Source organism: Camellia sinensis, unplaced genomic scaffold (assembly GCF_055761805.1).
Source record: "Camellia sinensis isolate YWXY unplaced genomic scaffold, ASM5576180v1 Unanchor1, whole genome shotgun sequence".
NCBI lineage: Eukaryota > Viridiplantae > Streptophyta > Magnoliopsida > Ericales > Theaceae > Camellia > Camellia sinensis.
The window spans coordinates 5,853,048-5,925,136 of NW_028128987.1; the positions used below are offsets into that span (position 1 = coordinate 5,853,048).

General features: G+C 36.5%; 1 protein-coding gene and 1 long non-coding RNA gene across 3 annotated transcripts; one reads left to right on the top strand and one right to left on the bottom strand.

Moving 5' to 3' along the window:
* Window positions 1-19,910: 19,910 nt before the first annotated feature.
* On the bottom strand, window positions 19,911-40,569 carry LOC114260325 (signal peptide peptidase). 2 transcript variants are annotated; one of them, XM_082910892.1, is made up of 13 exons: window positions 40,316-40,523; window positions 39,863-39,975; window positions 33,292-33,360; window positions 32,950-33,065; window positions 32,693-32,844; window positions 32,482-32,567; window positions 28,562-28,689; window positions 24,559-24,609; window positions 22,208-22,294; window positions 22,027-22,096; window positions 20,914-21,050; window positions 20,448-20,525; window positions 19,911-20,169 (listed from the first exon to the last, which is right to left on the bottom strand). In XM_082910892.1, exons 2-13 carry the CDS (start codon window positions 39,900-39,902, stop codon window positions 20,098-20,100), a joined length of 1,086 nt encoding a protein of 361 aa, XP_082767018.1. In that variant the 5' UTR covers window positions 39,903-39,975; window positions 40,316-40,523; the 3' UTR covers window positions 19,911-20,097. The 2 variants fall into 2 exon arrangements, with proteins under 2 accessions (XP_082767018.1, XP_082767019.1); XM_082910893.1 differs by lacking the exon at window positions 33,292-33,360 and having other exon boundaries at window positions 40,316-40,569.
* Window positions 40,570-43,694: 3,125 nt separating this feature from the next.
* Window positions 43,695-46,751, top strand: LOC145814267 (uncharacterized). The gene is made up of 2 exons (XR_014357608.1): window positions 43,695-44,196; window positions 46,538-46,751. It is a non-coding gene; the product is annotated as an uncharacterized LOC145814267 (long non-coding RNA).
* Window positions 46,752-72,089: the final 25,338 nt, after the last annotated feature.

The window sequence follows — 72,089 nt, forward strand, 5'->3', positions numbered from 1 at the left end:
TGTTAGTTAATCTTTCAAATTCAACTTTCAATTAGGGTAAAACAAGAATCATAACTAAATCTCCACATTCCACTATCTCAACAACTAAAGCAAGTAAATCATATGTTAACACCTAATCAAATAGAAAGAAAGAAAAAGGTTGTAAGAAACCAATCAAAGAGAAGAAAACAAATGCATAACAAAGCAACATCATCTCATTTTCAAAACGGGTGCTGTTAAATGTCTCTATCATATTTTTTAGGATTCCTTACTTTTTTAAACTCCTTACTTATCAAAATTGATTCTTACTTTTTATTCTTTGAACACCAACCATAATCCCAATCATACCCCTCTTTGTTGGACACTTCCCTACCTCTGGCAGGTCTTTTCTTCCTATCAACCCCATCTCCAGCAAGCCTTTTTCCTACCATCCACACATCTAGTCACATCCTCAGCCACCATCTTTTAACTATTACTCTAGCTCCCAAGCCCTTTCACATCCCTTCTCAGTCATTTCCATCCCTTCTCAACACCTCCATTGTTGTCTCCATCTCTCATCCTCTTTCTTCATCTATGTTTTAAGGGCTAGGGTTTCAAAGATTGCCATGGATAGCATTTCAAAGATCACCATGGCTAAGGTTTCAAAGATTTCCATGTCTAGGGCTTCTATAGAAGACCAAACCTTTTGAATCAGTTTGGTGCTCCATAACCGAACTAGTAACCTTTGTTCGGCCCTGATTCGTTATGTCCAAACAGATTCCATTTGTTCAGTTATTTACCACTGTAGACTAGTGTTTTGTTCGGAGTTAGTTATTTGAACAAAGGCAATGGTGGTCATGAAGGCAAAACAAGAGGTTAGGGTGCTCTTGCTTATTGTCTGTGTGTGTGTGTGCGCGCAGCGCAATAAAGAAGGTTGTAAGTATGATTGTTGACGATGAAGGATAGTGAGAGCAAAGGAGTGTAACTACATTAAGAAAAGACTAAGGGAGGTTTAGAGAAGAACTGGGGTGGCAAGGCTGGGTTGGGCTGCGGAGGACGAGTGATTGCTAGCGGGTTAGAGCTGCATTACCAACTGGAGTGTGGATGGGATAAGATTAGGGTTAGGGTTTGTGAGGATTGGGATAGGGACAAAATTAGAAATTAATGTTAAAGAAAATTTGTAATAAAACAAATATAATATAAGTAGGGGTCTAAAAAAAAGTAGAGGTATTTAGTAGCACTCTTTCAAAAATTCTACGACTCATTAAACCTCAAACCTATTAAAAACCACCAAATCCACATGCACCACACACATTGACCTGATGCCATTAGAAAGTTACAAACACAAAAACAAAGACTGCATGCAATACAACAATTGGTTTACATAGACAATAGTGTGACTGGAAAATTTCTGTAGTGAGGTCATTTATTCAGAAATCACAATTGCCATAGCGAACAAAAAAAGATCTGAATGAACAAGTTTCTACAACTAGAATGGAACATTGGAAAGAAAAAGAACAAACGAGGAAACAACATAAGAGATAACAAATGCAATAGTTGTCGATGTCGGGGATTGAGAGACCAAGAGAGAATAAACAAACATTGGGTTTGTTTCTAGAATACTAAATTGCTAAGAGTGGGTTTATCAAGGCCCAGTGGGTTCAATTTGTAAAGTTTGAGAACTATTTTTTTTAAGGCCTACTAGATTTAATATGTAAATACTCAAATTTTAGATCAAAACTGCATATATTCTTAAAAAAAATTGAAGTTTAATGGTGTCAACTAACACCACTAACATCAACATAGCTCTGCCCTTGTACATAAACACTCTTCAAGTTTGTAATCATTTTTGTCCAAAACACAATTCTACGTTAACAAGGTCAATCAGTTTTTTTCCAAATCTAGCTATAAGTATAGTTGCAAACAAGTCGAATTGATTCGAGTTTTACTATGTTGGAGTTCGGCTAGACCAATTATCCATTTGTTCAAACCCATAACAGGCATGGAACAACCCAACTATTTAATAACTTCAGACCACTCGAAATCTTAAAATATAATAGTAACACATGATTAGTTGCGCAGAGAACCAATTTTTTTTAAACATAATTTTTATAATAATTAATTATTTCTTATTGCTTAAAATGAATCAGAACTTGAGATGAAAACTGTATAAGGTAAACTAATAACTGGCCTGTGGGGTTCACAAGGTTGTAAGACTGGAAAATATTTGAACTTTGTTTAATTATATTTAGGGCCTTAATTACTTGTTTAATCACATTATTCCGTTGGTTATTTAATCAATACGAGCAAATTACTTTTCATTTTTTACTTGAGATTAAAGAGATAGACTCTTCGGACTTGGTATTTCATTTTTATGTATTAATATTACTAAATTTTAATATTTTATTATTAATGAGGATTAAAATTGGTGAATTGTAGTTAAGGGCTCAAAAAGTTACATAATTGCACAAAAGGGATTACAATATTATAGAGATTTGAATTTGGGCAAAAGTTTATAAAATTGTACGGGGAGGAAATAATTCTCCTCGTATAATCCTGTTGACCAAGTCCACGCTCCTCCGTACGACGTCGCTTTGTCACCTGAAAACACAAACGTGAGCTAGCCGGCGGGTGTGTGCCGGAAACCTCTCCGATGCCTAAGTCAGAAAACTTGACAAATAGACAAAGCTCTAAGTTCTCAGGAAAATTGTGTTCAATTACCTCCTCCAAGGTGATGTTTATAGGCTTTTATAAGTTTCCCGTGGCACAATCCTGGTAGGACTTGTATTTCTCCATGCAGAGTCCTCCTAGGATTCATACTCAAAAGGATAATGCTTATCCTTTTACACCCTCCCCCACTGCTTAAACCAAGTGGGATGGTTTTCTCCACGGCCGAACTTCCATGTGACCGAAGTAAAATTGGCCATGCCGAGCCACAAAGGGCCGAACTGTCCTTAGCTCGGTCTTCTCCTTTAATCTTACCTCGGCTGCCCCTGTTCAACCTATGGTGTGTTTGGACCAAACCAACGACTCTTGACCGGCATAACTCCCACACCGGTATACCTCTAAGGTCGATATAACTTCAAGGCCGGTCTAACTTCAAGTTGCTCCCAGGCCGAAGTACATTTACAATCCTCTAACCGAAGTAACTTTATCATTTGTGAGCCGAAGTAATTTCACCTCCTTGGGCCGGAGTAACTTTGTCTCCCCAAGGCCGGAGTAACCTTGCTCTCCTGGGCCGGAGTATCCTTTACGGCCTTTTTACTTAGTCCTTCGCGTTTTGGGCCTCAAAGCCCAACTCGCGGCTCGGCCCAATTTTTCCCAAAAATTACTCTCTCAATTGCCCCTTAATTCCATCTACGCAACTTGATTGGGATTATCAGTCTACTGGCCGAGCTAGAGTTTATTAAGCCTTTCCAGCCGAGCTAAAAACCCTTTAGCCTCTCCAGCCGAGCGAAAAACCCTCGGGCTCTCCAACCGAGCTAATTTTACTTCGGGCTTCACTATGTCCGGTCAAAACGTCTCTTCAATCACAGCGACTGTAACGCTTCCCCTTCCAATGACACGTGGCAGATTCTGATGGGCTGAGGACGGCTGTCACGCCGTCTTTCGTACTTCGTGAATTTTGAACAGTCCCCGCCACTTTTTGCCGCTCGTCCTTTTCACAAAACATCCCTTCATCTCGAATCATTCATTCACACTTTTCATATTCTTCTCTCTTCGTGCCTCTGCCTTTTCAACCTGCGTTTTGTTCTTCTCTTGCAGCCACTGTCTTCATTTCTAGTCCCCTTCTCTCCAATCTGGTAAGTAAATCTTTTTTCCTTCCTTGTTTTTGCTTTCGTATATGTTCTATGTATTTGTTTCTTACTTTCTATGTTTTTGCAAAACAGTTTTCCTTCATTTCTGCTTTGCTTTCGTACTTTCATGAAAAAACCAGTAGAGCTTCATGTGTGCATGAACTATTTATGAAGAAAACCAGTTTTAGATCCAAAATCACATAGCAACCGAACTAGGATCCTGTTTGCCCCAAATAGGTAGATCACTGTAGACAATCAACCGATCTAGAACATAAAAGTCTCAAAGAGCCACTGATGCCCGACTCTCTTTAGCCGAAGTAAGATCACCCCGTTTTGAACATTTCAAACTAGGAGCCTCGGTTTTCAACCGAACTAAGCTTTTGGGGCCAAGCAGGCTTTCATGGTTCCTAAATCGATCTCAGAAAGCCGCCCCTAGAGATTTAACCGAAGTAACTATACTCACACTACAACCGATTTAGGCCTTGGGGCTAAACCAGCTTTCTTAGTTGTTTAGACCGAACTCAGAAAGCTGCCCCTAGACGATAAACCGGTCTAACGAGCAATCTGCTCAAGCCGAGCTACCAACCCTTTTGATGAACCGAGATAGAACTAGTCTTTTGAGGCCGAAGTAGGGCTTTTATACCTTGCTTTTTAGATTGTAGCACGGTCCGTTGATCAGTGCTTTAACCCCCCTGTGTTTTTTTACTTTGCAGACTTAGGTTACTCAGGCACTCCTGTGTGCGCTCAACCGAGCTACTGAGCACGATTTTTGCACCGATATAACTTATAAGTAAATTATACATCAGATGGGTAAGTATAGGTATCTAGTTGAGACCCCGGGCGGCCTAGCCGAATTCAGGCAAGACTACCAAATACCTGACGACGTCCAGCTGGTTTTGGCCGAAAAAGACATCACACCCTAGGATAATGAAGGCTTCGTCCCCTTTACTCTGCAATCCATAATAGAAACCGGACTACGGTTTCCTGTCCAACCATTGATCTGTGAGTTCCTTAGGCAGACTAGGTTATGCCCCACCCAACTGTCCACCAATACGTACCGTATTATTATGGGAATAGCCGCACTAAACCACCAAACCGGTTTAAACCTTGGCCTTGCCGAAATATTCCATCAATATTCCATCGGCTCGAAAGATGCTGGGTGGGTCTATTACCTTAGGATCCGCCGCCGCCGAGAGAAGATAGTTAAGCACACACCGGACAAAGACCTTAATGATGATGACTTCTTCTGGGTCTCTGGGAATTTTGAGGATTTTCAAGCCCAAATTCCTGGCCGACCTATAAACTGGAAAAAGAGAGAGCCTGGTAATTTAACTTCGGTCTTCTTTCTTGTATGTTATCTCGGTTTTTTTAGTCTACTGACCGAACTAACACTTCTCTTTTTTTTCGCAGATTTCGCCCATCTTCATTCCTTATATAGTTATCCAAACCTTGCAATTTTGCGAGCCGCACTACGAATTAAAGAAAGAAGTTGGGCAAAGCTTCTGAACTTTGAGCCGACCTACCGGTACAGCGGTCGCCGAAAAGCAAGAGTGACTGACTTCCTTCTTGAAGAAGCACCTGAACCGGACCCAACTTTGCCCGAAATAAGACTTGTCCCACTAACCGCTGAAGAAGAGATGGCGAAGAGGAGCAGAGTTAGGGCCCTTCTGACCGCAACAACCAGAGCCGAAGTACCACCAACCATTGAGGCGCAGCCTGCCGTTGTGGCCCTCCCCTCTCAACAGCCTTCTTCATCTCGCCCTTCCAAGCGCGCCCGATCTACATCGACCGAACAGCTACTTGTCGATGAGGTTGAATCCATCCCCCAAAGTCCTCAGCCGTCCCCCCAACCGGAGAAAACTGACCGAGCCGAATCTCCGAAGTGGGCTCCGCTGCTGACCTTTAACGACCGAGACATCAAAGCTACTGACTCGGTCGTGGCTGAAAAAGACCACCAATTGGCCTTTAACCTGGCCAAAAGTGTGTGCCTCCCCAAGGACATGGAGCACCACTTGAAGCAACTGAACACCGAAATGAAGTCAATTCGGTCTGCTTCCAAGTCCATGATTTTGGTAAGTATCTCTGTCCATTTTTTCTTGTTTGAAGTTTCTAACCTTTACTTCGGCTTAAGAGAAGTCTTCGTTTTGTCAGGCGTTGCAGAAGAACAATATCACTTATAAGAAAGTCCAAGAACTCCGCAAAACCACAAGGCAGGCGATGGCGGAAGCCGAAGCGAAGGCGGCCGAGCTAGAGGAGGCCGAAAGGAAAATGACCGAGCTTCAAGCAGAGAACGGTCGGCTTGCCGATCTGGTTAGCTCGGCTGAAGCGGAGAAGCAGAAAGCAGCCATCGTTATGAAGGACAAGTATCTGCGGGAGTTGTTGAAGCTTGAGAAGAGAAAAGACGCCGAAATAAACGAACTAAAAGAGAGCGTGGAGGCGGCCGAAAAGGAGGGGTACAAGCGAGGTTACAAGGAGGCAGAAGATGCCTATGTCAAACAATGCGACGCCGCCAAGGAGCTTTTCTTCAAGTGCGGCTGGAGGGCGGCTGTGGAGAAGCTCGGTCATGATCAACAGACCGAGGTCTTCGACCCTCCAGCATACTTTATACCGAAATCCCTTGCGGCGTATGCAGACGCCTTGCAACAAGAGTTTCTGGAGGACTCAGACACTGATGACTCCTCTGCTCCTGAAGACATTCCGGTTGTTGGTGCAAGCCCGTCACTTCGGTTGGAGCCCATGGTAGAGGACCCATCTATTGAACAACCAAGTGACACCGTGGTTCCAACCGAAACTAACCCCGCGACCGAGCGTGATCTTCCCCTTGAAACCGGTTTTCAAGTTGATGGTGATGCGGCCTTTGACGCTGAAATACAAGAACTCTTTTCTTGACTTTGTACTTTTTCTTTTTTTGTTTCGTCTTTGTAACCGGGCTTCGATCCTTGCTTTGTACTTATTTTGATCTTTAATGAAATGGAAATTTGCTTGAACTCTAACTTCGGTTTTGATATGTATGTCTGTACTTTGTAATGCCTTTTATTACTCCAACTTCTATTTCGGTTTTGGCTTTTTAAACTATGCTTACCAGCCAACCACTCCTTAGCCGATATACATACTTCGGCTAAGGAGTACAAAGTGTTGGTTTATTCCAGCCAACCACTCTTCAGTCATGCACTTACTTCGGCTGAAGAGTAACACGAGTTGGTTTATTCCAGCCAACCACTCTTCAGCCTTGCACTTACTTCGGCTGAAGAGTAACAAGAGTTGGTTTATTCCAGCCAACCACTCTTCAGCCTTGCACTTACTTCGGCTGAAGAGTAACAAGAGTTGGTTTATTCCAGCCAACCACTCTTCAGCCTTGCACTTACTTCGGCTGAAGAGTAACAAGAGTTGGTTTATTCCAGCCAACCACTCTTCAGCCTTGCACTTACTTCGGCTGAAGAGTAACAGGAGTTGGTTTATTCCAGCCAACCACTCTTCAGCCATGCACTTACTTTGGCTGAAGAGTAACAAGAGTTGGTTTATTCCAGCCAACCACTCTTCAGCCTTGCACTTACTTCGGCTGAAGAGTAACAAGAGTTGGTTTATTCCAGCCAACCACTCTTCAGCCTTACACTTACTTCGGCTGAAGAGTAACAAGAGTTGGTTTATTCTAGCCAACCGCTCTTCAGCCATGCACTTACTTCGGCTGAAGAGTAACAAGAGTTGGTTTATTCCAGCCAACCATCGAAGTTAGTTTTTCCAGCTAACTTATAGTATTTGGTTATTCCGACCAAATGTCCTGCAGCCTGGATCCTTATCCTGGGCTTAGGAAGGGTGTTGGTTTATTCCAGCCAACCTCTGAGTTAGTTTTTCCGGCTAACTTAGAATGAAAAAATGCTTGCAATGCGCCTAATCTTTACTAAAGCTAACTTTTACAAGGAACAACTTGTGCTAAAAAGAATTTCTCATTTTATTGAAGGAAGAGAAAATTACATATGTTTGAAAAAAGAAAAGCTAAAAGTAAAATAACTTGAGATTGGCCGCATTCCATGGCCTAGGGATTGCCTTGCCATCCTTGTCTTGTAGGTGGTATGCCCCTTTGCCTGCTAACCCAACCACCTTATAAGGACCTTCCCAATTTGGGCCTAACTTGCCGTCTCCTGGGATCAAGGTGTTTCCCATTACTTTGCGTAGTACCCAATCCCTAATTTTGAATTGTCTTAGATGAACTTTTTTGCTGTATTTTCTGATTAACTCTCGTTGGTATGAGGCGATGTGGACTAGTGCTCTTTCTCTTCTTTCTTCTGCAAGGTCGAGTTCTAAGGCTATGGCTTCTCCATTTAAGTCTGGATCAAAATTTTCGCTTCGAATTGTGGGGAGGCCAACTTCTAGTGGGATCACTGTTTCCATTCCATAGGCTAAGGAGAATGGTGTTTCTCTAGTTGATCGCCGAGGCGTGGTGCGGTAAGCCCATAAGACGTGAGGAAGTTCATCTGCCCATTTGCCTTTTGCTTTCTCTAGCCTTTTCTTTAGTCCATCCAAGACGACTTTATTTGAAGCTTCAGCCTGCCCATTAGCTTGAGGATATGCCGGTGTGGAATTGTAGAACTCTATCTTGTATTCTTCACAAAAGCTTCTAAAGATTCTGCCGTCGAACTGAGTTCCATTGTCTGAGATCAGTGCTTTTGGTATACCGAACCGAGTGATGATATTCTGCCAAACAAACTTCTTCACGTCTTTTTCTTTGATTGACGCCAATGCTTCTGCTTCCACCCACTTTGTGAAGTAGTCTGTTGCTGCGAGAAAGAATTTTCTGCCGCCGGGTGCTGTTGGAAGTGGTCCTACTATGTCCAAGCCCCACATTGCGAAAGGCCATGGGCTAGTTAAGGGTAGGAGTTCTCTTGCTGGTTGATGTATTTGGTGTGCGAATTTCTGGCATTTTTCACACTTCTTCACATATTTCTCTGAGTCTGCTTGCATATATGGCCACCAATATCCTTGCGAAATAGCCCTGTAAGCGAGCGACCTTCCCCCTTGATGACTTCCACACACCCCTTCGTGTATTTCGAACAGGAATGCTTCTACTTTGCTGGGATGAACGCACTTGAGGTAAGGCCCAGAGAACGACTTCTTGTATAATGCCAAAGATGGAGATAGCCAAAATCGCTGCGACTTTGCCCTTATTCTGTTGGCTTCTTTTTTCTCTTCTGGTAGGACGTCGTCTTTCAGGAACAGGATGATGGGATCCATCCAAGAAGGGCCTAATCCCTCATCCATAAGAAGTCGACGAGTAATGGATGAGGGATTGATGTATCTGCCATTGAGGCAAGGCCTGCTAGCTCGTCCGCTCGGCTGTTTTCCTCCCTGCCAATTTGTTCTATCCTTACCACATCAAACTTCTTGATCTCTGTTCTGACTAACTCTTGGTACTTGGCCATTCTGTCGTCCCTTGCTTCGTATTCGCCAGAAATTTGGTTTACCACTAGTAGAGAGTCACTGTATACCATTAGTTCGGTTACTTTCATGAAGTGTGCCGACTTGAGTCCTGCGAGAAGCGCTTCATACTCCGCTTCATTGTTGGATGCTGGGAAGCCAAGGTTGATTGCTTGCTCTATAACCAGGCCGTCTGGAGAGATGAGGACTATGCCAAGCCTTGCACCATGTCGGTTGGATGCTCCATCCACAAAGAGCTTCCACATCTCTCCAACGAATAGTTTCCAGCAAGTGGAAGGATCAGACGATGTCGTGAGGTCAAGAATGGTGTTTTCTTCAAGGTCCATGTTGGCTGTCTGTCCTTCGTCCTCTGTTTGAACTGCTGGTGAGCCTTGGTTTGTCTCTTCCTTGTTGTCCTTAGTATGGTCTGCCTTGGTGCTTGATTGACTACCTTCTACTAGGGGTTGCGCTATTCCGGCGTCAACTTCCGTCCCTAGTTCGGTTGTGTTAGTTAGGTCGACTGGGCAGATATGATGACTTCCAGGAGTAAACTCTGCGACGAAGTCTGCCAAAGATTGGGCTTTTATTGCGGTTTTGGGTTGGAATTTGATGTCGAATTGTCCCAACTCTACTGCCCACTTCAAAATTCGCCCACTAAAGTTTGCTCTTTCGAACAGAGCTTTTAGTGGAAAGGCTGTGAGGACGACTATGGTGTGGGCGTGAAAGTAGTGCGCCAATTTTCTGGATGCCATCATTAATGCTAATGCTAGTTTCTCCAAGGGCAAGTACCTTGTTTCGGCTCCCAACAATGTCTTGCTGACATAAAAGATGGGCAGGTGTTGTATTCCTTCTGCACGAACCAACACTGCGCTGACTACGTGCTGAGAGACTGCCAGGTACAAAAAGAGTTCTTCACCAGGTACTGGTGTAACAAGTAGTGGTGGGGAAGACATGTACTCCTTCAAGCTTTCCAGAGCTCGGTCGCATTCTTCATCCCACTCAAACTTGGTTTTTAAAGCTTGGAAGAATGGTCGTAGTCTGTCTGACGACCTGCTTATGAACCGGTTGAGTGCAGCCGCCATACCAGTGAGATGCTGTACTTCTTTGACTGAGTTTGGTCTCTCCAACTCCTGGATTGCTTTGATCTGAGTGGGGTCTGCTTCTATACCTCGGTTGGTCACCAAGAAGCCCAAGAATTTGCCAGATCCAACTCCGAATGCACATTTAGATGCATTGAGGCGCAGCTTGTGTTTCTTCAGGATCTGGAACATCTCGCCTAGATCTTTAAGATGGTCATTCTCATCCTTGATTTTGACCACCATGTCGTCGATGTAAGCCTCCATTGTTCTGCCTAACAATGGTTCAAACATCTTGGTGACCATCCTTTGGAATGTCGCCCCTGCGTTCTTTAGGCCAAAGGGCATGACCTTGTAGCAATATAACCCCCTTGGTGTTGTGAAGGATGTGACCTCCTGGTCTGGTTCGTGCATGGCGATCTGGTGGTAGCCTCTGTATGCATCCAGAAAGCTAAGTCGGTTATGCCCTGCCGTTAAGTCCACCAGTTGATCTATCCTTGGTAGAGGAAAGCTATCTTTCGGGCACGCCTTGTTGACTGTTTTGTAGTCGACGCAGACACGCCATTTACCATTCTTTTTTGGCACTACAACTGTGTTGGAGATCCATCTTGGGTAGTGCACTTCTCTTATTGCTCCTGCCTCCAGCAGGTTGCCTACCTCTTCTGCCACTATTTCGGCGTGGTGGAGTGCCGATCTGCGCGTGCGTTGGATGACTGGCCTGGCGGATGGGTGGACATTGAGTTGGTGACTGATGAAGTTTGGATCAATGCCTGGCATGTCGTAGGGCGTCCAGGCAAACACTTCAATATTAGAGGTCAAGAATTCCAAGACCTCTAATCTCTCAGTGCTGGACAATGATGAGCCAAGCAAGAAGAACTTATCCGGGTTCCTCTCATCTATTTTTACCTCCACCAAGTCCTCCACCGCTTTCTGATCAGCCTTTTTGCCGACGTCCGCGAATAGTTCATTACTTTCTGGCTCTTCCACCGAATGAACGTATCCTTTGGCCGCTCGGCTTCCATTCGCTGTGGCGAAGCATTGTTTTGACATGATCTGATCGCCATAGACTTCTTCAATTATGCCGGTGTCGTTGGGGAACCGCATTACCTGATGGTATGATGACGCTACCGAACGCATGGCATGCAGCCATGTTCTGCCCAAGATGATGTTGTATGTGGAGGGGACCTTCAATACCTAGAACTCTACTTGTTTTGTTACACTTCCTGCTCTGACTGGAAGGATTATTTTGCCGACAGGCCACTCTGGCATGGAGTTGAAGCCAATCAGGGGAGAAACTGCAGGCGCCAAGTCTTTGTCTTGCAGCTTTAGTTGCTTGAATGTGTCGTAATACATGATCTCACATGAACTACCCTGGTCAATCAGAATCCGCTTGACGTCAAAATCCTTGACTCGGAGAGTGACAACCAGGGCATCATTATGGGGGCAGTAAATTCGTTCCAAGTCCTTATCCGAAAAGGACATGACGTTTGTTGCCTCTGTCCTCCCCTTCTTGATGGTAGGTTGGGCACTTAATACTTCCCTAAAGTGCTCAGCCTTCTTGATTGAACCTCTGAGCTCGCATACGCGCTCAGGTTCAAAAACTCCATGAATTACATTGATAGTGCCTTGAGGTGGTGCATCAATTGGCATTCTATTGGGATGGTCATTATGATCTTGGGGGGCCGGTTGCGCTCCTCCTTCAATGTATTTGTCCAAGTGGCCTGCTGCCACCAATTCTTCCAAGTGCTGTCTTAGTGGCGTGCAATTCTCAGTTCGGTGCCCCTTTTCTTTGTGGAAGGTGCACCGTGATCTGTCGTCGTAATTCTTCTGAGCTTCCCCTAGCTTGGCTGGCCACTTGACAAATGGCTCGTCTTTTATTTCGCTCAGAATCCGATATATTGGTTTTTTGAACACCGTTGTTATGGCAGTGCGGATTCTCAACCATCTTTTGTCTGGGTCTTCTCCGTTATCTCGTCTGCCACGCCCGTTTTTATTCTGCCGATCTACTGTATTGACCTTTGCTGAGGTCTTCTTTTCTGGTACTACGGTTGCACTAGATTTTGCTTTTGTACGTGCGCCATCCTCTTCTACCCTGATGTGCTGATGCACTCTCTCCATCAGGGCCTCCATGGTGAGGGGTGGCGTCATGGTAATTGAATCCCTTAGTCGGTTCCCTACTGGTAGGCCTCTTTTATATTGCGCAATGGCTAGATTGGTGGGGCAGTCTCCAATCTGGTTGAATGTCTCCCAGTAGCGACTGTTGTAAGATCTGAGGGTCTCTTTTTCACCCATGTCGATGGAGAGTAACTGGTCTATCTCCACCGGTGTTTTAGTATTTGTCCGAAACCTCGTTACGAACGCTTCCGCCAGTTGAGCCCAGGAGGCTATGCTGCCTTCTGGGAGTTTCTCGAACCAAGTCAAGCCCAAGTCGCCAAGGCTCGATGGGAAGAGTATACACATTAAGGCCTCGTTTCGTCTGTACACAGCCATGACTTGGCGAAAGTGGCTCAGGTGTGAATACGGGTCCGTCTTCCCTTCATATGTATTGAATTTCGGCTGAAGGAAGCCTGATGGTAGGGGCGCGTTTTCGATCGCTGGGACAAACGGCGAAGTCTGTAGTCTTGCCAATGCCTTGTCCGTTGGTTCGTAGGCCGGTCGTGGTATTGGCATTCCAACCTCGATGCTTCCATGCGTCCGAGGAGCCAACCGTTGCAAGGTCGAAACTCGGTGTGGATCCCTTGCCCTGGCATCCTCCTTGTATCGTGCTTTTTCTTCGAGCACGGTTCGTAAGTCGGATGACCTGGGCAGCTCTGTTTGTCTAGATCTGGTTTGGTGTGAATGTGAAGGCCAATACGTGCTTCCTTCAGTGTATGATCTTTCGGATCTCGTCCTCTCAGACCTGGAGTGACGAGTTCTGGAAGATAAGGAATGAGTGTCGCCTGTCCTGAGGCTTCTGCTTTCTCCTTGGGAGGGTGTAGTGTTCCTACTACGATTCTCTGAGTGGCGAGGGGGCGTCTTGTGCTTGCGCCCCTCTCCTGTCGCCACATCTTTAGTCTTCATCTGGCGTTTCAAAGCCTCTATGTCCGCCGCCATCTTTCGAATTAGTTCATCTTGTTCCTTCACGCGATCTTCCAGGGCTTGGGGATCAATCCTCCTCCTTTGCCTGTCAGGACTTTGAGAGTGACGAGGGCTGCTATTCCGCCTTCCCCTGCCACTCCTCCTGGAATTATGTTGTTGGGGCTCCAAGTCCGCCATGGGAGGGACAGCAGGTAATCCTTCACGCCTTGCGCCCCCTTTTGGAGTTAGTCCGTCGACGGCGGACTGCGGCAAGTCTTCAATGTGTGCCATTGAATGAGAAAAGGAGAAGCTTAGTCAAGAGGTTTTTGTTCTTGTCTATTCTTCCCACAGACGGCGCCAATTGTACGGGGAGGAAATAATTCTCCTCGTATAATCCTGTTGACCAAGTCCACGCTCCTCCGTACGACGTCGCTTTGTCACCTGAAAACACAAACGTCACCTAAAAAGTTCACCTACCCCATATAATGTAAAGATTCTACACTGTTACACTCTCCTCTCATGTCTTGCTTTCCTAATTTGTGGAACCTTACATTTTCTAATCTTTGTAAATTTAATTACTAAATGGGTAAAGTTTGCACTAATGGTTGTGCTAAGCACAATTATACGCATATGAGAGGGTAATTTCTACTAGCTTGTTGGGCCGGTCAAAGTTGATTATGGCCTATTCCATTGACCAAGCAAAATCAGCCCACCTAACATGCCATACAAGTGTTGGGCTGAGCAAAGTATAGCTCCTGGCATGAAACGCTATTGTTTGGGCCGAGCTAGGCTTGGTGCCGGGCCGTGGTGCTAGGTGAGTGGACCGGTCGTCGATAGAAGGTGAGGCGCTAACTCTTAGTTTATTGCTCGGTTACCTTTGGGCTAAAATGACTATGTAGCTAACTAGAGAACAATCGAGCGAATGGTTTGATCAGCCTGATTGTCGGCTCATAAGTGGATAAGCTTACTAGAGACCTATAAAGTCAAGGTGTTTGAGAATGGACGTTATCCTTGAGAGATAGACTCCTAGCATGAAGTGGTGAAAAGGAATTATAATCACACTAGGACTCTACTATGCCAAAGTAGATATAAGCCTCAAAGCAAACCTATGAGAGGTAATGCAATTCTAAACATAGGACTATGCTCTGAGCTTTCCCTAAGATTTGATCCCTAATTAAAACTTAGGCATCATAGGGGTTTTCTGGCACACATCCGCCGATAAGTTCACTATCTTTGTGTTTTCAGGACAAGTGATATCACTCGCAGAGGTTTTTTCTTGATCACAAGGTAATAGCGTGAGGGATAAATTCTGCATCTGCACAATATATAAGCTTGATTATATGCAGATAGAAATATTCGAATGACTTTGATGAGATTGTCTTGTTGATTGTGAGCCAATGAATTAAATCAAATTTCATCAAATTTTGACCTAATTTTTCCAAACTTTGTTAAAGGCATTTTGTCATCAAAAACTCATTTCTCCTTCCTCCAAAGAGCCCAAAACCGTTCTCCTTTTCAAGTTTCTTGTGTTTTCGGTTCAAAAACTCAATTGTTGGGGCTTAAAAGGTGAGTTAGGCCACTCCCATTGGCCTAGGACATTCCTTGTGTGAGTAGAAACCGCATAAAGTGTGCTAGAGAGTGTTCTTGACTAATCTTTGGAAACCATTGTTGGAGCTTGATGCTTGCTTGAACCTTTCTCTCCATTCTCTATTTCCCAGCTCTAAGAACTTTAATGCGGGGATTTCTTTTACTATGTGTATATAGGATTATGTTAGGGTTTAATTTATTACATAATCCATGTTTAAGCTTGTAATTGATTTTATGTTTATCTCCATGATTTTCCATCTTGTTCTTATCTTTTTTCATGATTTGTAGCTCTCTTGAATATTTGGCTTGAAATTCCTAGAAAGAGCATATTAAGGCTTATTTTCTCAAAATATGATTTCATATTATAAATGGATGTTTGTGTTTAGAACCTTAAAGTGTGCTCTAGGAAGCTCGATAATCGTTTTGATATACCTGTACTTTTGGGCTAATTTTGATAAAAAGGAAAAAAGATCAAAGAAAGTGTAGATAAAAAAAAAAATGTGATTTTTTGATAGATGGCAATTGTTTATAGTAGAGATCGCATGATTTGGATGTGTATTGAAATTTTTATGAATTCTCGAACGTATATTTGCTTATTAGTTTTGCTAGTTAGAGGTATTATGATGATGTTTCATCCCCTACATGCTTATAAGCATGTTTAGTATATTAAAATATGATTTTTGCTGGGATTAAAATGGTCCTTTTGACACATAGAGTTAATATGGCAATTTGAAAGGATGGATAAATTGGTAATTTGATCCATAGGGGTAAGGGTAATTCATAATTCTATTTACACAACAAAAATTCTCTTTACACTCAATTTCTCATTACACAACATACAAAAATTCAATTCTTTCTTTATAATCCCCATAATACCCATCATAGCCTTCATCCTTTCACTTCCAACCTAACAAACCCTAACTTTATCCCACTCCCTAAACACCACCTTCGGTAACCACAATTACCATTTTTAACTCCAACATCTAGACCCACCCCACTAGCGACCTCCCTCATTCGCCATCTCCGATCATCCTTCCCAACTCCCCAGATCTGACTCCTTCAACTTCCTCCATCTTCTGCTTTTTCTCTCTCTCTCTCTGTTGCTCCATCGCTACGACCATTATCGATGCCGCAACCACCCCCTCCTATAACACTTTCATAACTGCATTCCCACCACCACTATCCACCGCCATCGTGACCTCCCTATCCACTATGAGGGAGAGAGAGAGAGATGAAAACTTAGGGCTTTCAGATCTAGAAGAAAAGGGAGAATGGGGAAAAGGCAGTGACGAGAGATGTGGGCAATAGAAAAAGGTTAGGGATGACAAGGTGAGGAGAAGAGGGGCTTTGTGGTAGGGAATGGAGGCGATAGAGAAGGGTTCAGGGTGGCAGTGTGAGATGGAGATAGCGATGATTAGTGGTGAGGCGTTGGGTGGCTATAACTGTTGAAGTGAGAGACTGGGTGGCTGCAGCTAGTGGTAAAGGGCTGGTCGGTGGCAAAGGGGCGATGGCAATGGTGGGTCGGTGGCAATAGTGAGTTGGTAGAGGTGGTGGTGATGGGGTAATGTGTAATGAAAAATTAGGGTTTTCAAATTTTAAGGTGGAAGGATATTTTAGTAGTGTAAGTAAAATTACCCTAGGAAATAGCAAACTTGTCACCAAAGAGTACTTTGGTAAAATTAGCCTGGAAGGCATATTGATGATTTTGACACTAAGAGTATTTTGGTAATTTAGCCATAAAGAAAAATCAATAATTTAGAGTGCTACTATTAGCACCCCATCAATTATTTTGGATCCCTCATTTTTTATTTTATTTTATTATAATAATAACCTCATGTGAAATTACTAAAAGGGACATCAATAATTTTAAGCTACCGCATCTCACAATTAAGCCCACATACCTACTGCATATGAGTTAGAATTTATAAGAGCACCCAAGTCCATCACCACCCATCCATCTTCCCCAAATCCCACTTTCAAAACTTACCGACCCTCAAAACCTTAAAAATCCTTTGGCGGCAATATTCCGACAACAATGGTAGCAATCATTTGATTACATACACTTCTCCGATGATGACAATGAGTGAAAGTTTCTCCGGCAACCACAACTCCATGAGACGAGAAAAGTATAACAATAAAAGCTTATAAGAGGTTCATAACTTTAATGGTGTTCTTAGTTCAGAGAAGATTGGCTTTATAAGAGTAAATTTCTTGAAAAAAATAGCAAAAATAATAAAAATTGTTCGTTATTTTTTCAGGGACTGAACTCCTGAACATATGACCGAAATTCCGGAACACTGGCCTAAACATTGTTTATTTGTTCAGGAAAAGCTAACCGAACATGTCTTATTTGTTTGGGAATAGATAACCGAAACAGTAGTAGAAGTAGGCAAACAAAAGAGGTTGGACCACCCTTGGGTGGTCGATCGGGGGATGAAATCCTGCCCAATTTTGCTTATACAAAGAGCATACAAGTACAGTGAGGTTATGGATGAATGACAAAAAACCAACTAAAGAAGCATGAAAATGGTGTTGTGTGAGTGTGAAAATAGGTGATAGAAAAAAAAAAAAAAAAAAAATCAAACAAATTGACAAGCCTCGTAATAAAGTAGAGAAAAAACTTCTTAATCACACAAATTTTTTCCACTCGTTTTGGGAGGTTCTACTGTCGTGGGTTTTGTTAGGGTTTTGGAATAAAAGCTTTTGGGGTGTGAAGGTGTGCATTTGAATGAGTGAAATGTTTTTACAAGGATAATTTTTGTATTTTTTGGGGGAAGAAAACAAATTTTAAGGGTTTTACAATCTATAAGTGGAGGTCTAAAGAAATGGGAGATCCAAAATAATTGATGGGGTGTTAATAACAACATTCATAATTTAACTTTTATAAGGGCATTTTGGTAAATTTGACGAAACATGAAAAATTGAAATAAATAAAAAGAAATAAATTGAGTATTAGCCCGGTGATTTTGAAAATTACATCTTACCTCATGAGAGTTACTGTCATATTACAATTTTCCCCCTCCTTAGTCAATCATTATGTCAACTAACATAATTGGAAGTTGTCAACAAGTTTGGTAGCATTTGATAGAGTTTTTCAAATATGATTTGAGAATAGAGTTATATTTTGAGTTTGTGAGTTTTAGAATTATGATTTGAGTGTGGAAAATTTGTTTAGTTATGAGTTATGAATTAAGTTTTGAGTTGAGTGTTGAGTTGAGTTTTTAATGTTTGATGTGACATGTGAAATAAGAAAATTTGTTTGGTTATAAGTTTTGGAAATAATTTTCAAAACTTAATTCATATTGTTATAACTCATAACCAAACACACTACGCAAAACTCTATTGAAAAATCTGATCAACACTCATAAGCAAACTTTTTTTAAAATTCAATTAAAAAAATTAATTATTAACAGAAAATAACATTAATCAATTTTTTTAATTGAAAATATCACAAAGGAAATAATTTTTTTTAAAATAAATATTCAATTACAGATTTAAAATAACTTTTGATTGTATATTTGATTTGAATTATTTTTTAAAATATTTTTTAGTTAAAATATTTTTATATTTTTAATGATTACTGTCACAAATTATTTGCTATTTATTGTGTTGTTATTTTCAAATAAATGGCCAAAAAAATTATCAGGTATTATCTATGTGGGAGTCAAAAAAATAAAAATAAAAAATTATAATATCATTTTGTTAGCATCTATGCAGTTTATCACACACAATTCGATTTTGTTCGAATTTTTTTATTTGATGATTTTCATCAATTCCGTGAGAAATGCATCCTTCATGTACTTCATCATTTATATCATTTGTTCAGGCACCAACTTTTATATCAGAGGCTGAACAACCAACAACTTCACTATCTTCATAATTAATTTCATAATTTACAAATTCACTCTATATATTGGCAAATGATATCGGTGTAAAACAAGAAGACCAAATAGAGTTGTTTTGGCAATTGCCACCAAAAGATTATAAAAAAAAATAAATCACTGTAGCAGTCAACTAGCCGGACATTTGGGAGGATGTCCGGGGGGACGATCGGGTAGACTAAAAAATTCAAAAACTGTATGTAAAGGTAAGAGCTTTGGCTTGGAAGTTTGTTTTGAAAGGAGTTTTGTCAAACGTAAAATAGAAATATTTTTTGAAATGTGTGGTGGAATTAATTTTTGAAAACTCCATTCAAACGCTTTGTTCACATGAATGGGTAGAATTGTGATTGGAAAGTTTTACCGAACACACCCATTTTATCCATAACCTTGTCTCTTCCTCTTTTTCTCTTTACAATTATCTCTTCCATTAAATCTCACACACGATTGCATGGTATTGAACCCCATCAAAGATTGAGGTCTCAAAACAATGATGATTAAGTGGCGGTCTTGTTGCCCCTTCAATGAACATGTCAAACTTGTTGACTAGGCAAGAGATCTTTATTGTAGAGTTCGGGGTGGTGGGATTTGGATTTTTTGTGATGAAGGAGGAGGTGGTTGTGGAGTGTGTTGGAGGATTATCTAAATGCTCCAAGGTCATGATTCAATAAACCTTACTGACGGAGGATTTACAAGTAGAGAGGATTTGAAGACTGTTGTGTATGGAGAGAAAATTTCAAAAAAAAATTATTATTTTATTATACATATAAGAGTCAAGGGCATTTTTGTCATTTTATACTAAAAATTAAAAAAACTATATTTGTTAGTTGTTTGTAATTTACCCATATATATATATATATAACATAATATAGAAAACAAAAAATCAATTTTCGAAAATTACTGAGTTTTAAATAGCCCACTTTGAAAAACAATAAAAGCAAATTAAGAGACTTTAATTGCCCGGGATCACAAATTACCATTTTGGAGGCACAAATTACATACAAACATTTTCAGAAAAATAATTTCACTATCAAGGTAAACTTTGAAAGTCCTAAATACTTTTAGGACAAAGGAAAGGAGGGAAAAAAATGAAAACTAGCAAGTTGCAAATTGGATGAGGTTGTCAATACCAGAGAGAAACATACAAATCTGAACTGGTCATCTGTTTTTTATTAAACTCTTAATTCAAAACTCTGTTACAACCTCGTTAGTGCAGTCGCACAAGTTAGAAAATGAATGAGCTTTTTAAGGCTTTTTCGGTTCCTAACTGAAATAACTGTATTTCTTAACCAAGTAGCAATGGTTTTCCTTTGTAACAGCACTTCACCTCACTCACTCCACTTTCTTGCTCAATTTATCAACGTCATCTTCAAATGCAGTCTTGGACTCATCAAATTCCAACAACTACAAATGATAACAGAGTTGTAAGTAAAGAATTCAACCAAGTATCAAGCGCACAAAACATCTCAAAACTTGTCCAACAGCTACAAGTTTGCTGGCAGCGGTTGGAAATACATCAATTCAAATTAAGTAAACTTTCAGCAATTATGTTTATCATATTTCTTCAATACATTTGCCTTTATTTTTTTTATTTTTTATTTTTTTGATAAATATATTATTTCTTCTTTTTTTCTTTTGATCGACAACAATAAAAAATCATAAGATGGGTAATACAAACAAACCTGTTTGACATCACCATTCCATATGCAATGAGCTGCCAAAAACCCAATAACAGCTGGTACTATATATAGTAGTGCAGGCTGAAAGTGAAATGAAAGAATACACATCATAGAAGAAGAGTTAAAGATGGATAAAGAAATGAGCACATTAAAAAATAGAAAAAAATTAAACCTTCCCCGGCTAGGGTAATTGCTGGGTATATGTATCAAAAATAATTTATCCACCGAATTTGAGTTTGCCCGAATCACCCAAATTTGTGCATGTCAATCAACCACCCGGACGACCGCTGCAACCCTTGTCAAGCGCAGCTGTCACCTTTGTTGCCGAACGACCGGCATGCACAAATTCAGGCAAGTCAAAATTTGGTGGATGTAGCATTGCTCAATAAATTTATTCTTTTGTTTATTTACATACATACATGTATGTATATATGTATCATTACAGCAAAAAGAAAAGAGTGATACACACCTGTGCAGCTTGAAACCAATTCATGACAATAATAGTAAGGACCAAACCAGCAGTATATCCCAGAAAAGCACTCTTGAAATACTGGCTCTCTTTCCTCCTAGACACATCGAAACGCAATGCCAATGCTACAAAAATGCCTGAAGGAGAAAAGGGGGTGTGAGAATATACGACACCCAGTGTGTAAGTTTCAGAGAATATACAACACCCAGTGTGTAAGTTTCAGAGATTAGGACACATAATGCATATGATTATATAATAGAACCATTAGCAAGTAAGAGTATGCACCAAGAAATCAAAAACAGGAAAGCCCCAAATAAAAAATTATCATCAGTAATATATATAATTTTCATGATTCAGGGGAAAGTTTTTTCCCCTATGTTACAGGATGGAGGGGATTTTCCGTGGTTTCTCTTGTACAGGGAAAATCATGCCAGCCACTTGGTGATTTTTACTTGCGTTGATTGCTACTGCCAAGTCATAGTCAAAAGAGAAATAATTCTAATGATATGCACATATTACATAATCAGCGCCTACCGTCAACAATCAGAATCGGGGAACCTGAAGCCCCGACTTTCTTCTCACATATAAGTCAATGAAATGGCAGTCCATGTTCTATACTTAATCTCCTTGTAAACTACATAGTAAGATTCTATCAAAGAATGCCACAGCACGAGGGGATGTTGATAAAAATTCCATAACAAAATCAGAACAAACAATGGTACAAGTGCTCATAATCCAAATCATAATTGCATGCAGTAGACATGCCTAAAAAATAGTGTGCGCCTCAAGCAGTGAAGCTAAAGAAATGTGACATGAAAAGGGCATGAATTCCAAGCATATCATGCACAGCATTGGAAAACAATGATCTAACTACATTTAATGATTAAGGCACATATGCTTTAAAATTTATGTATAAACAAATCCAGATTGCAGGGTTACTCCAATTTGTTGAAAAGAATGTGAGATTAACTAAATTTACAACAACAAATGCCCTGTAACTTCACACAGCCTGACAACAAACTCTTAAAAATTATCAGGTAGCAGAAACAGAACTAATCATGGCCAACATTCAGGGAAATAGATTTTTTTTTTAATTCAACTTGAACATCACACCTGGAATTACTATGTCTCCAAGTCCAAGCATCGAAAATGGACGTGCAGAATCTCCTGTTGGGAATAAAAGCTGCAGAGAATTAAAAATCACAATCAGAACAATACAGCACAACAAACTTGGGGATCCAAATAGGAATTTAAAAAATATATATATACATTTCAATTATCCTGACATACTGACCTTTATAGGAGCATCGAAAGATTTTGCAACACTAACCATCACTGGGGTAAAGAAAACCCAGAAAATATCATAGACAAAAAGTCCAGCCTGCAGTTTTTTTAGCAGAAAAGAATCAGACAAAACATGAATCCACTGAGTGCATAAACTGGCATTGGGAGAGAGCCAAATTAGCACTGAACACCCTACAAAATCTAAATATTATATGCAACCAGTCTTTTTAGTAAGTCATCTTCTGAAGAGGTTTTGTGTTAGTCTTTCTGCAAAAATACCCTATATCACCTCAACACCTCCAGCTGAGACCAAAAGGGAGGGGGAGGGGAGGGAGAAAATGAAACAAAGAAAAAAAAAATGAAATGAAAAAGGAATAAAAATTAAAGAAAAGCAGACAATAATGATAAAGACTATACAGGGTTGAATGCACATGTTATGTATAATGTACTCTGATATGGACAATCCACAGTCCACAAACCGGTGCAGCAAACTGAAAGGAAACACAACAGTAGTAAGGCCAACATGACAAAAGTTGGAAAGGTGTCAAGATACTCTATTTCTTTTGCAACGGTCTCAATATTTTGGCAACAATTACTTACGGAAATTGAATACTAAGAAGGCAACATATGGTTAAAGCATGTAAAATTTATTAATCAAAAGCAAAGGGGAAAAAAAGCAACAAAAGTGGGAAAACCCACATTACTGGTCAAAATCATGTCTGATTCATGTAAACACTCAAGGAACAAATCATTGACTCCGATTTAGACAGAGAAAACACCCAAGAATCAAACAAAAATTAGAAATTAATGTTCAGCTTTTCAGAAGAAAGCCAGTTCCCTCATTTCAAGAGAAAGCCATATGGTTTGTTTTCATTTTTTTTCTCTCACAATGAAATGGTTAGAAGTAAAAGATAATTCACATATCTTTAAATTTAAAAAGGGTACTTCCAGAAAAACAAAGAGGAGAAGAAAAAAAATCCCTTCCTTTCACATATTTGAATTTTATTCTTCTAAAACATTTTTTTTTTAAAATGAGAATGAAATGTGATAAAAAGATGTGTCAAAAGCAATAGATTTGTCACATCACAAGGTTGTGTTTGTCACAATAAGATTTTAACATTCTGTTTCTTCTTTTTTAGTTTTCAAAAATAACAGAAGTCGGAATGGCTTGATATGGATCTGCGATTAAAAAAAAAACGAGAGAACAAAGAAAAAAGCACAAGTTTGGGAGCAAAGACTACATATGGGCTTATGTTTTCCCCAATTGAGCACTCACAAACCTTTTCCTTACTGTTTTAACCTGCCAAATCCAGATATTCACTTTCAACCTCCAACACCCATGTTCAGTAGCAAGAACAATATCACATTACAGCATGAAAGAACATATTGATAAGAGTGACAAGCACGTGCAAACAGAGAGAACATCATGCTTCTTGCTTTACATAGAAGAGAATATTTAAGGTCAAGATGAGTACTGGAGGATGAGCGACAATGATATGCCAGGTAAACGCTGGTGATGATGAATGAATAGTCTCTCAACTTCTGACAATATATGCATTCTTTGATCAAAAAGTAGTAATAAGACGGTGAACCCCTAGAAAGTTCTCATGACTACCTAAAAAAATGAAGTAATCTTTTCTTCTCTCAAAAAAAAAAAAAAAAAAAAAAAATGAAATGAAAATTAGGCATAATGAAGCCGATAACCCGACCCTAACCAAATGCATTGTGTATTTCTCTTGCTCTTCCCCCAACTTCAAGAAAGCTGTATTGAGGGGTGTCCTTATAAAGGCATATCTCTTGGAAAGTTGTCGGAATGAACTCATAAGGCCAGAATAGTAGAGTAATTGTAGGACTAAGTTAACTAGTTTAGTTTGTCTTGGGTTGCGGTGCATTCAGTTCACCAAGTAATGGATGGTTAGAATTGCAAATATTGAGATGTAAAGAACTGCATTTTGTGGAGGCTATCGCTTCATATGAACTCTATGGATATTATTCGAAGGATCAAAGCAGACCCAAGTTCATGTGAAACCCAAGTTTATAACTTGGACGCTATCTTGTCATCATGTATACCTACCTCAGTTTAGGGAACAAAAATGTAAACATACTGATGTAGAGCTAAAACCATCAATTTTTGATCGGCAACATAAAGAAATTTATTGAAAAAAAGGAGAAGAAATAGAGCTAAAAGCATTATGATCTAGCAAGAACACATAAGTTCAAAGAAAGGGTAACAAGATTATATAACAGTTTTTAGGTTGCTGGTTGTCAAGTTCCAGAGATACATATAAAGACTAAGATGTCTCTGGTTATCCTATTAGGAAAATAACATTAATAAATAAATCCATAGATTCTATTTCTTACCAGTAGGATGGCACCAGTCTTAAATGATCCAAGCGACAGCATTTCAATTCCCTACAAATTTGAGAAGTAAAAGATGAAGCCAACCCATTCGAAGTTCTCAATATATTATTATGTCAGACAAACATATATATATATAGAGAGAGAGAAGTTTGCCAAATACAAAGGCTTTTGCCCACTTGAAAAATAAAGAAAATACACCATGCCTGCACATAAATCTATATGAGATTAAATAACTTCTGAATCCAAGGAGGAAAAAAAAAGAAGCCATAGTAAAAATCCATATGGTAGCAACGCTACTAGCATTCCAAGATAATTTAATCCCAATAGATCCTCAATGAAATAGCATCAACAAAATTTCAGATTAGAAAGGAGAAGATAATAAAAAAAGAAAAGGAGAAATATTTAAAAATCTGAACAAGATATCACAGAAAATGAAAATGATGAGAAATGAAATCCATATTAAAATTATATGCATAATCAGCAGATATAATTAAAATCCAACATTACACATGCGGGGTTAATAAATAAGAAAATAATCTGCACAAGCATATAAAGTTCAATTTGCGAAGAGCACACATAAATCAGAGAGCCTATCTGCTTCAACTTTCAAAAAGAATTACCTAGAATGTGTATAATGAAAATTTTGAAAACCAAACACTACAGTCATTCAGTATTTTTTACTAGAAATCCAAACCCAGCAGTGCAAATCTGATTATAATTGGGAATAGGAATCAAAACAATGTTCTCCATAACCCTCTATTCAGAGGGGTTTGGAACAATTTAAGCAATTTAGTGGCTTGTTCAGGAATAAAAACTAATATGACACCCTAGTTCAGCAGCCAGGTGAGATAGACATGCTTCAACCCTCCCCCAGTAAGTTAACTTACTATAAAACCCCTATTGTATAGTTTCCTTAAGTACTCTGATATACAAAAGACATTAACAGCTTCCTACAATCAAATTCAGACCTCTCTCTTGTTCATGACAAGCTCCATCCATCTCTAGCACTAAGTATTTATTGAAAGTATTCCTAGCCCCAAGTAGCTCCATGATAGGATTAAGCGGAGGTGTATAGCAATCCAGCGGAAACAGCTAATCACAATCTTGGCTAGAAAGCTCAGACATCATGAAAGGCACTTGGATTGAAAACAACAGCCAAGGAACTGAACTTCACGATGAAGGAGATTGAAAATGACTGCATAGTTCATATCTACGATTTTGATGGTGATTTCTGTTTCTTTTAGTTTATATCTTGTCTGAAAGGACAAAAAGGAGAGGCATTAAAAAAAATATATTATATTGCATTCATCTGACAATGGGTATGGATCCATGCAACGGAAGCCAAATATTGGTATTAAGACTTGTTAAGTTGAGTTGGGATGAGTTGTTAAGCCAAAACGAAATTTTATTGAAAAAAGAAAAAAAGAGGTACAAGGGAGGACAAGGAGTCCTCAAAACAGAAAACAAGAAAAGAAACTCAGATCATCTAAGAATCACACACAAACTTCCAATCACTAGAAATCAAGAAAAGCGAAGTCTCTTTGAACGGGGGAGCCGCTAAAGCCCAAAACGATGCCAAAGCCCAAAAAGAATTCAAATCCGCGAACTTGGCATTTGAAGATCCTTGTGTTTCTTTCCAACCAAATGACCTAGAAAATCGCAAACACTGCACAAAGTCACAACACCTTAGCCTTTTTCTAGACACCAAAAGCTTGGAAGTCAATTAAGAGCACTAGCATACTTGCTTCAAGAGACACCTACGCAAAATCACCCAAAAAGAAGAATCACTGCCATAGACTCAACGCCACCAAATGATTCAAAGACTCCCCATCGCCCTTACATGCACCATTGAGGACAGAGAGCGATTAGGCCTCCTCTTTTGAAAAACATCATTGGTCAAAATCCTTCCCTGAACCAAAGACCACATAAAGAACTTCACTTATTGGCTGTCCAACGATAGGTTACTTTGTTGATTTCATTGTTAGGCTAGACCTAGTCCGACCAAGCTGTGATAGGATGTCAGGGTTAGAAGCTTAGGACACTTTCAATCAGGGTTAGAAGCTTAACTTTAAAAAGAACTTAAATTTATAAAAAATAAACTCTCAATTTCCAAGAATAATAAATGAAAAAAATTTCAACTATGATTTTTATTCCGTATAGTTCTCTATATTTTGAAGGTTAGGAAATAGAAAATGTTTCTAAAAAACTTCGCCAAATATGTCCAAGATTTAAATAAAATAAAAGTAAAACATGAGAGAAGCCACACAACAAATATTCTCAAGATAATATGTACCTCAATCTCCTTCAAAGTTCATATCCTTCTCCACCAACCACTATCTCAAACCTCAAATAAACCACAACCCCAAGAAACTTCGACGCATATGATGATGCAGCCCACCTAATGTGGGACACTTGAAATGATAATTTAGGGTAAATGTTAAGAGTGCGTCAATTCAATAGCAAAAAATAATTCATCTATATGTTGAATTTCACTATTCTCTTTGAACTTTTTTCTTTTTCTTTTTAGTGATAAATAAGTTGATTATTGGTGTCCACATCTTCCAATACCAACTTCACGATTTGCTCAGACTTCCTCTCACACTTAAAAACCTCAAATCCAAATAGCCATAAAAAACCAACAAATACTTCTTTACTCAGAACAAAAGAGAAAAAGTCACAGATATTACTTCAACTGACTACGAACCTAATTGAGACCCATTAAACGTGCTTGCAGGTATAAGCTTGTTATCAAGGTTTTACAAAGCGACCGCAACCGTTACGTAACGCCGTTACGTAACGGTTTTGGCAGTTACTGCCACCCGTTACGGCCGCTTTTGTAGTGTGATTGAGATTCACAGGTTTGTCGGCCGTAGCGGTCGTAACGGTGCCGTAACAGCCGTAACGGCCTGTTACGCACAATTACGTAACAGTTCCAAACTGTTTCTTCCGAAAAAACACACAAAAAAAAGTTGAAAATGGGGGAAGAGGGATAGAGAGAAGAGAGAAGATAAAGAGAGAAAATGGAGGAGCAAGAGAGAGAGAAGAGGAAAGATGAAGAACATGTTATTGATTTGTTGAAACGGTAAGACCTATGCTATTCTATTCAGCTGCTATCACTAAACCATTTTGTTTGTGTGTGTCTATCTATATATTATTTGAAAATAATACTAATAATAAGTGTGGTCATTATCTATTTGGCTTGGTTAAAATATGTATATATATATATATATTTAGACTCTTATTTATTCTCTTACTTTTGTCATTGTTTATCTTATATATAATAGTTAGTGATTGATTTTTTGTATAATATAAAGTCATTAATTATTAAAATAAAATATAAAAAACTCAGTTTATAGTGATTTAAAAATATGAAATATATTGCATCATACTTAAAAATTTTAAAAAAATTGATCAATATTTATTTTCAACCCAATAAATATGATCATGGAAAAAAAATATGCGTATCGGTAAGTTTTTTTTAAATTGTGCGAAAAATAAAAAAATTCACGGTTCTGGTTACCGCAACCGTTACACTACGGCCTTTACACCCCGCAACCACAACCGCGTCACCGCCACCGTTACGGCGACCGCAATCGCTTTTCAGAACCTTGCTTGTTATACAGTATCAAAATATAGAGACAGCTTCTCTTTGAGTGAGATCACCAAGATTAAAATGGATCACTAATATGAGGTAGAACGCAATGTTATATGACTAAAAAGTAATAACTAGAAACAAGCCACGCACTAATCGTAAAGAGCAAATAATTGCGGATATATACAAAGTTGACTCGACAAAACTTTTAACAAACACAGAGCATGATGTCATCAAGTTAAGAGGTAAAGCATTACAACGCATGATTGAGGTGGAGTTTAGTAAAGCTTCCAGAAAGTTCAATAAAGGAATCCTCGAGCAATTGAAAAGTCAAATGAGGTCACGGTCACAGAATGTCAGCAATTGAGATGCTACAAATGACGCATTATTTCAAGAATGATTCTATCGAACCTGAACGCAAAATGCAAGGCCCAATATATTGTTAGCCAGCCAATGCTTCTGTGAAGCATACCACGCACAGAAAAAGGTTCCAGGGATAGCTGCAACAATCTGAGACCTTGTGAACTCAACCTCCAAAGCTGCGGAAGAAATATGCAAAGAAAAACATCATTCTGCATATTACAAGCAAGATACTGTTGACTGCATCATATGAAAACCAAGAAAAGCAGGAAACAAAGAGATTGCATTCGTTCAAAGGTTGACACACATATTTTACCAGAAGAAAAATGTTAACTCGAGTCACCCCAGACTTAGTTGTTAAAACCATGCAATAAAGATAAACCAAAAACCGAAGTAGAGAACCACACCAATAGGATAAAAGCATGAGGCAGACTACCACCAAGCTTTCCTGGCAAATATCTACAAGTGTATATTACATCTTAGAAAAATAGAAGCACGTATAGCTTGAGAACATAGTTATCAAAATCCCGATCCAGATCATAGGATCTTATGATTCCACGATTTTAGTTGTGCCAAATGATCCGGATCACACTAGGATCTTAAATTTAGTAAGATCTTAAAGTTACTACGATCCTATTCATAAAATCGTGTAGAATCGCATACGATCCCGATTCTACTATGAACCTGATCCTAACAATTTTTTTTCTTATTATTTATTTCTTGTATATATGTGTGTGTATGTGTTTATCTATATAAAAATTTTGACTATAAACACTTTTTTCAAATGTCTCTTCTAATCAATGTTAACATAAAAGATGTATTATATCAAATTTATCATTTTTCTTTAATCTTTTTAAAATTACGTAACATATATTATCATTATCGATAATTTTTCATCTTATTTTACATTGAAAGTAGAATCTTACGATTCTCGATCCGATTTTATGATCTGATCCACGAGTCCCTTCCATCGATCCCACGTGGGATCTTGATTCTATGATCCAAAAAAAGAGTGTTTGTACAAGTTGATGAAGGACATTGAAGAAATCATTGTTATTTATAAATTAAAAAAATTAAAAAAAAAAAAGAAACCCCTGTTGCTAATTCAATTTCACTAGATCAGTAGCAACCAATGTGAAGTAGGATTGTAGGAATCAACACGCAATTATGCATACATAAGTGAGCCACCTTGCATAAAACCTCACCAAAAATCATCATGCAGTGATAATATTATGTAAGGATGTCATCTTAACTAGTATGTTAACTGTGACAGACATAGTTGTCAAATTGAGAATCACATCATTAATCGAATTGCGGATTGTGAATCAAATCAAATCGACAATCGTTTGGATTCAAGACCAACAAACTATAAAAATTATTTTTTAAATTATGTTTAACTGTTATATATATATATATATATATGAAAAAAAAATGAAATAAATTGATTTTGGCACATTTATAAATAGTGTTTATTTGAGAAAATGATTACATAGTCTAGTTGGAAAAGGATTTCCATTATAATAAGAGATGTGGGTCCAAATCCTACAAACATAAGACTACTCAAAGCTCATAATATAGAAACCCCACACAACCCCCCCCCCCCCCCCCCCAAAAAAAAAAAAAAAAAAAAAAAAAAAAAAACCCAGCCATGGAACCATTGGATCTTACTTTATTTCACTAAAACAACAATACATAATTCATAAGTACAATCTTTAAACATCCTTGGAAACTGTATTATGAAACGGTTAAATAACAACAAATCATGCATAAGTTTTTGGTTATTTTTATACTAAACACTATTAGAAATTGTATTATGTCATTTTCTTTATTCAAAGATGTAAAAGAGGGTCAAATCTGTCAAACACGATAGTTTCAAAAATTGTATGAATCATAAAAATTGAATCGATTCATGAATCAATTGTAAATCATATGATTTCACTATAAATTCTATCCCAAAATAAATTCACCCACAGATTCGTATCAATTTACACATGAATCACAAATGAAATCATGAATAGAATCACAAATCATAAGATTTTCATAACATAGGTGACAGGTAATATTGACCTTCATTCAAATCTCACCCTCTTAGTCCTTCCACTCCGAGCCCAAGTCAGCCATTAATGAAATGGTAATGTTTTCATAATCAAGTAGAAATGGTTTGTCAAGCAACCACTTTTCCCTTTAAAACTATAGCTCACTCTATTCCATTTTTTGTATCTTAGCTAACCATGCAATAGTTTTAGAAAAACACTTTTGAATAATAAATTAACAAAAATATCCTTTTTTTTTATTTAAATGATTTTTTAGGGAATTAGGATGCTATTTAAACCCATAAATTTAGAGAAGGATAATATGGAAAGTGATGATTCATATTTTTAACTTTTTAAGACGTCAAAAAAATGGGACGTAAGACGTAAGACGCATAAAATTCAACAGAGTATTGAGCTAAATAGGATCAAAAATTTATGGCATATCCAAGGAAAAAATTGCCATTTTTTTCCATCAAAACGTTTCCATTTCCTAGGAGACTAAAAGGAAACATCAGTAAAATAATGAAATTCTAGTGTTCCCATCAAAACAAATTAGAACATAATGAAACACACCAAAACACAACACAACATATCAAAGAAATAAGTTATATCAACAGAAATTTAGAATTTTAATAAAGGATTTCAAAAAATTTAAAGGTCATATTTTTTACTATATTAATAAAAACTAGTATTAGTAATATAACAAAAATTTTGTTAATGAGTGCCCTAAGAGCACTTGTTAACAAGCTTACAATGGATGTGCTTTCTTTATGAAAGTGTGTGTCATAAAGAATGTACAACTATTTTAAGTTTTGTTAACCAACGCCCTTGGGGCACTCGTTAACAAGAGCCATATAATAATATTATTATTACTATTGTTTAAGTAAACTTTTAGCCTTATTTGTTAGTAACTTGCACACTTTTAGAATCATTTGCACTTCTGTTAATGAAATTGAGTTAATATTTAACAAGTTCTGGTTAATATCAATTTTGATATTTTGATTTTACGTTCTTTAATGCGAACATATATGACTATCGATATGTTTAATTAATCAATTGTAATATTTTTATATGTTTGAATAGATTTCAATTTATGTTTCCTTACATTTCTATACATTTTCAAATTCTTTTTGTTATTTCTAAAACATTTCTGAATCAATTCCAAATCATTTCCAAAACGTTTATATTTCCATGCTAAATTAAAACAAGGGTTAGTTACACAAAGACCCCCTAAACTATTTAGAAGTATCACTTTGACCCCCTAAACTTTAAAAGAATTCAAATGGACCCCCTAACTATTGAGAAGTATCACTTTGCCTCCTAAACTATAAAAACGTACGAATAGACCCCCTAAACTATTGGCGTTTTTCACTTTGACCCCTACCGTTAACGGTCCAATTTGTACGTTTTTTTATAATTTAAAGACATTTGTACTCTTTTATAATTTAGATGGCAAAGTGATACTTCTCAATAGTTTAAGAAGTCCATTTGTATGCTTTTATAGTTTAGGGGATCAGAGTGATACTTCTTAATAGTTTAGGGGGTCTTCGTGTAAATAACCCTTGAAACAATAGACTAAAATGAAATTTTGACTCCATGGCATATCAATTGCAAATTCAGAACCCAATTTGATGCATGTCCATGTCAATGCAGGCTTAGAACATAGTCCAGCCAGGAACAAGACTTATCAATTCCGAGATGGGACAGCTACTACTACACACTAACTCATTGCAGCATATCACTGTTGAATGACACATCAATAAGAAGGAGAAAAAAAAAATCTTAATTGGAAAGTTTAAAGTTGACTGTGCTACAGAAGAGAAAACAGCATTGCACATAAAGGAACACAACATTGTCTGAAAAAAGAAAAAAAGTAGAAAGAAAGAGCATTCTAAAATAAACATTGAAAAAGGAAAGGAAAATGAGGGTGCCACATACAACGGAAATATGGGAAACGCCAGATTATTAGGTCCTCATTCCAATGCTTAGGCAAAAAACGACTGATTGCAGGTAACAGTGTCGCCCTGCAAAAGGTGAAATTTAAAAAAAATAATAAAATGTCAGTTAATGATGCAGACAAATCACCTTAAAGCAACAACTTGCAACAGATATTAAGCATAGTAGAATGGCCCATACGGAGAGAACATACGAAAGAGCGACGATCCCAAGTACAAAGAAGTAGCACGTCAGAACAGCATTAACCAAGTCTTTTGACAAAAACTTAAAAAGCAAGAACAGCGATAACAGCATTGCACTCCCAACCAAAGGGAAGCGCATAGCATGTTCATTAGACATTGTCTCCTGCAGATTAAAGATGTCAGAATTGAGCAAAATTAATCTAGATTGAAAGGAAGAAAAATGTACAACTTAAGACATGGTGCAAAATGGACTGTATGCTGTACTTACTGAAGGTGGAGTTGGCTTGACTGAGCGGTAGCAACCCACATATACTGTGAGGCAAGCAGTCAAGATGACATTTAAATTTGGATTTACATTTACAACCAATGGTGCCAAACTTAAACCTGCAGCCATATATAATACATATAAATAACAAAGCACACTGCTCAGAAATGTGAGACAACAAAGGCACTACCACATAACGAATGAAACATAATGAATTATTCGTAAAGAATATATTTAGTGCACACTCCCTAAAAATGTAGTCTTTGACTAGTAACTTTGCATTGAACATCAATGGTGGAATTGGGAACTAAAGAATTTTACATCTATTAGTTGCACTCGACTCACATAGAATCAGAAGTGTTACTGTGCCACCAGGTGGCATATCTCTTGCAAGAAAGATGACAACTAGTCCAGCTGCTCAGGGAACAGAAACAATTTAGGATCATGTTAGTGCACTACTGGTTTTGGGGGAATCACTCTTAACACGAGCACATGAGAGAGAGAGAGAGAGAATCTTTACACAATAGCCAATTGACACCTCAGCGAAGACTAATATCATCCCCAACATTAATACAGAAAAAGATATCTACAGGAAGGGGTTCATTTACCTACCTGATACAACAGATCATCTCAAGGAACACCTTTTTGTGTTCCAAAAATTAATTCTTACACACATGACCAGTCACCTCAAACAAATGTGATTTTTCAGAAGCAGTTCACTTCAAACCTATAAAAAACAACAGCTCCACCATTTAAACAGTCATTTGGGGACATCATGGTAACTCAGGTCCTATTTTGTGCAAAATTGATTGAGTGAAAAAAATAAAGGCCTCGTTTGATTTGTGTTTTTGAGATATTATTTCAAAAATAAATTTTTGGAAAGAGTTTAGAAAATTTGAAAATTTGTTTGGTTGTATATTTTGAAAATAATTTTGGAGTTTTGGAGCTTGGAATGATTTTATAGTTTTTTTGTAGTTGAATAGGGGTGTGAGAGAAAAAATGATTGAGTGAGGAGAGAAAAAAAGTAATTGATTGATGTTGTAAGAGAGAAAAAAAAGTGATTTTGGAATTTTTTTTTTTTTTTTTAAATTTCAACCAAACATGTTTTTGGAATTTTTTCTCCAAAAAAATGTTGAGAGACAAACCAAACATGCCCAAAGAGTTACTCGAAGCAGAAAACGGAACTTGGAAGGCACTCTCTTTACTGAAATGGTAAGAGTGAATCCTGATGACCAATATATTAAGAATTAAGAGACAACCAACAAAAAGCAGCGCACTCCATTTAAACATGAAGTTAAAGGAATGCAAAAATTAAACTTTTTCAAATGTCAAACACAAACATGCGTCAAACACACTAGAAGAAGTGTCCATTTTTTCAATCAAACACACTAGGGACACGCAGTGCCTTTTTTTAATTTAAAAATAAATAAATAAATAAAAAATCATCAGAGCCAAAGTGGATGAATTTGACGAGTATAAATGTGACAAAGAATAAATATATACTATTCAAATATACATATAATAAATATATTAATTTTATATTTTTCATGTGTAACCTCATGCCATGTCTTGTATTTTTTTTTTTTTTAAATTTGTGTTTGCATGTGTTGTGTCCATGTCCACATTTTTTAGGTTCTAGCTAATCGAGTTGAACTAGCTACCTCATCAAGTCAACATTGAGTCATCAATTTCCCTCATGAGCAGAGCCTTGATCAAAAAAATCGTTCAACGCAATATTGCTCACACGCTATCCCAAACATCAAAGATTCACTCACAAAACAGTCCTCTATTAAATGTGGACAATTAAAGAGTAAGCTCAGTTTTCTTCATTGAACTAGTAAGAAGTTGAGCAGGTCTCTCATCATGCTCATCACAGCCACCGCATTGGTATCATCAAACAATTGTAGCACTTCACTTTATACAATATCAATGGCAAGCCACCGCAAGAGAAAAGCTCGGCCGAACAGGAAAACTCGTGAAAGTTTTCACCACCATGAAAGAGGAACCCACTAACAAGATCACTTGAAATGGATGTCATGCATCAACCTAGTATTCGTTGTGTTCCACTCATACCTAACATCTTTGGTTGACTCACAAAGAGCTAGATTAGCCCACAAGTTATAAAGGGTTTGATGTAGGGGTGTTCACATGTTGGATCGGATCGGGTTGAAAAATGAACTACCCAATTTCAACCCACTGCATATTTGAAACCAAACAAACAGGGTTCAAAAGTTTTTGGTCAGTAGACGAAACCAACCACTCATCGTCATTCCTAACCCTTTCAGTATCTTTTGATAGAAAAAAAAAATCCCAACATTTTTGAAGAACAAAAAATTGCAAGAATTAAAAAAAAAAAATTGAAACCCATTCATGAATCAAATTGAAAATAATTTTACAGTGGGACTTTCCAGAGGAAAGTGGTGAGAGAAAGAGGAGGTTTGATGTTGGCCATCTATGAAGCACGGATACATATCAGATACTTGTTAAAACTATCGGATATTCCTTAATTAATTTTTATTAGTTTTAGAGTATCGGATACTTAATTTTGAAGTATTGGATATTCCAAGTCATGTATTATTTGTTTTACGAAATTAGAATTGTAGCATTTCTTACATAGTATTATAATATAATATAATTGCAAGGATAAATTTAAAAATATTTTTCTAATAGTTTATTTAGTTCCTTGATATGAAGAACATAGTGAGTTAAATAATAGAATTTGTTAAATTGATGTATCCTAATTGTTTTATGCATGTCCACCATAAATACATAGAAAGTAAGGATTAACAAGAGAATATAACAATATTAAATAAATAAGATAGTAAACTTAAATATAACATTTTTTTTTTTTTTTTTGGTGATAAATTTTGAATACAACCTTTTTTACAAGTGCCAAATGGAAAAGTACAGGGATAAGTTATAAATTGTTCTATTATTTGATTTGATATTGAAATGAAATATTTGCAAGACCTATTGAAAATTTAAAAGTTAAACAAGCTACGAGCTTAAATTAATAACTAATTCTTAAATATTAGTATTTTGCATTACAAAATTATATTGTGGTTTCTCAACATTCTTCAACTTATGTGTAACTCGCTACTAATAATTTTAAAAAATATATTTTTCAAAAACATATCATAATCGTACCGATATCCTATTTTTTTAGATTTTGTCGTATCGCCATATCTATATCGTATCCATATCCATGCTTCCAAGTTGGCCATGGTAGCAAAACAAAGTAAGGCAATTGGCAAAGTAGAGAGCCGAAGGGGCTAGGGTTTCTCTTTGCAAGGGCTTCCGCAAAGCTGCGGCAGCAAAAAAGGAGAATACAGTTGCAGCAGAGGAGAAGGTGAAGGCAACGGCGGAGATGGCGAAGCCAAGATAGAGGGGCAGCAGCAATGTTGATCATCCTTGTGTCTTTTGCAAACTAAGAGAGAGAGAGAGAGAGATGGGGAAGGGAAGAGGGAGACAGATGACTTTGGGGATAATAAGAAGAGAGAAAGAAAGAGAAAAGATGGATGAAGGGTCTACAGACTGTTGAGTTTTCTTTTTTTCGATTATACTGACTCTTGAGTTGTAGGACTCTTGAGCTGTAGGTTGAATTGTAGATCTTTAGGTTATCATTGTAAGTAATATATCTCTAAATTATAATTGTAGATCTCTAGGTTATAGATTTCTAGGTTATTATTACGTGAGATAAGAAAGAGTTCAAGATTAAATCTAATCTCTTAATCTCATTAGAGCAAGACACGTAGACATAAAAAAAATTATCTTTGTACTATGGTCGGGTCAAGTGGAACAATTTTTTGAATCACTTACTCAACATCCAACCACCAAACCAAGAAAATGCAGAATTTTAATCCACCACAGACATAAACTGTTATCAAAATCGTCTGTTATGCGTCGGTCACATTGGGCAAGTCAGGCGGAGTTTTTAACAACCCTAGTTCGATGGAACCAAGTAGGCTGGATTGGCCAAATTGTTAAGAGTTGGATGAACTCAAGTTTAGATTGGCCCACAAACTGTAAAGGGTTGGATGGACCCAAATAGGGTTGGATAAAGGGCAGATGGACCCAAGCAGCGCTGGATTGACCCCAAGCGCTGCTATATTTAGGGATGTATGAAAAATCGAAAAAACTAACCAAACTAATTGAATCCAACCGAATCAGTTATATTTGCTATGTTTTTTAACAAGAATCAGTCTATATAATTTCTAATTTAACCTTTTTTTATTTTCGGTTCAGTATTTGTTCAAGCACTTTGTACACCGAACTAAATCGAACCGCTTCAACATATATTGTATTTATAATATATATAATCTAATAATATAATAATATTAATAAGTACAATAAATTATTAACCTTATCATCTCTATAACCTAAGTTTGTAAACTCTTATTGTATATAATATTAACTCTTAACTCATTATTCTTGAAGCCTTAGTATTTTTAACTTTTTTTTTGTTTGTATTTTTGTTAATCTAAAAATTGAAAAGTATTCATTAAACAGATGGATTGAATATGTTTGAAGTGGTCGACAAATAACTAATTCAATGTTTTTATATAGATTAGTAACTATACTAAAAAGTGGCTCAAGTTTGAAAGGTCCTAAACCGATTAAACCGCACTAAACCAAACCGTTTCAATCGGTACGGTACGGTGCGGTTTGATGGGAGAAGCAGTTTGTATCAGTACTCAAAATAATAAAACTGACATTATCAGTTCGGTGAAAATTTTTACCTAAATACCGACCGCACCGAACCGATTACATCCCTAGCTATTAGCTGCTTGTCAAGCCTTGCTCAACTAAGCATTCTAGGAGTAAGACCTAGCTAGGCTAGACATTATTTATCAACTAGGCACTCTTTATGAAACCTAACTTGGCTAGGCATTTTGTATCAAAGATCTAGTACTCACTATGCATGATGTATGAAAAACCTAGCTCGATTAGACATTCCATACCAAAGATCTAGCACAGTTGGACATTATTTTTCTAAGATCTAGCTCACCTAAGCATTCTCTTAGTTCATTTCTTCATCATCAAGCAAGTTCGATCTTTCCCTCAACAACAACAAATTTATTATTGTTCCATAAAAAAGAAAGCGACATGCACATTAAATATTTGGGCAAATTACAATAAACCCCTTAACTATGACCCATTTTTAAGTTGCCCCCTAATGTTTAAAACTCAACACTCAGCCCTTTCAAGTATATAAAATACAAATGCTATTAACACTATTAACAGAAAACATGAACTTACCTTTTTACCCCTACTTCCCCATTGTCTTCCTCAACCCACCTAGTTTCTCTCTCTCAACAAAAAAAATGAAAAATGAAAAATAAAAAAACAAAAACCCACCATATGCCTTCTTTCCCCACCCACCGCCCATTACCTCTAAATCCCCTTTCCCCTCACCTGCCAACAAACACCACCTCCTCTTCCCCATTTCTCACATCTTGTACCAACCCATACCCATCACCATCAATTCCATACCCATATTTTTTCTTCCCCAATTATCAACTGCCACAGATCAATTGATCTTTTTATGTTCATCTCTAAGGTTCCAATGAACAATACACAAGCATCATCACACTTTTCCAATCCATCTTTATATTCACACGAGCACACATTTTTATGGACATATATACATACCACACAATGAAGGACCCACCAAAAAATCATCTTCAACTACAATAGATCTATCACAATTTAGATTTGTTCCTCCATATACGCCACCGAAATTGTCAATTGAATGAGATATTGGATTATACTATGGTGGTGAATGTGATGGAGGAAGGGGGCTGTGGGCTGTGAGGGCGTAGGCCGGTTATGGTGGTGGAAGGCAATGGGTTGCGTGTGGTTGGCAGCGGTGGCTTGCGGTTTGCGGTGGCCACATTGGTGAGAGTTGTGAGGAAAGACTTATATATATATATATATATATATATTTCTCACCTGGATTAATTTCATGAAAAAATTCACAACAGAGTTCGTGCCTTTTGTGAGTTTTCACCACAAGTTGAATCAATTTCACAAAAATGCTCTTGGAGATTGATGGATACATACATAACATACATTTATATATATATATATACATAACATACATGAGGTCATGTTTTCGGTGTCAAGTTTAAGACCAAAAAAATGAAGGGTATTTTTTTCAAAAAACATCAATTACCATGTCATGTGTTGCTCATGTAACATTTTCCATCCAAAACCCTAACGGTTTGTTAGCGGAAGGGGTTTAGTGTAATCAGATGTGTACTTGAAAGGGGTTGAGTGTCGAGTTTTAAACATTAAGGGGTTAACTAAAAAACAGGTCGTAGCTAAGGGGGGTTTACTGTAATTTACCCTATATCTTTTAGTCCAAAGGAATTTACCTTTCTCAATCCAAAACAAAAGCAAAAATAACGAAAAAGTAATTTGAATAGTAATTTGAATATGCAAATAATAAAACAAGACCAAGTAGAGAGCGCACAAGCTCCATAGAACGTGCAGAACACGGCAGCTTGATCACTGGAATATCAGCAAGGATAAATACAGAGATATGTGTGTATGTATACATATTTGAAAAGGCAATCTTCAACATGTAGGGATAAGGGAACATTGTTACTCCATAGAATGTTGGTGATAGGTATAAATCATATCTCTAGAACTCTCCCATCAAGTAGTGATTATAGAAATGTTCCCCAACATGAAATTTCACCCAGAAACTTGCAAACGCAAGAACAATTGCCGCATAAAATCAATGCAAAATAAACAGAAACAAAGCATCACAAAGGGCAACATAGTGTACAAGGCTCCCACGAAAGCAGGATCCGGGGACAGCAAGGCCTTACTCCCATTTCTGGACCCTAAAGCCACCATTTCACATCTAAAATTTTAGCAATTATCATCAGAATGGGATGAAGTAACAAACCTGCTAGAGCAATGTTAGCAACACGCTCACTTTTCTTCATAGTAAAATCCACCAAAAAAAAAACCCCGTTGCTTCTGCTGCAGAATTTCAACTGCTCAGTGCAGAACTATAGTCTGAAAAGACGATACAAGTATGAGATCAAAATCGGTTCAGTGCAAAGTTAAATCTTTCACAGGATTTTGAGAATCTGATTGCAATAAATAAAAAAAATATCATGTTCAGTGACCAATTGTAATCTTTACAAGATTTCCAGAATTCTGATTAGAATTAATACAGAAATTATATTTATATCATTCTGCTGAATCATGATCAAAATCGACTAAAGAACCCTAAATTGCAAAGCACTTTGCATTGAAATGGGTCTCCGTTTAACAACAATGATATCAAAGATCGAATTTAGAGAGAGAGAGAGAGAGAGAGAGAGAGAGAGAGAGAGAGAGAGAAATGGCGTGCCTGAGAAGAAACGAGAAAGAGATTTGACTCTTTTTCTCTGTCGCAGGACATACAGATCGCAGACGGGAAAGAGATAGTAGGTTCAATTTCGCCAAATGAGACGGGCCTATACGAGGGTTGTAAAAGACAAGAGAAGGATACGGGACCCTATAATATAAATTTAGGGTCCAGGTGGTTTGAGATCCAGACTGGATCGTTTAGTCCAATCTATGAGTGTATTTTCGGACTCTCTTTAATAACTCGAGTTATTTGATATTTGGTGAACAGTCGATATATCGGTTTATCAAAAAAAATCGATTGAGTCGGATCAATTTATTATATTTTAGACAGATGCATGATGATGAGCGAATGGTTACGGATTGATTTTCTTCAATCCGTCAATCTGGCAGACGAATAGCGGATTTGAGATTCTGTTGGCCGCAACCGAACCGTCAAACCGCGAACACCCCTAGTAATTTATAAGACTTTATATTTTCAGTTTATTTAAATATTTTGTTTGTATTTTTAATTAAAAAAAAGTTTATATATTCTGTTAAAAAAAAGTTTTCAACTTGAATATTTTTTTGAATTGAAAAAATAAACGTATTATTTATCTATATTTTTTGGTTTTTAAATCTATCTCTAAGAATAATAAATAGAAAATATGATATATGTTGGTTAATTTTTGTTTTCAAAAACAGATATAAATGTAACAATACAGAGATATACAATCTCTACTACTGATTTGTTCATGGCTTTACTGGTTTGAATTGTTTTTATATTTTAAGAATCACAGATTGTAATACTTTATGTGGATGAGGCATGCTATGATTGTGATATTCTAAAGTTTCAAATTTTCTTGCTTTGGATGAGACATGCAGTGATTGTAATGTTTTGTAAAGTCATTAACTGTAATACTTTCTTCTTTTTCTTTTTTTTTAAGAAGTGTACAAATTGAATTACGTTAAAAATTTATAAAATTTTAAACCGCCAAACCAATTTGCATCCATCCGCCAAACCGCCAATTCGCTCAATCCACATCCACCGGATTGGCGGACGGATGCGGATTGATTTTCTCCAATTCGCCAAGCTGGCGAACGGATGGCAGATTGGAGGTTTCGTGGCCGCAACCGACCCGTGCTCATCTCTAATTTGATATATAGAACTCATCGAGTATTATATATTTGTAAAAAATTATGTTAATAGAATATTAATAACTATTTGATCGGATTAGATTTGTATAAAAAAATGGACAGTAAAAAAATAAATGGTTGATAGAAATTTGATCCGATCAAATAGTTATCGATATCTGATCAATGTAATTTTTTACAAAAATGTATTAATTATTGATTTCTATACATTGAACAGTTCAGATTATCGAAACGGTGCCTAAAAATGAACCCATGAACTAAACTAAACGATCTAATTTTGATCTCAAATATTATACAAGCTTGGCCCTTTTAATAAATCGTTTGATCTTGATTTGGCATAACTCAATATAAGTTATAATTAAAAAATAAATTGAATTATAATTTTTAAGGCTTGGTTTGGCACCTTAAAAAAAAGACAAAAAGTCGAAAAGTTACTAAAAAGTTACAAAGTTATCATTATTCATTAAAAAAATTATTAACAAATTATTTTTCCACAAAAAAAGTACAACTCACTCTGACGTGAGTTTCTTTACCTGAGAACAAATTATACAGGCGGAGGCAAGCTTAAGGACGGTGTTGTTCGGCTTGTAGGGGCCCATCACAGGTCCCATTTTGATAATCTGAACCGCTCAATGTGCAGAACTCGTCGAGTATTATATGCTTGTAAAAAATCACGTTGATCGGATATCGCTAACTACATGATCAAAATAGTTTTGTAAAAAAAATAGATAGTATTATAGTTAACAGTTGACAAAAAACTAAACCGATTAGATAGCTATCGATATCTGATCAACGTGATTTTTTACAAGCATATATTACTCGACGATTTTTACACATTGAACGATTCCGATTACCAAAACGAGACCCGTGGTGTGCCCCCATAGGCCGAACATCACCGTCCAATTCAATGACCAAAAAGGAGGCAAGCATATCCTATATGCTAGTCTGCCCACTGCTCTACCAGCGTACTGCCTATTCTTCTCTACTTTCTCCTGTATACCAAATTATACAATTTTTTAATACACATTTTTTCGTAAAAAGTTAAAAATTTATCCCAAACAATCATATTTTTTCCTCAACTTTTTAGTCTAAAAAGTCAAAAAGTGCACTTATTCAAGACATCCTAAACAACCCCTAAATCATAACTAAAATAATGTCATAATCAACATTACAATGTGAGATAATTAATAACATGTCATAACTGAAGAGATAAAGATTATAACTAAAAATGCATATAGTACATAACTTTTGAGATGTGTACCATATAATTTTTCTAGTTTATCACATCATAAAGGTGGTTGAAAAATTGTGTATTTGTTTGGTTTGATTTTTTTTAAAATTATTTTTAGATGAGTTTTTATTTAATTTTAATGAATTTTTTATATCTTAATCATTTTTTTTTAAAGTTTTAGATGCATCTAATTAAGATACATTTAAAGAGTAAAATAAATTAGTTAAAATATTTTAAAAAATCACTAAAAATAAATGAAAATTCAAATAAAACTATGTACATTTTAATATCATTAAGGTGCAACGAGAAACCTTCATGCAGGTCTATTTTGACACCATTGAGAAGGTAAGAAGGGTGGCTTATCACCTTGTCCTATCACCACCTTGTCTTATCACCACGATTGTCCGAGATCCACAATGTGCATCATTTCTTTATGTTAAAGGAGTGTAGATCAGACTATTCATACGAGTTAGATCGGTCCAACATAGAAATCTATGATAATATGTTGTACGATGAGAGACCAATTCAAACCTTAGAACCCTTAGGAAGCGAGCGTTGAGAGAAAGAGCTACTCCGTTAATTAAGGTGTTGTGGAAACACCATGATGTAGAAGAGGTAACATGAGAACAAGAGGCGAAAGTCTATTCCAAATACCCAGACTTATCCGAAGGTACTTAATTTTAATTCGAGTACTCAATGTTATTAGGTTGTTATTGCTTTCATTATCTCTCTCTTCTATTGCATTATTTCAATTTTGGGGATTAAATTTCCTAAGGTGGGGAGGTTGTGATGTCTTGGATCGTTGACCTGATTTGAATGTGACTTTTTGAACTTATTGTTTTGTTTTTAGAACCTTGTGCTATGTAATGTTGTAATGATTGTGAATCAAACTATGTCTAACCTTTCTTAGGGGTTTACAAATTGGAAATTTTCGAGTTTCGAGCATAAGGACAAAAAACAAAGATGTAGAATCACCTCGGGAATAATTGTGATTGAGTAGGTACTATCGCATGTGCAGCATTTAGGCCCACACGTGTAGATTGGTACAGGCAACATGAAGTTTCTGGGATGGAGACTCTGCACGTGAAGCGGGATAGGCCCACACGTGAGGCAAAAATGGGGCAATGGTGATGTTTGTTACTGCAATAAACCAAATGTGTGACCAAGGGCTACCGCACTTGTAGAGGGGGCCACTGTACATGCGGGAAAAGGCTCCACATGTGCAGCCTAGCACATTTCTACCTCAAATTTCATGCCCTATCTCACAAAATCTGATTATCTCTCTCTTTTCTCTTAGCCCTCTTTCTCTTTCTTAACTCTTTTCTCTCATTTTTCTCTAAAAATAACCATTAACCCTTGCAAATCTCTCAATCTAGGCAAATCAAAGAAGATTTTGACATTAGTTCTTTGAACTAAAGTGTCAAGCATGTCGAGGGCATCGTTTTTTACTAGAGCAATAGAAATTTCGGCAAGTCCAAAATTTGGGATTTTCCTTCATTTTCTCTTCTTTTCTCCAAGAGGTATGGATTTCTCTAATTTCTTTTAATATTACAACGGTTCTGGTTTAGACCTGACCTATTTCTTGCTTTTGAATCTGAGAATTTATGTCCTTAATTGTTGTTCATCTCATTTTCATCTTATTACTAGTTGAGTTTGGTTGTTTGGGAGTTGTGATTGTGTTTGAAACAAGCTTTAAAGTTAGTTTTTCAAAGAGTTGTTGCCAAATTTTTGCATGTTCGCTCGAGCGGTCTTTCTTACGTTTGAGCGGTCTTTTACAATCTGCAAAACTATTGGAAGTATGGTATCTTCGCTCAAGCGGTCTTTATTGCGCTCGAGCGGTCTTTTACAGGTTTGAACTTCTAGGAGGGGGTCATTGTAAGCTCGAGCTATGATTTTGGTTGCTTGAGCAGTGTTTTAGTCGCTCAAACGGTTTGCACGTATATCAGTCTGAGAGAAGGGCATTTTGGGTCACTTTTTCACTTCTCTCTCTCTCTCTAAAAACCCTAAATCTTCACACACACACACACTCTCTCTCTCTCTTTGGTTCTTACATTCTAGCTCTAAATACTCTTAATCATTTGATTTCTTCACCCTAGCCCTTTTGAGAAAATGGTAGAACACGTCAAGGGTTTCGTTTTAATCGGAGGAGTTGTTGTTTTCTACTGTGCCAAGTTTTTGCCTTTGCTCTCTCTTGTCTTCTACTTTGAGGCAAGAATTTTTTCAACATTTAATATAGTTCTTAGCTTAGTTATTTGCTCCTTGAAAAGAGTTAGTGATTTGGAGGGTTTTTTTTTTTATTATTAAACCTAGTTTTTGATTTTAAAAAAAAAAAAAGAGGGGGTTTTTCAAATAAATACATAAGAAAGGTTGTGGGAGTGTACATATTGTTGGGTTGTGTTGGAATTTTGAAAACTTACTCCTTAAATGAGATTTTAAAGAACAAAGGAGATTTTGTTTGAGAATCATTGTTATTTGGTTTATAGGAGTAAAGGAAAAGATATTGGGTTTTGTAAGATTGGAAGAGTGTTATGTTGATGATGGTGGTGGACTAGAATATGTAATATCACTCCCATTTTAAAATGATAGAATTATATCTTTTGATTGGAAATTATCTATCAAGTAGAAATATTAGTATGGGCTATCGGTGGATGATAGTTTTGATTGTTATAGAAATTGCATGAGAATTAGGTTAAATTGAAACTAATTTCTCATACATCTCGCATGTTTCATATTCAACATTGAAAATATATTGATTTTGAGAAAAATTGATGAATACCTTGGTGAATCGAGTTAAGGGGTGTGGTTGTGGTTATTATGTTGGCCTCTATGTCCTTGATAAAAGTCCAAAAACCTGCACAGTTAGGTGCCGATCCTTCTAGTTAGTACTGGTAAAATAGCTTTGGTAATGTCTGTATAGCTTACTAGCAGATACGTACTTAGAGATTCTCAATATTTTGTATCCATTGCCCTGTTTAAGGATGTAATTGGTTCGGTACAATCGGTATTTAAGTAAAAAAAATTACCGAATCGATAATATTAGTTTTATTATTTTGAATACCGATACAGACCGTTTTTCTCATCAAACTGCACCGAATCGAACCAATTGAAATGGTTTGGTTCGATGCGTTTTATCAGTTTAGGACATTTCAAACATAAGCCACTTTTAAATATAATCACTAATATATATATATATATTAAATTAGTTATTTGTCCACCATTTCAAACATATTCAATCCATCCATTTAATAAATATTTTTCAATTCCTAGATTAACAAAAATAAACACAAAAAAAAAAGGTTAAAAAATACTAAGATTTCAAGAATAATAAGTTAGGATTAAGATTATATATAAGAAGAGTTTACAAACTTGGGTTATAAAGATGATAAGGTTAATTAATCAAGGTTAATAATTTATTATACTTATTAATATCATTATATTATTAAATTATATATATTATAAATACAATATATGTTGAAGTGGTTGATTTTAGTTTAGTTCGGTGCACAAGGTACTTGAACTGATGCCAAACCAAAAATTGAAAAGAGAAATAAATTTTAAAACTACACAAACTGATTCTTGTTAAAAAACAGACCAAATATTGCCGATTTGGTCCGGTTCAATTGATTTGATTTTTTTTTTTTTAGTTTTTCTTACATCCCTAGCTTTGTTTTCTATTATGAAATGATTATTTTCATGAATTGATTTATAATCTGGCATTGCATAGTTTTGAGATGGAAAACGTAAAATGTTTGACAAATAGCATATATGTGCATTCACCTTATGACTTCATTAAGATTCATATATTGTGTTAAAGTATTTCTATTGGGTTTTGACTCACCCTATGTGGAAAATAACTTTCAGGTGCTGATGATATGCCTCCACCAAGGACATAGCTTGGGAGGACTTGGAGCCAAAGGTTTCATTTTGTTATTAGATGTAATTATTTTTGCATAAGCCTTGGGCTTTAGTTGTGTTGAGTTGGACTCATTTTGTTGTACCCAAGTATCAACTTGGAAAGATGTAGCCATTAGGGCATATAATTACTTGACTTTATTATTATTTTTAACTTCATGTATCCATGTCATATACTATAAATTCAAAATCTAGGATTTATAAATATATATCGCATATGTCATCTTTTGTATTGATCAAAGTTATAAATGAAATAGAAGATATGATGTTATTGATCATTTGTAAAGAATAAAATAAAATGGATTATGGTTATATTTTCAGGGCGTTACAAATATGGTTCTCATAAATGGTTATGTGATATTTTTATTACATAAATTTTAGAAATTATGTAAAAATTTCAAAACATAAATGATGACGACTTAGGGTTTAGTTTGTGTTGTGTATTTCTTAAATTATTTTCTATTAAATGTGAGTTTTAGAAGTATTGGAATATGTGAACACTTTAAATTAGGAAAGTCGCTATTTTTCAAAAAAAAAAAACCTACGTAGTGTTTGGTAGAGTTTTAGAATTATAATTTGAGAATAAAGTTGTATTTTGAGTTTTTGAGTTTTGGAATTATGATTTGAAAAGAGAAAATTTGTTTGGTTATGAGTTTTGAAAAGAGTTTTGATTTGAGTTTGAATTTTCGATGTGACATATGAAATGAGAAAATTTGTTTGGTTATGAGTTTTGAAAACAATTTTCAAAACTTAATTGAAAAACTTATAACTCATAACCAAACACACAACTCAAAACTCTATTAAAATTCTATTCAAAACTCATAACCAAACTCTTTTTAATTAATTTTTTTTTTCCAAATAACATGTGGTGATTTGCAATTGCAAAAAAAGAAAGAAAAAAGAAGTACTGTTTTGGTCAACTTGGTGGACGTTTGGGAGAATGACGGGGTAGACTCAAATTAGAATTGAATGATATTAATTGAAAGAATGGTGAGAATATAGATCATACGTTTGTACAATTGTTGAGATTGATAATAAATTGAGAAATGCTCCTCTTTACACATTTATTAAATTCGTTAATAAATTGAGAATGATCGCCGATGAGTTAGGGTTGATTTCATATTTTTGAATTGAGGGAGAAAAACAAATCACGCAATTCTTTGTTATGCATGTTCTTTTTTCTAATTCTTGCATTTTTTTGTTGGGATTCAACATCCTCTAGAATCTGACATAAATTTAGAAGACTTTAGAAAGTTGTAGAGAAATTCAGAAGATTATAGAACATCCTAGAAGAATCCAAAATATTAGAGAAACTTGGAGAATTCAAGACAAATCTATAAGGTTTTGAAAGATCCTGAGTATTCTAGAAAGTATAAAAAAAACCTTCACTATGTACTAGAATAATTTAGAAAATTCTAGAATATAGTTGAAGAGTAAAAGAATCCTAGAATATTTTAGAAGGTTAATGATGGCCCTTAGATCAAGTTGATGTTAGCTATCCATTAAGAGCATTCCTAGCAGTCTCTCTAAACCCACCCCTTACTTATTTTAAGGGATTGAAATCCCAAAATACACCTCCATTAGCTCCCCTAACAACCTCCCAAATATAAGTGTTGCTACAGTGACTCCCTATTTGTGGGGAGTCACTGTAGCTCCCTTATATCTGATAAAAAACGTGAAGGGATGTCTTTTTGGACGTCCTCCCGAACGTCCCCTTGGACGTCCGCCCAGATGTCCTGTGATTGCCTTGTAGTTGAAGAAAAAAAAAACACAAAATTGGCCTGACCGATCGATCAGCCGATCGACCGCTCTACTTTGCTTCTACTTTCCATGTGCTGCTTTACATGTGTTGCTACTTTGCTTTGCCATCATAATAATTAAAAATATTATTTTAATAAAATAGAGAAAGTGTTGCTGCTTTGCTTTCATAATAATTAAAAATATTATTTTAATAAAATAGAGAAAGAATAAGGAGTTTGTTGGGGAAGGTAGATGAAAAAGTGATTCCTAAAATAAGGAACGAATTTTTTATAATATTTTAGGGTAAAATTTAAGTAAACTGCTAGGGATGCTCTAAGGAGGTGTAACACTATATACAAGGAATACCCTCATTTTAGATAGCATATAAATGAAATAAGAGTGTTGTGATAGAGAGTACGGTAAGGTGGTGAGAAACCAACCAAGTCAAGTAGTGTTGATAATGGGAGTCAAATATTGTTAGGCTTCGTTTGGTTTAATTTTAGAATTATGATTTGAGTGTAGAGTTGTGATTTAAGTGTGGAATTGTGAGTTGAGTTTTGAAAAGAGAAAATTTGTTTTATTATGAGTTTTGAAAAGAGTTTTAATTTGTATTTTGAGTTTTGAATTTTTGAATTTTGAATTGTACTTTGAATTTTTTTGGATTTTTTTTTTGTAAATATTTAAAAACGTTTAAGAAAATTTTATTTTTTTATTTAAATATATAAAATTTTTATTTTATTTTGTAAATATTTTAATTTTTTTAATATTTTAAACTCAAAACACAACTCCACATTCAAATCGTAACCAAACATATAATTAAAAAACTCTCTTTGAAACTCATAATCAAATTCTTTTCAAAATTCTATTAATTTTTTTATAAAATATATTTTTATTTTGTGCTTTAATTTTTTTTTATTTTATATTTTTTTTCAAAAAATATTTGTTTGGAAAAAATATTATGTTTATTTTTATTTTTTTATATTTTTTTTAAATATTGACCAAATAATTAGTTATGATTTAGATATATGTGGTGGCCCAAAGTTTTTTAAAATTTTTTAAAAATTAAATATTTTAAAAATAAGAAATTGGTCTAAGATCCCTACCTAATTAAGGTCCCTTAATGTTATTTTAGTTTATAAAATACCTATTTTACTCTTCTTTATAATATACGTGGTTTTCAATTTTGGAAACTAAAGATTACATTACTATTTTTGTAGGAGATTACGTTGGGATGAACTTGGCGATGGAGATTTTGATGATGCAGATTTTCATAGAGATTTTATAGGGATTTTGTAGTCGTGTAGAAGTTGATTTTCGTTGATCGTGTAGAATTTGATTTTTGTTGATCATATAGAAGTTGATCAGGTAAGTTTAATAATCAGTGTAAGTTTTTTATTTTTCATTTGATTTGTATGTAAGGACTCTGATTTCATATTAGTTTTTCAAGTGTACTTTGAATTAGATTTTTGTTTTCAGTTTTGATCAATGTGAGAGAAAAGCCAGCTTAGTGTAGTTGTTTTTTTATTTTTAAAGTTGATTTTTCATCATTTGTTATTCACAATGGAGTTGATTTTGATTTTTAGAGTTGATTTTTCGTTCTCTGTTACATGTTTATCAATGATAAGTTTTGTTCTTTGTGTTTGGAGTCTGGCTTTGTTTTTCTGCACTTTCCAAAGTTTTGTGCTCTGTTTGTTTTGTTTTTTTTTTGCACTTTTCATTTATTCTACACTTTTCATTTTTTTGCACTTTTATTTATATTCTAGAGAAAATTGTATGTTTGTTATTACAATCCAACGAAAATCACAGAGAAAATTATAAGCTTGTAGTCTAGTGAAAATCACAGAGAATATTATAATTTCATAACAGATCTTCCTTATAATTTTTTTCAATGATTTTGTTTAATAGTTAGCTTTAATTTTCTCTGTGATCTTCTCTGAACTCACTAATTTTTTCTGTGATTTTTCTCTCTGATTTTCTATGAACTCATTAATTTTCTCTGTGATTTTGTTTTTGTTATCTTGAAGGTGAATATAAGTTTATAAATTTCTCTAGAATTTGATTTAAGTCCAATACTGCACAATCACATAGAGAAAATTGTAAGCTTGTAGTCCAGTAAAAATCACAGAGAAGATTATAATTTCATAACAGATCTTCTGTGTGATTTTTGTCTGTGATTGTGTTTAATTGTTAGCATTAATTTTCTCTGTGATCTTCTTTGGACTCTTTAATTTTCTCTATGATTTTCTCTAAACTCATTAATTTTCTCTGTGATTTTATTTTTGTTATCTTGAAGGTGAATATAAGTTTGTAAATTTCTCTGGACTTTTATTTGAGTCCAACACTACACAATCACCTAGAGAAAATTGTAAGCTTGTATTCTAGTGAAAATTACAGAGAAGATTATAATTTCATAACAAATCGTCTGTGTGATTTTGTCTATGATTGTGTTTAATAGTTAGCATTAATTTTCTCTATGATTTTCTCTAGACTCATTAATTTTCTCTGTAATTTTGTTTTTGTTATCTTGAAGGTGAATATAAGTTTGTAAATTTCTCTAGACTTTTATTTGAGTCCAGAGAAAATTATAAGCTTGTTATTATAATTCAGAGAAAATTATAATTATTATAAATTTCTCTAGACTTTTCTGTTGTTCTTTTTAAGTGTTTTTATATTGAACAAGTTATTTTTTGTGTTTTTTTCTTTCAGTTTAGATGGACAGTGCAGTGTTGTTGCTGTGCAAATATGGGAATGATACTATTGTCATTAATGTTTCTTGCGAATTGAATTTTGAGGAATTGGTTGGCATTTTGTGTAAAATATGGGAGAATTTGAAATCTGAAATGATGTATATTTCATATTCTATTGTGGGCCATCCGAATTGTATGATTCGAAATAATGTTAATTTTTTGAATATGTTGAGGGTTGTTTGTGCACGTAGTATTGATATAGTTGATGTTTCAGTTATTAGGTGTAGTACTTCTGATCAAAAGGATAAAGTGGGGTCTAATTGGGTAGATAGTGTGCATGGTGAATGTGATAGACTCGTGGATATTGAAAGGAATTCATTCTCTAAGTTTTGTTCTTACTAAGAAAATGTGTTATTGTCAATTGGTTGGCAAAATAATATTAGAAGTGTTGGACAAAAGTTTGAGGGTGGTGTGGTTAAGTTCCGTACTGTTTTGTGCAAGTATGCTATTGAGGTTGGTTTGCAGTTTACATATGTTAAAAATGAGAAGCTGAGGGTTATGACAGAATGTGTATATAAGGAATCAAGGGGATGTATGTAGCGTGTACATGCTTCATTTGAAAAAACAAATGGGTTCTTTTGCATAAGAACTTTGAACAATGAACATATGTGTGGTGTATGAATGACAACAAGCCGGGGCGGGGTCGGGGATCACACTCCTCGTCCCTGATCCCTGAAGCTACAAATTCTCGTCCCTACTCTCGGCCTTGTTTCCCAGCGGGGAACCTATCATCCCTCGTCCCCTCCCCCTAACAGGGATCGGGTTTTCCTGACCCCGAAAAATCCCCGTAGCTCTGTTTGTGTATGTGTGTGTGTGTGTTTAGCTTTCTCTCTCAATAATAAATCATCAATAACAACATCGTTTTCATCAACAACAACATCATCAACGACAATATCATCAACAAAAATAGAAAAAGAAAGAAATGGAGAGAGATAGACACACCCACACACACACACACATGTATGCATACACACATACATGAGATCTGAGAGGCGGGATCTTTTCAGATCTGAGATGTAAGATGTGAGAAAATAGGAATTGACGGTGGCGGGATCTGCTCATATCTGCCATGGCGGAGGAAACCGACGCCGGAGTATGAAGGTTCGGTGATGGCGTGGAGGAGGCGACGGAGAAGGAGAAGGTGAGAGGCGACAATGACCGTACTGCCGTAGAGGAGGAGACGAAGCCGTCCCCGACTGCAAAGAGAAGATAGAGAGTGAGAAAGAGTAGAGGGAAGAAAGAGAGAGAAAGAGAGAGAGGAAGAGAGAAATCAGGGGCTATAATAGAGGGGGTGTTATATATATGAATGGATAGAGGGGTATTATAGTAATTTTATTTCGGGAAGAGACGGGGTCGTGTACGGGCTAGGTCTAGGGCTGTGAAAGCTATCCCCGTCCCTAGTTCGAAACTGATCGGGGATTTAATTTCAAATACCATCCCCGGCCCATCGGGATATTTTTTGGGAAAAAACTGCTCTTATCAGGAATGGGGAGTCGGGTCTCCGTCGGGCAGGGTTTAAATTTCCATCCCTAGTGTAGTGTGGCGATTCGTACTAGTAAATATGGTAGGATGACTTCCAGCTTAGTTTCTGGGCAGATACTTGAAGAGGTAAGTGCAAAACCTTTAACTTGTCCAATGAATGTTGTCAAAGAAATGACAGACAAGTATGCGGTCTCAATCAGTTATAATTGTGGTTGGTTAAAGGTTGAAAAAACAAAAGGTAGTACATATGGGGATTCTTGTTTGTCATTCGATTAATTACGGTGGTATTTTGATGAGGCATGGAAGAATAATCCAGGTAGCCAATTTGAGTTAGATTTTGAAGATAACAAGCGTTTCAAAAGAGTGTTTATGGCTTTTCATGCATGCATTGTTAGTTTTAAATATTGTCGGTCATTGTTGTTTCTTGATGGAACATTTTTGAAAAGACGATACAAAGGAGTTATGCTTGCTACAATGGGAAAAGATGGGAATGAAGGTAATTGTAAATATATTTAATTTCTAAGTATGTGAATTTTCTATACATGTGGGAATTGAGTGAATTTTCTATTTTTGTGGTTATGTTTTGTGAATTTTCTCTGACACTTTGAATTTTCTCTAGAGTAAGCCACTGTGTGAATTTTCTCTACAGGTGGCCACTGTGTGAATTTTCTCTGGATGTGCCACTCTGTGAATTTTCTCAGGATTTGGTCACTGTGTGAATTTTTTCTGGATGTTGGCACTATGTGAATTTTTTCTGAATGTTGGCACTATGTGAATTTTCTCTGGATTTGGTCACTAAGTGAATTTTCTCTAGATGTTGCCATTGAGTAAATTTTCTCTAGATTTGGCCACTGTGTAAAGTTTCTTTGGATTTTGGCAGTGTGAAATTTCTCTGGTTGTTTATTGTTCTAATTTTCTCTACATATGTATATATATAATATGCTTGTTCCTATTTGTTTTGTAGGGTTTTTTTCCTATAGCTTTTGTCGTTGTTGATATTGAGAATAAAAACAATTGGTTTTGGTTCCTTGAACATTTATGTGAATTATTGGGATCGGAGAGGGTGATAAGTTTCATATCAGATCGACATTGTGGTATTGTGGAAGGAATTGCTAGGTTTTTTCCTAATTGCTATCATGGATTTTGTCTTGAACATCTAAAGAGAAATTTGATGGATAGGTTATCATGTGGAAACACAAATTTGGTTAGGGAGACGATTGTGTCCAAGTTTTCAGAATGTGCATATGCGCCAATAAAGGCATCATTCCATTTCAAGTTAAGTGAATTAAAAAGTGAGGGAGGAGACATTATGAGTGTTTTCTTGAGAAGTTTACCATACGAAAATTGGAGTGATGCGTATTTTGAGGGGAAACGCTATGGTGAAATGTATTCAAATGTTGCTGAGTCATTTAATTCATGGATATGAGAAGCTTGTCACTTGCCAATAACAAATTTGGTGGACATGATACGGTTGCAAATCATGAATATGAGGTCTGATAGGAGGCAGCTTTTTAGTAAATGGAATAAAGTTCTCTGTCCTTGTATAGATAATGTGTTGGAAAAGGCTTTCATGGATGAGAAGACGTGGAATGTGAGTTTATCATCTGATAATATGTTTGGAGTGCATTGTTTTCCTTCGGTTATGATTGATCTTAGGTTGAGAACTTGTTCACGTCGAAAATGGAAAATAAATGGGTATCCATGTCAACATGCTGTTGCTGCAATTTTTAGGAGTAGAAAGAATTTGAATTCATTTGTTAAACCATTTTTTCATTATGATATGTATCGTCAAGCATACTTGTTTTCAATTGGTTCAGTTTCAATTGTTGAAAAACCTGTGTGTAGCATTGAAGATGCTATAATTTTATCTCCATTGAATAAGAGACCAACTAGGAGGCCAAAGAAGAATAGAATTTCTTTTACTAGAGAGTTTAAAATGGTGATGAACTGTAGTCGATGTGAGAGTATTGGTCACCATAATAAGAAGACATGCAATGAACCTTTGTTAAATAGTTGAGGATAATACATTTTATTGATTGAATAATACATTTGAGGATGTTAGAGGAATTTATGTTGTATTTTTTGATGTTGGTTAACAGAGAGAAATTTGTATGGGTATAGATCTTATTACAAAAATAATGTGTCTGTTGTGTTTTGTGTTTAGTATTTTCTCTGAAATTTTTTCTGTAATTTCTGGATTAATGCACTTGTGTTTTTGAAACATACTTTGGACAGTGTGTTTATAATACCAGTCAAATTAATCCAGAGAAATTTGCTAGTAATAGAGAAAATTACTTTGTGTATGTTGTTTTTTGAAATGTACTTTTGGATAGTGTGTATATAATACCAATCAAATTCATCCAGAAAAATTTTTCAATAGCAGAGAAAATTACTTTGTGTATTGTATTTTTTGAAACATACTTTGGGAGTGTCTTTATAATACCAGTCAAATTCATCCAGAGAAATTTGCCAATAGCAGAGAAAATTACTATGTGCATTGTGTTTGTTGAAACATACTTTATGCAGTGTGTTTATAATACCAGTCAAATTCATCCAGAGAAATTTGCCACTAGCAGAGAAAATTACTATGTGCATTGTGTTTTGTGAAGTCAAATTCATCCAGAGAAATTTGCCAATGGCAGAGAAAATTACTATGTGCATTGTGTTTTTTGAAAATAATAGTGGTGAATTACTTTGTGCATTGTTTTGTACCAACATAGTGCATTACAAATTACATGATCATATAGGCACCCTCTTTGCATGATACGAGATAAATTTCTCTGTGAAATTCTGGTAACTTTAAACTAGATAAATTTCTTTAGACATAATTTTCTCTTTATAGATTGTGTTGACAACCATCACTTAGCATGCATTATAATATATATATATATATATATTTGACCATTGATAGCTATGAAATTTTGAAGTTTACATTAGTCAAAAAAAGATATATACATTTATGTCAAACATCATCATTCCCTCAATGTATAAAAAAATATTGAAGGGTTATTCCTAATTATATTGTGTGCATTTTCTTCCTTTCACTAGTGTTGCTTTCACTATTATACTTTTGGTACTTCTTCTGGTGGTATTTAAATTGGTTCTGTCTATGACCGGCCAACTTCGGTCGCAAATCTCTTTATGATTTATGCCCTCATCAACCTTACGTGTTGTGTTGATAATGTCAAGCTGATAGGTTCATGATTGATACATTGTCTCATTATGTAGCATACAAAGAGGCCACAATCCACACTGCATACGAATTATAGGTATAGTTAGTTTTGAGAAACATTCAAATTAAATTATCTTATTATAGATGTTGTATGAAACTTACAAATCACTGGCTTGTTGTGGAGCATTGTCGACATATTGAAAGTCATAATTTGTGTTTTGTGAGTCTATCAATTTGAAAGAAGGTTATGATTGTATCTCTCTTTCAAGGCAAGCTTTAAAAAAATTCTCCACATAATCTTGTTGCAAAAAAAAAAAAAAAAAAAAATTTAAATAATAGAGAAAATTACACACAAGGACACAAATTAATGGGAGTCTATGAAAACTATCATCACATAAATATTATCATGGATCAGAGAAATTTGCACTCGTTACTAATTGTTTTGCATCTTTGAGATATTTGTTGTGTGCATCATCCCTCTTTGTCCTTAGCGAGTTGTAGAACTTTCATAAATTGTCTTTTCTATCCAAGATAAGCAAGGTCCAATGATTTCCATCAGTTGACTTCTCATTGCCACCACTATTTATTGGGAAATGGAGAAACTTGTAGTTCCTCCATGCGGTTTCAAGATGCTTGTCAAACAATGAGATTCAGAAAGTTTTATTTTCTGTCATCTTGATGAAATTCTACAGTCAAAGAAAATCAAACAATGGTCAGAGAAAGTTGAAATGACAGGAATTTCAGAAATATACACACAGAGAAATTTGAAATGCACATAACTAGCCAGAGAAAATTAGACAAGTCAGACAATTGGCATCAAGAAGTATCTTAACAAGAGAAAGTAGTAAGTAAATTCCAGAGAAAATGAAATAAAAAAGTAGTAACATACCAATCTCATACATGTAAAAAAAATGAAGTTGCTTGTTGTCCTTTTCTCCTTTGGTTAGCAAATAGTATCTCTTCATAGCTATCAATGACCTGAAAATATCATTTATAATTGAAACATTAGTTTATAAAGGCTTATGGAACATTGCAGAAAAATTTGATGAAAGACTTACATTGTTGGCAATTTCTTTTTCCTTTATTAGGTTTCGATATTTTCAAAAGTAATGAGATTGAAATTTTTTCACAAAAATTATACTTTTGAAGTATATTTATGTTAGGTATGTCTAAAAATTAAAAAAAAAATGGTTAAAAGATGAAAGCCCCATAAGATGACAAAGAAGGGATTTAATAGTTGTTAATGCAATATAAGTTAGTAAATTGTTGTTTGTTATCTTTTATTTTATTTGTTATACTTACTCTAGTCTAGACACATTTGATATGTGCTACAAGATATCTTTGACATGTTCTTTTACCAGTTTTGCAACCAGTAGACTTTGTGGAAAAATCCAAGATTTTCTGACGCTTGTTGGTTGAGGCAAGACATAGTCATCGACATCAAGTACTTCTTTGTCTTTGGTGGTTTGCTCTATTGGCTTTGCAGCTTACTTTGAACCTCTTGTGATCTTCACAACTTTGGGATATTGAAAGTCTGTATCTTGCTTTTCTTTCCTTTCTTTTGCCTTTAAATTCTTTATCATTAATGTAAGATCTTTTTTTACTGTAGACAGTGAAAATATCAGTAAAAGTTAAATTTATCTGAAGTAACAGATCATATTTTAATATGTAAATTAATTTGATTCAATATTTTCCAGTTACCATAGATTTTTATCTTTTGTTTTAGTTGTTGTTTGTGTGCCACTTTTTCTTATTGGGTTATTGGTTGTTGTTCTACTTCCATTCCAACTACACATAGTGAAAATCAAACAAGCCCCAAAAATCAACGTAGTCAGAGAAGTTACAAAATCTAGAGAAAGTTACACACATTTGGAAGCAAATAGACAGAGAAAATCAAATAAGCAACATAAATCAAAATGGCCAAACTAATCTGGTCAGAGAAATTTAAATTCCAAAAAAAATTACCATTGACAAAGAAAGTTTTAGTAAATAGAAATTTCTCTGAGTTATGTTGACTGAAGAACATAAGTTTTTGTGGTTTTAGATTTTCACTGACCTTGGGGTTGAACTTGTGTTGGTGTTCGGTAAGGTTGTGTTACTAGTTGGACGGATAGTTCTTGCTCATACAATCTAACATTTCAGTTTCAAGCTTTGAAATTGAATGCCTCAACTGTTGAATTATTTTTTTTATCATCATCTTTTTGAACCTTCATCATCCTTAGTTTCAGTTGGTTTGTGCTGTCTCTTTCTTGAAGTTCTGAACTATTTAATGTCAAGGTTCTTATTGCAATGTCATTTTCTTTGAGTAATTGATTTCAATTTTTCTCTTCTTCTATTTTGGATTTAGAAAGTGCCTTTAGTCTTTCATGCAGATTAGCAATTTGAGCATCCTTTGATTTCTTAGATTCTTGAGGCTGTTGCATTATTGAGCTACAAATGCTATCATGATGTTGGTTTACCTGCTCATTATTTTCTTCTTCATCCATTTCTTCATTATTTTCTTCTTCCTTTTTAGATTCAATACCTTCATCTTCTTCTTCATTGTCTGCTTCTTCTTTCCCTTCATATTCTTCTTTGTCTTCTAGTTCTTCATTTTCTTCTATAGCTTCCTTTTCTCATTGCTTGCTTGATCTTTTTTCTCCATTGCTTGTTTCTTGTTCTTCTTTGTTGCCTTCTCCTTCTTTATTCCCTCATTCTTCTTCAAATGAATCTTCTAATGTCTCTTTGAATTTGGCCAATGCCTTTTTTGCTTCTTTCTTCTTCTTTTTACTAAGACAAAACTCCTCTGATGGTTTTTAACTAGCTCCTTGTTATCTATTTGTAAAAGGAGGGTCTTTTATTAGAGAAATATTAAAATTTCACTGAGAGAAAAATTCAAACAAGATCAACCAAATACAAGATAAAATTCATCTAAATCATACTAATGGGAAACAAATTTCAAAGAAAATTTTATGGGCCAAAGAAAATTACACACAAGGAGACATAATTTTATAGGTCAAAGAAAATTGTGAAACAAGCAATATAATTTAGATATCAGAGAAAATCAATCAGGGCATAAAAGTTAATGTTACTATAATTGTGGTCTAGAAATTTAGATTCCAGAGAAAATTCATTACAAGGGCAGAAATAAACCAGTGTTAATCAAACAAGCAACATAAATTGAAATCTTAGAGAAAATTGATCTCAATCAGTCAAGGCATACAAGTTATTCTATATAAGTTATTACATTGCAAAAAAAATTGCAGATAAATTTTGATTAACATTGGTTTATAAATTTTGATGACAAGGAGGGAAACAAACCAGTGGTCAGAGAAATTTTGGAATTTTTCTAAGACTTGAGTGGCGATAGAAATCTAACCTGTCGAGGTGCAAGAGATTCGATTGGTGTCTTCTGCAACTGTTTGGTCAAGCTTTGCATGTTCCATTTGGTACATTTGAGGAATTCTGTTATGTTACTGTCTTCCGAGTCAATGATAGTAGCATGTTTGCATAGCCAATATTGTGATGGAAATTGAAGTATTTAAATTTTACTAAACACATAAATTTGTAAGTATCATAACTGCAAATGGAAATGGAAATTCTACTTACCAGCAATGCAATGACACACCCCGTAACTTTCTCTAGAATTTTGTGTAATGCTGTTATGAAATCGATTAATGTTGCTGTTATTGCTTTTGGCCAATCATACTTCTTCATTGACTTAAGTGGTTCCACGTACTTGATAAAAACCCACCCTATTGAATTCCCACTTGTTGCAAAAAATAAGGTGAGACATAAGTACAAGGTAACAATGATCGTTACATCTTTGAAGTCATGTGGTTGCTTCCCTTTCATTGCTTTGACCAATGCCTTCTTTAGAACAAGACCAGCGAGCCTTGTTTCTTTTGGGAGCCTTCGTTTTAGGAATGGCGTGTTTGACTTCTTTGAGTATCTTAATGACATGGCACCTTGTCCACCTTCCAAACCAAAAATCAAGGTCACGTCATTGGTTGTAAAAGTCAAGTTCTTCTTACCAATTGTGAATGTTTTTGTTTTTTCATTGTATCTTTGGATGATTGCAACTACATCATCATCTAATTTCCTACACTTCCTTGGATCCATCATTTTCATTGTTAGATTTTGGATTAAATACCAGAATGGGGTCTTTTGAAGCTCCACAACTTGGTTTGAATTGAGTTTAAGTGTTTGAAAAAAGGAGACAACAGATAACAGGTTTGATTGGTATTGAATGCTATAATTAGATCTCTTCCTTTGGAGTTTAACAGTTTTTCCCCTTTGAGCTTGAGTCTTTTGAAGTTGGTGCATTCATCTTCATGCTTGTTGCTTCTTCGACTTGGACTTCTGTTTTTTGGTAAGGAGTTTGTGGTGTTTTGCTACCTTTTGATCTAAGATCATAACTGCCAGACTCGGAGAGTTTCTATTTCTTCCTTGCACTACTAGAAATATAACTTTTTGCGTCTATTTTTTTGTGACTGATTATTTGGCCATCACAAAAAATCACTTTTTACATTAAAAAAATAATTAACCTAATCGTGTTCTTAACTAAAAAAAAAAAAAAAAAACCCCAAATCAGGTAAAACTTGACCTATCTCCCCTTTCACTCTTATTTCCCAAATCTGTCTCCAATGGGTGGAGTATGAACTCTCTCTCTCTCTCTCTCACTCTCACTCAAAATCTCTCTTTCGTTCAACTCTCTCTTTTAACTCTCCACTCTCTACTCTCTCTCACTCGAATCTTATTATCCACTTTACACTCTCTCGCTTGACTCTTACGTGATGAAGATTTGAAGATTTTGATCGATGGTTGATGAAGATTTGAAGATTTTGATTTGCTGTTGATGAAGATTTCGATCAATTCATAATTGAGATTCATAATCGGTAAGCCTACTTTCTATGTATGAATCCAACTCTCTGTCTCTCTTTGTAATCTAGCGTGTTTGTTTCATGCCTAATTGCTGAATTTCTGTGTTGATTTCAATCGTTCTTTAATCTATATTGTTGATTTATTAGGCAGAATACCTCACTGCCTACCCCTCTATCTGTCTCTCTCTCTCTGTAATCTAATGTGTTTGTCTTTAATTGTAATATGTGTTGTCTCTCTATCCACTTTCCTCTCTGCTCTTCGATACTCTCTCTCTCTCTCTCTCTATATATATATATATATCCATGTAATGTATAACAATATGTACACATACATTCATTAAATTTGATGTACTCTGATGTATTTATGAATTTAGTCAAACTGATGGGCTGTTCCGTAAGTAATTGGATCTTGTAAGCCAAATCCAACTAGTAAAAACTTTTATTGTGCTTGTGCTTTATATTTTCGGCCATTTTTTTTTAAACCATATTCGATGATGCAGAGATATGGAGATATGGATGTTTTGTGATCAAAATATTGCACTCTAATTTCCATGACCTTTTCAGCTGGCAAAGAGCATGATGAGTGAGGAAAACTTGGCTCATTCATATGAATTAGATGGTTCTAAAGCTTTGGGTTCATATTTAAGGATTCAACCTTGCTCTGATAGTGCTCCAGAACTTTCGGGATGTTCAATTCAATGGTATCGTTCGGTAGCTGAAGGTGGCAAAAAGGATCTTATTTCAGGTATGTATGCAAAAGGTGACTGCACTTTCTTGTCACCACATTGTGGGAAGCACTTAATTATACTAGATAGATCTATTTTGTTCTATCAACTTAACTAATCTTTTGGAGAATATTGTACACAGTGTACTTGCCTACCTTAGATGAAGAGAGAGAACCATCGAATTTAGGTTATAAGTACTTGTGTTTCTTTCGCATAAAAACTAACATATGTTTTGCTTCATTAGTCTTACTTATTTATCTGTATAGTAATGGTGAAGATTTTATTGTGAAATTTTTTAAACTAGTTGATAATATTTTTGCAAATTGGAGTAGTGCTTGACCATATTTAGATTTACATATATAAAGCTTGCTTCATCACTTTTTGACTTTAAGTTCTGATGTTATTGACATTGTGTCTGCATTTTACTCCAATTATTGTAGGTTCTAATGACTTCTTTAGCTTCTTGACAGACCTTTTAATTAAGCAACAGATCCATTATTTGAAAACTGGAGCAGTTTATAATTTGTTGATAATTTGAACACACCAATGTAGGAATTTCTTGAAGCTTAATATATTTTTAAGTGGTATTAGTCATTTTCTTAGATGAGTTTCTATTATGCTTCTAAATTTAGTGTTTATTTTTGTTTTGTTTGTACACTCTTAATTGCATATTTTGAATGTTGGGTTCAACTCCGTCCATCTGAGTAGAAGCAGTTTGTTTTTGTTATGATGTGATGTAATTCTTCATATTAACAATGTTGCAGGGTTCATGGAACTACTTTTGGGATTGTACACTCTATTGATATTCATCTATCAAGAAAGCACACTTGTATTGTAATTTCATTCTTCATTCCTCTCATAAAAATATGTAGAGTTGATGTACTAAACTTAACTCATTGGCATAATATAGTGTCCATCAAGTAAGAATTAAAAACATCAGAAAGTAAATGTTGAGGCATTAGGACGGTGTAGGCACCCCATTTTTGACCACCCTCACGACTTGGACGTCATAACTTGTACACCCAATGATGAGTGTATATGCTTGTCAAGTGCTCGAAGTCCTCAGCGGAATGCCACAACTTCGAGCCTTTCAAACCCTACACACCTTTTGCCTTGTTTTGGACTACAACTATAGATTTTCAAGCTTGCAACCTCTTGTGGCCTACATGCCACAGCTTTTGGCTGCCGGCCACCATTAATGGCCTATTGGCCACAAGTGTGTTTTGCCGATATTTTCTGCCAATTGTGCCAGCTGTTGGCACAGATGCATGCACCTTCTTACACGTCTATGTATTGATATTTCTGAGGGAGTGTGATGGTTTTCTATATATAAAGGACATCCCCTCTTGCTTTCAAGGTTAGAAAATTTTGGAGCAAATTATTTTCTCTCTCTTTCTACAATTCTCTTTCTCTCTTGTAAATTTCTTGACCTTTTGCCTATACACTCTAAACCAAACCTTACCATCTTGGAGCTGAGGTACTTTTAAGCCTTCTTTAAGCTCTTGAGGGTGTTGAATTGTTTCTTGGAAGTGTTCTCCTCTTCAAGAGGTATAAGGCTTGATTTGTTTCCTTGTTTTGTTTGCTATTTTTCTACTATTTTTCCTACTATTTTTGGGCTATTTAAGCTCTATAATTTTGGGCTAAAACTTGTGGTTTAAGGCCATAAAGGGTGGAAGACTGGTTCACCTCTCTTTCCATCTTGCTTCTCTAGCCTTTACCCTCGTGTTTCCCATCTTTACACTATCTTTTTTTTTTGGGGAGCTTTTAAACACTGATTTTCAGAGTCATTTCAGTGGCTAAAATGGTGTTTTGAAATCCAAAATTAGAGGGGTTAGTCCCCCTTCCTTGTGTCTTGCTTACTAGCCTAGCATGCTCTATGTTTTAACTTATTGTTCTAGTTATTTTTGTCTTAATTTTAATATGTTTTAGGACTTATTTAGCACTGTTTTAAGACCGTTTTTAGTTGTTCATTGCATTTGAGCCTTGTATTGCATGCTTGTAGTGTAATTGTCCTCATAGGTTTGGTGGTCTAAGCTTTAGCCACCATCCTATTTGAGTTAATGGCATTTATTTATGGCTTTCCATACTTGTGATTACCTATCACCTCTGCAACCTCCCTCCTTTCTTGGTTTTTGCTTTGCTTTGAAAGTTGGTTCAAACTAGTTACTTGTTTAAAACATGAGCTTGAGGTCTTGTGCTTAATGGTTTAATTCCTTTTGGGATTCATTACCAACGGCATGACATTTCTTTCATGCCTAAAACAACTCTTGATTTGATGCTTCCTTCCAATAGTGGACTTAAAGCTCACATTTGGACTTAATTTACCAAGGAATGGTTGGTAATTAAAATTGAGTAATAAAATGAGGGCTAAAAAGTGATGCAAGATAATAACTTGGTTGGGTTCAATCGGATGTTAATTGAACCCTTGAGTCTTGAATCGTTTCATACTTGCTAGTGATGTAAACGGTTCAAGAGTCATTGTCAACCACTTCCCCTTATCAATCCATGATAGGAAGGAGATTTGAGAGTCTTTATTTGTTACATTTATTGAACTTGCATACTTTGGTTCATTGGCCATCATGTAATGAAATTGCATCGATTGATGGTTTGTGAATCAAGTTTACTACTCCTTTGAGCTGTTTGATGATAAGAAGGGGTAAGTTGTGCAAATAACCCTTGAGAATTCCTTGTGCTTGCTCTGTTTGTTCTTTGTTGCAGCAGGAAGAACCAACCATCAGTGGCTGGCAGTCCACCATTTGGGGACGGCAGGTAATCACTTCTAGCCTGCTAGCCACATTTGCAAAATCCAGCAGTAGCTTTTTGAAATGAAACAGAGTTGTTTTTGAGGAGGAAAAACAGTGCAAGTGTTCTACTATGCAATAGGGGCTTCCTGGCAGCAAAACATTGGCTTTTTCGGGTGGAAACCCGCTCGCACGCATGAACACTCCTTGCTTTCCAGGGTTGTTTAGTCTAATTACTTAGTTTAGATATTTGTTGTAATTAGTTAGTTGTAGTTAGTTAATTTTGTAAAGTGTTGTAAATAATTAGTTAGTTAGACTAGTTATTTAATTTTGTCTTGTAATAATTAGTTAAGTAGCTTAGCTAATTTATTCATTTGGGTTTGTAATAGTTAGTTAATTTGTAGTAATTAGCTTAGTTAGCTTAGCTATTCGGACTCTTCTGTGTGAGGGCGCAAATGTTGTAATAATGTGTATGTCTTCCAACCCTACGTCTTTCTCCCTTTATTTAACTGCTTATGTTGATTAGTTTAGGGCATCATATTTTGTTTAGCATTACGCATGCTTGCATCCATTGTCTTGCATGCATCGAGGCTCGGCGCATCATTCTAACTTGCATTGTTATTGCTTACACTTCGTTGAAAACGTGCTTAGACCGCATGCTATCAAATTGATTCATATGTCATATTAGTAGCCGAGCCTAGTAATTTCATATCGCATGTGTTGCATTAGTCATGTTGCACTAGTTAGAGCATACATTTTTTCTAACTCTTTTCTTTTGGCTTGCCTTGGAGTACTAGGTGAGCTCTTTTGTGCTTTAGCATATTGTATGAATGTGATTGTTGCCATGTTAAGCGTGCTTGCCATGAGGCTAATTGCTTAATTGATGAACTGTTTGAATTCTTGTGGATGAAGGCTAGTTTCTTGAATCAGAATGATTTGAGTAATGTTTATATGCGATCATTTTTTCAAGTGGTATATGTTCGAAATAATTTTGCAAACGAACATGAGCCAAATATTCCAATTCTTGCAAATTAGTCTATACTTGTGTGTGTGCACATCACCTAGTAATGCTAGCCTAATAAATCGAAACAAGTGCATATAATGTAGATAAGATTCATATCATGATTGGTAGAGGCCGATCTTTGATCGGGTGAGCGAGGGTGCTCAATTCATGACCTTTCCCTGTTGTACCTAAGTTCCCGAGCCGAGACAATCTTGGTGATGACGGACACGTGGCCTTTGGCACGAGTCATGGTTTTCCTAAATTTCTCAAAAAAAAGTGGCGACTTTATATCTGGGAAAGCAGTCCATTTTTCAAAATTGATTTTTCAAAAGATTTGTCAAATTTGAACTCTTTGGTGTTTATCTATTTCACATTGCACTTGTGGAATCAGATTCAGAATCACGGGAGTCTGATACTGTAGGGCTTATTCATCTTCCGAAAAGAGGCATGAAAAGTAGAGCTACAGTTTCTAGCGACTTTGCTGGGGAGATTAGAGAACTTGACTTGAACTTCATGATATGAAATGTTATCTACACTTACATGTTTCTTTGTATTGCATTTGCATTGGTGTGCTTAAGTCACTGTGTTTGCCATCTGCTATTTCTGGACGATTTGCTGGATTCTTGCCCAAAAGCTTGCCAAACGGTTGACCGGTCGTAGGCTTTGCCATGATAGGAACATAACCCTTGGATCTGGACTATCGCTATACCGTTTGATCCTCCTTTCACTTCTCGGTGTTAGGTGTGAGAGGTATCTTAGGTAGTCTTGTTGAGGCACCCTTTTGACCATTTGGCCTGGTTGCATATCAAAAAGCCATAAAGATTGTTCCAAATTAGGACAGGATGCTCACCCAAAATGTAGGATTGTGTGAAAACCGCTTTGTTTGAATAGTGAACCCTAGTTCCTGAAGAAACTAGGACAGGGTAACCTTCCCCTACATAGGGGTGTTTTGGCTCTCACTTAACTGGTATGTGCTTTACAGTAAAACTATACAAAAATGTGCATAGCAAGTTTGGTATCTGTTTTGGGGGTGGAATTTAGTGTCGAGTACAGTTCTACAGCTTTGGTCATGTCTATGTTGATTACATCATTAGCTGAGGTGTTGTGTGGTTTCTGATTATTGTTTTCATTTTGCTTTATTTCTTTTTGCTAGGTAGTTTACCACCATAGCTTCAGAAAGTTCGAATATTCCCCAAGTACTGTGGACCCGAGTCAGAAGGCTTTGTAAAGCCAGGGATCTTGTTCAAGGACAACCTGTGTTTGCTTCACTCCTACCGGTTACAAGACGGAGGAGAGTCAGACAGAGTTCACCGGTCCAGTTTTTACAGCAGTCACCCCTCAATTCACCTATATCTAGTCAGGTTTAGGGACAGTCTTCTACTTCTAGTCCAGCACTAGATCACTCACTTGTTCTGATAACACGGTATCCCCCAGTCAGTATGGAGGAATTGATACATCATCTATAGAAAAGAGTTGAAACCCTATAGTAAGATGCTGTTTGTCAAGTTGAGGTCACGGCTCGTCAAGCCGAGGTATTAAACAGGCTACAACAACAGCAATCACAGCCGGTAGTGGCCTCTGCATCCCATGCACCTCCCATGGGTATCCTAACACTTGGAACCACTGCTCATACTATCAATGTCCAAGAGAATCAAGGCAATCCAGTAGAGCTGATCCCAGCACAAGCCTCCAAAGCACCTGTGTATCAAACTGAAGCTCCGTTTGAGTTTGAGGTTGACCTAACTGTACTCAAGGTCAATAAACCGGAGAAGCTCTTCAAGAGAGCACAAGGTGTTAACTCCATCCCGGACACAGAGGACGGGTATACCAATTCTGCAGTAACATTGCCAGATCGGTTCAAAATGCCGCACATCGATCGATTCAATGGCTCCGGATATCCAATGGTTCACCTTCAGCTATTTTCAGACATCTTACGGCTGATGGGCCTGATTAGACTACAAAAGTTGTCTCTCTTTGGCTGGACCATGTCGGGTATAGCGACCATATGGTGTGCGAAGTTGGAAGATTCTGTCAAGCAGAATTAGGAGGAGATGGCCGAGGCCTTCATCGCACAGTATTCGTACAATACACAAATCGAGGTCATAACTCGTGATCTCGAGGCAACACACTAAGAGTCGAAGGAGGGCTTCTCGGAATTTGTGATGAGGTGGAGAGCTAAGGCCTCGATGATGACCATAAGGGCTTCTGAGAAAGATCAGATCAAGATGGTTGTCCGGAATCTACACGACAAACTGTTGCAAAAGATGATCGTCTTACCTATGTTCACATTTACAGAACTCCATGAAATGAGGGTGCAAATCGAAGACACCATGAAACAGGGGCTGATTACAGATGAGAATGAGCCAGTGCCGTTTGTACGCAGTTCCAATGCTGCTGGGGTTAGCACAGCTGCAAGGCCGTCAGATGTAAGCGTTGTCACCATAACCAAGACTGCCGACCACTTTGCCAACACGAGCTCACAAACACCCTCCAATCCTAACCGATCCTAGAGGACCTTCAATCAACTGTATATGACCTTGTCTCAAGCCATGAAAGTGTGTCAAAAAAGGGTACCTCAAACCATTAGAACCCTGCCCATTGCCTGATCCCCTTCCACCCAAACACAACCCTGCAAAATACTACGCGTTTCACCAACAGCATGGTCATGATACCAACTAGTGCTTTTGATTGCATCATGAGATTCAGGATCTCATTGACAACAAGGTGATTGCTCCACCTCAAAAACCCAACGTGACCACAAATCCACTCCCGGCCCATAATCAAGAACCCCCGCCTCGAAATCTTAGCCTGATCTATACACTGGCCACCCCTTATGACCCCAACATATATATTACCCCTCTCACCTACCAAAACCGACGTTGTTCATTCCAGAAGGTAACGATCTGTGCATGATGGACACGTCCGACCCCCAACCCAAGCTTGTGGTGATGCTTACAATGGAAGGGAAGTCTACCTTGGAGGAAGGTACTAGTCCTTTGCTGGAGTGTTCTAAGGACTTAACTGATGGGATGTATGACCCGAGCTGCTACATTGCGCCGACTGGTCAAATCAAGCCTGAATTGGCATTTCCAGCCTTGGTAGACGCCAATGTGGTTAGAGAAGATGACCCAAGTCAGGGATTGGATGATCTAGCAGAACTCGAGGAGGATTTGGACAACCTGCAGTTCTTTGACGAGCAGGATCAGGGGGATGTGCAGATTGGCTAGTTTGACTTGAACGGATCAACTGACAACTAGTGGACTTGCCTTTTTCGCGTCCCGCCTTTTAGAAAGGGTTTGAAAAGAAGGCCTCACAGTTCGGACTCCCGCGGTTCTGAATTTAGTCTCACAAGTGCAATGTGAAACTGATAATCACCAAAGAGTCCAAATCTAGCAGACCTTTTTGAAAAATCGATTTTAAATCGAATAATGCCAAAATTGGACTACTTTGCCAGATATAGAGTTGCCACCTAAATATTTTATTTTTGAAAAAATTTAGGAAACCCTGACTCATGCTAAAGGCCACGTGTCTGCCATCACCAAAGTTGCCTCAGCTCGGGAACTTCGGTACGAGAGGGGAAGGTGGTTATTAATCTAACCTTACTATGTGACGCACACAAGCAAGTATAGAGTAGTCGCAAGACTTGGAACAATTCAACTCATGTTTGTTTGTGAAAATGGTTTGAATTTGCCACCCTCAAGTGGGCTTAAAGATGCAGATTTGCCACCAAACATAGTGGGCTTAAAACATGATTTTGCCACAACGAAGTGGGCTTAAAACACGCATTCGTTGAATTGTTCCAATTCAAACAACAAGCCTTTATCCACAGGCATCTATGCAGTTTATCAAGTAAGCATATAGCCTCATGGCAAGTATGCGAAACATGGCAATATGGAAATCACACTCGTGCAAGTATGCTAAAGCATAAAAACTTACCGAGTACTCCGAGCCAAAACAAAAACTAGTTAGAATGATGCATGATCCTAACTATACAAGATGCTTAATGCAACGCATGCAATATGCAATTAATAGGCTCGGCTACTAATACGATATATGGATCAATTTGATAACATGCGATTAAACACGTATTCAAAGAAGATATTGAAATTGTGATGCAGTTTGAATGATTCGCCGAGCCTCGGTGTACGCAAGACAAATGAATGGATGCAAACATGCGATCATAAGGTATGCTAATTGAAAATGCCCCTAATCTAGCGATCGAAAGCGATTAAATAAAAGGGAGAAAGATGTGGGGTTGGAAGACATGCACACACACACGCACACTTATTACAATATTGTGCCCTCGCGAAGGAGGGTCCGAATGAAGCTAATCTAAGCTAACTAAACTAATTAGACTAAACTAATTAAACTAATTATTACAAATCAATCGAATAACTAGCAAACTAATTACTAATTATTACAACACTTTAATCAACTAGTAAACTAATTAATTAAAACAAATACACACTAACTAATCATGCAAAGCATCAAACTATGCTACTACTGCTCTGCTTCAGGAAGTGGAAGATGCATGCACTTGGTTTTCGCCCTGGAAAGTCCTCCGTTTTGCTCCCAGTAGGCTCTGTTTGCAGGGTTGAGCATACTCCAGAAACTTTCTGCTCCAACTTACCAAATCTCTGCTGAGGATCACACCAGTGGCCTGCTGACCATAGGAGGTTGCTGCTGGCCCCCTGCCGGCCAAAAGGATGCCTTGCCGGCCATAAATGAGGCATTGCCGGCCATCGATGGAGCACTGCTGGCCACTGATGCTCTGAGTCACCATATTGTAACAGAGCACAAACAGAGCAAAATGAGGGGTTTGTTTGTACTGTACCCCTCCTTATCATCTCAAAACCTCAAAGGAGTGGCACACTTGGATCCAAAACCACCAATCAAGTAATTTCATTGCATGATGGCCAAAGATCCAAGTTGTACAATTTCAATAAATGCACAAATATGATTCAAAGGACCACTACCCTATCATGCATGGTCAAGGGCAATGGAAACCAAGGAAAATGGCACATTTCATCACTATTGAGTATGAAATGTCCCATTTGCCTTGTGTTCAAACAAATGTCCGGTTTGAACACATGCAATGTAACACAAAAGATGCTTATCTTACCTCTTTTACTTGTTCGTTTTATTTACTTATTTTACATTACTAATTCATCCTTTAATTGATTAAGTCCAAAAGTGAGTGTCCTCTAATGGAAAGATGGCTCAAACCACAAGATGCTTTGGGCATGAAAGAGGTATTACAGTGTTGGTAATGAACCCCCTAAGGGATTAAACCATTAGGTGCAACACCTCAATTTCACACTTAGGCAAACAAGTGGTTTAAGATCACTTTCAAAGAAAACAAAAGAGTGAAGGATGAAGGGAGGTTGTAGAGGTTAAAATGCTGAAATGGAGTGCAAAACAACACTAAAATATGCTTTCAACTCAAAACAATGATGATCAAAGCTTCAAAACACTAAGTTAGTGAAGGAAATTGCACCACAACTATACAAAACAAAGCCCAAATGACCCAAGAAGCTCAAAAAAGAGCTAAAGCAGGTCAAAACAGAGGCCAAAACATGCTGGACTTAAGCTAAGTTAAGCTACAAAAACATGCTAACATATGAAGCTAACTAGGCATGAAAGCTAGACACAAGGAGGGGAGGCTAACCCTTGCAATTTTGGACTTCAAAACATGTTTTCTACCACTGAAAATACTCCAAAATTCAGTAGTTAAAAGGCCAAAAAAAGTTGATTTAAAAGCCTTAAAAGATGGCACAAAAGCTTAACAAGCAAAGAAACAAAAAGGTGAACCACCCCTAACTCAAAATAAGCCTTAAACCATCATTTTTAAACCATAAAAAACAAAGTTTTTGGAGTTCAAAACCATCTCAAAAATAGTATGTAAAGATGGCAAAACAAGTATTTGAAATAAGCTTAAAAATACAAGTGTTTTACCTCTTGAAGACAAGATGCAATTTAGAGCAACAAAACAAGCTAAATCAAGCCAACGTCCTCTTCTAGAGCTCAAAGAGGGCCTCAAGTAACCTCAACTCAATGGTGGTCAAGTTTGATCAAGGATTGATGTGCAAAAGTGTAGAGAAACTAGGCTTTAAGGCACAAAAGTATAAGAGAGAGAGAGAGAGTGAATTCTAGAGAGAGAGATTTTTGTCTTCAAATTTTTCTAACCCCCCCACATGCAAGAGAGAGGTCATATATATAGAAGATGAAAATTCTCTTCACAAAGATCCAGCCACACACGTGTTAGAAGATACATAAACCTATGTATACATTTGGCATAAAATATCTACTAGAAACACTGATGGCCGGTAAGGCTTCATTGATGGCCGGCAAGCACGTAAATGACCGGCAGGACAAAAGTCATGGCCGGCAGCCTTCAAGGATGGCCAGCAGGGCATCAACAACCTCATGCTGAAAAGACCTAAGCATAGTCCAAAGATGAAGCAAAAAGGATGCAGGGTTTGGAAAACTCAAACCAGTGGCGTTCTGCCGTGGACTTCGAGCGTTCGGTGAGCAATCAGACTCGCCATCGGATGTACCTACAAGAACATCCAAGTCTCAAAGGGCCGTCAAAAATGGGGTGTCTACACAACTCTGGATGGCTGAGTGATGAGCCCTATAAGGAGGAAGGAACTAAAATGAAACCGGAGGGAAATGAAGTAGGGATTGCTGTAATGGCCGAAAGGACCGACGAGAAGGGAAAACTACTGGAGAGCACTGACATGGAAAATTCAGCTCAGGAATTGGGCACTATGAGCACTGCAGACACAGAACAGGAAGCTGCACTGAAGCAGTTTGAACGAGAGAGGGTTGAAGACAACGAGGAATCAGTAATGGCCTAACACCCTGTGGGGATACCTGTGATGTGAACGTAATACAAATGGAGCAAGACAATTGTTTGTCGACTGCTTAACGTATATGGTAGGACGATGACGATCTGCATCTGGCCCACACTGACGAAGACTAGGGCCAGATGCAAAAGTGGGCGGTATTTGAAGTTGCCACACCTAG

Excerpts from the sequence above, each read along its gene's own strand:
- LOC114260325 (XM_082910892.1), bottom strand. The coding sequence starts at position 39,902 with ATGAAGAAAAGTGAGCGTGTTGCTAACATTGCTCTAGCAG. Across the intron at positions 22,295-24,558 it reads AGACTGGTGCCATCCTACTG|GCTGGACTTTTTGTCTATGA; the intron begins GTAAGAAATAGA and ends AAAAAACTGCAG. Across the intron at positions 20,170-20,447 it reads GGAATGGTGATGTCAAACAG|TTGTTGGAATTTGATGAGTC; the intron begins GTTTGTTTGTAT and ends TATCATTTGTAG.